The sequence below is a fragment of the Jaculus jaculus genome, chromosome 3, assembly GCF_020740685.1.
Source record: "Jaculus jaculus isolate mJacJac1 chromosome 3, mJacJac1.mat.Y.cur, whole genome shotgun sequence".
NCBI classification, from domain to species: Eukaryota; Metazoa; Chordata; class Mammalia; order Rodentia; family Dipodidae; genus Jaculus; species Jaculus jaculus.
In genome coordinates, this window is record NC_059104.1 from 76442352 (window position 1) to 76513191 (window position 70840).

At 46.9% G+C, this 70840-nt stretch overlaps 1 protein-coding gene across 2 annotated transcripts; it reads left to right on the forward strand.

The window, feature by feature from the left end:
• Positions 1-5786: 5786 nt before the first annotated feature.
• On the forward strand, positions 5787-52188 carry Igsf9b (immunoglobulin superfamily member 9B). Of its 2 annotated transcripts, none has more exons than XM_045146296.1 (20): positions 5787-5977; positions 15797-15994; positions 18456-18602; positions 23746-23897; positions 24152-24269; positions 25277-25418; positions 25656-25801; positions 28412-28554; positions 28851-28991; positions 29077-29193; positions 29425-29575; positions 30380-30503; positions 32749-32924; positions 34259-34485; positions 35263-35347; positions 37379-37540; positions 38305-38350; positions 38887-40539; positions 48224-48345; positions 51405-52188. In XM_045146296.1, exons 1-20 carry the CDS (start codon positions 5914-5916, stop codon positions 51611-51613), a joined length of 4323 nt encoding a protein of 1440 aa, XP_045002231.1. In that variant the 5' UTR covers positions 5787-5913; the 3' UTR covers positions 51614-52188. The 2 variants fall into 2 exon arrangements, with proteins under 2 accessions (XP_045002231.1, XP_004665556.1); XM_004665499.2 differs by having other exon boundaries at positions 30380-30491.
• Positions 52189-70840: the final 18652 nt, after the last annotated feature.

Here is a 70840-nt window from a genome sequence, read left to right on the forward strand (position 1 = left end):
CCCTGAGACCTGCTAACAGAGTCCGGCGATAGATCAGGAGTCTCTCCCTACCTTGTGCCGTATTGTAGTCCCAGGTGGGGCGGGTAGTCAGGAAACTGCCATTTATTATGGCAGGGTCGGTGGTGGGATCTCCTGTAGGCCCTGGAACGAGTTTGCAGGCACTTTCAATGATCCTGCCTCGCTCCTCAGTGGTGAACAAAACCTGTAGGAGCTGCTGACAATCATCCCAGGTGGGCTGGTGGGTGAAGAGCACAGTTTCTAACAGATTAGTCAGTCCCTTAGGATTCTCAGAGAAGGGAGCATTCTGAGAACGCCAATTGTACAGGTCACTGGTGGCAAAAGGCCAATAGTGAAAGGGCTGATTCCCATCCGCATCAATGGGTCCAGCAGGGCAGAGCAGTAGAGCCACTGTCTGGTCAGGGACTTGTGGGGTAGCTGCCCTCCGGCTCCGTGTAGCCTGAGCTGGTCCCTGTGGATTTGGAGGCAGGCTGGCTGGGGCTGGGGCCTCTAATGGAGGTTGGGGAGGATTAGGGTTGGGAGGAGGTACATAGGGGGGAGGGAAGATGTCAATTTCCTTGTTTCCTCCTGTGAGGATGGGGGCCATCACCTCTGCAGTGGGTTTGGTATCTCTTTTAGGGGAGGCGGCCAACACCTGTGAAGAAAGGGGTAGGGGAGGAAGGAAGGGCTTTATCCAAGGAAGAGGTTCTTCTATCAAATTTCTCCAGGTCGCAATATAAGGAATTTGGTCAGGGTGTCCACTCCTAGGACAAAAAACAATTTTTTCAACTTCTAATATGGTATTCAGGTGAAAAGTTCCCTCTGGTGGCCATCCTACATTAAAGGTGGGCCACTCAGAGGTACAGAACATGATCCATTTGCCTTTCTTAACAGCTATTCCGTTCTCTCGGGCAACACTTTTGACATCCTTCCAGTGTGCCAGACAGAGTCCTAGAGGAGAAGAAGGTGTCTGTGCCATGTTATAAACATCCAGGGAAAAGCGTCCGTAGGATCAGGGTGAACGTAACACACAGACATACAAGTACAACACAAACACAGAGGGCCCAATAGAGAGTTATGCGCACTTCAGAGCTAAATTCAAATCTGTGATGGCCAAATGAGTCTGTGTCCTTAAGAGACAGCTCAACAATACCAAACACGATACAAATGGGAGCTGGTCTCCCCAAATCCGTGATGGCCAAACGAGTCTGTGTCCTTAAGGGACCGCTCAATAATACCAAACACGGTACGAATGGGAGCTGGTCTCCTCAGTAGGTTGGCTCTGTCCTCCAGGACAGGGTCCCTACTCAAATGAGGGGGCAAGACGTCTCAAGCCTCCTCCAGGTCTGCCCTTACGGTGCGTCCACCAGGGACATAAGACCTGTCCAAAATTACAGGATTACAAATGCCATGAATGTGGCTTGCCAGCAAACTGAAAGTAAAAGGGAAGAAAAAGAAAAGGAAAAGGAGCGCTCAGTTACTAACCCGGCTGGTCAGAGAAGAAACCTTCGGGGTCTTGGGTTCGTTGGGGGGTCTCTAGGGATCCCAGGCGAGCCCCCAAGATGTTGTGCCATGACCCCTGACCAGGAGCCAAGACCCTCGGTCACCCAGGAGTCACCTAGAGGACCGCCACAGAAGCCGAGACACTAGAATGTAAAAGCAACAGGTTTCTTTTAATGTCAAGCTTAAGCAGGGACTCAATCCACACAGACCGACACAGTGGGAGTGGGAGAGAGCCTCGACCTTCTAAAAGTAGGGGTTTATAAAGGAAAAGAGTGGGAAGGGGGCAAAAGGGTTACATCACATAGCATCTCTTAAAATGATTGGTTCCAAGAAGGCGCGTGCGGGAACATTTCTAGTTGCTCATCTCTGGTCAGCAGACTGCTTGCAGATCCTATCTTTTGCAAGGGGCCGGAGGCCCCCAGAGCTAAGTATTTCTGGAATGTCCTGTTGAGCAAGCGAGCATGAGTTTCAGAAGCAAAGGTTGGCACTTTAATCAGTTAGTTCCTTATCTGAGCCGAGCCCGGGATCCTCCTTTGTTCACAATGGTTTGTCCTACAATGGCAGTGTCATTGTTTAATTAGTTACGTGTTATTTCTTTCTGGTCTCTCATTTGCATGAGTGAGTAGGCATGCATGAGGTTATCCAAAAGTCTGTTTCTTTAGATGCATAATAATGTGGAGTATCTTTAAAATCAAAAGAGCCATTTTTGGCTTTTGATTTGGCATTAACAGACAAGTTAGGGTACCCAGTGATCATGGTTACACAAAACTTTCACTAAGTCAGTAGCTGTAGCAGACAGCTTCAGGTTTGCTGAGATGAACTTCCTGACCAGGCACAGTTGTGGAAGAAGGGATTTGTTGAAACTTACAGATCCAGGGGAAGTTACACAATGGCAAAGAAGGTAGCCTGCTTTCACAGAATTAATTTATCTTTTTCTCCTATTATGAGGTTCTTCTGTGGGTATTGCTAGGCACTGCGAGGTCTTGAATATCAAGGCCAAATTCTGTCCAGAAAGTTGTACTTAATGAGTGGTACCCTTCCTTTAGCTTTTACATTCTTTCTGCCACCTCTTCCACAATGGACCCTGAGCCTTGGTGGTTGTGCCCAACCATAATCTTAATTCAGGGACAAAATAAATCATAACCTTGAAAAGTAGGTTCCTTCTCCAGTCAACTCTTTCCAAAAGAGTTTGCATATGATAGTTTTTCCTCAGGCATCCTTTCCATTGTTGTTGTTTTTTTTTTTTTTGGTTTTTTTTTTTGTTTGTTTGTTTTGTTTTTGTTTTTCGAGGTAGGGTCTCACTCTGGCTCAGGCTGACCTGGAATTAACTATGTAGTCTCAGGATGGCCTCGAATTTACAGCAATCCTCCTAACTCTGCCTCCTGAGTGCTGGGATTAAAGGTGTGCACCACCATGCCCAGCCCTTTCCATTGTTTTAATGTAAAGCAGTTGAGGTATCTTCTTTAAGATTGCTAATGTGTTTGACAATAGCAGGTTCAGTAACCTAAGATCCATGTCAGTGCCTGTAATTTTACTTGGTTGAGGTTTTTCAGCTTAAAAATCTTAAATCTCTCAGTCCAATTATCTTTAGCCAAGCACATCAGTCCATTACAAATTTAACCTTAATCAAACTCTCTGGGCCTGGGCATAAGAATGCAGCCAACCTTTATGCCAGTAAACCAGTTCCAACCAAGTCCTCTATAGTCTTTCCTTCCCCTTAGAAAACTCATAAGCCAAGCCTCGAAGTTCAATACTGTCTGCACTTAGCATTCTCAAACTCTCATAAGAATAGTTCATAAAACTTGTCATACCACTCCAGAAAACATCTTCAGTTGCAAGCATAAAGTCCATGCCCATTCCTCCCAAACAAAAGTTCCAAAAGATCAACATTCACATGATCAGATTCATTTCACACCACTCTCAGTACCAACTTCTGTAGCAGACAGCTTCAGGTTCACTGAGATGAACTTCCAGACCAGGCACAGTTATGGAGGAAGGGATTTATTGAAACTTACAGATCCAGGGGAAGTTACATAATGGCAGAAGAAGCTGGCCTGCTTTCATTGCACCAAAACAGAGAGAGAAGCTCAAGCCTAAAAGCTACACTTCAGGAACTCACACTAGGCACACTTTGCATATCTTTAGACTGAAATATCAAACCCACCAACACACCTTAAGATTCGCCTAGTGACACTGCCTCCAGCCAGATGGCTTCAGATGTAAACTACAAAGTAATAAAACATTGAATATATTGGGGGCATCTATTCAAACTCAGACAAGTTAGGGTGCCCAATGATGATGGTCATGCAAAACTTTTCACTGAGTCAGTAGCAACGAATGAAATTCACAGACCATAGAGGATAAAATTTAGAAGTATTTTACCATAGAGCTTAGGAGAAGGAAAGAGGACAGAGCTCCTATAAAATATGAGGGTATCCCCAGAACTGGGAAAACACTCACTAAGGAAATTAAAGTAGAAATCTTCCATGTTGTGAGGGATCCTGAGCTACTAAATACATCTGCTGACTCTGATCTCAGGGTCTTTCATGGGAATTTACTGCATGAATGCTGGCTGGTCAGTTCAGTTTCTATGCCAGGTGTCCAGGCCCTTAGGAGGACTCCTTTATGGAAAAGTTGATGATGAAGAACAAGATTCTCCCTTACAGGCTCAAGGATATTTCTCCTACTGTTAGTCGACTTTCAACCACTGTTAGTTTACTTTTGGGGGGTCCTAATAGCCATAAACTGCCTCAATATTCAGATGCTAAAAGTTTACCAGAATGTTCTTGCTTCTCTACTGGGGTTTTAGCTTTCTACGCCTTTGCTGGTATGAACTAGAGAGTTCTGCTCCTAGGGAAGGCTGCCCCTATATCATTCAGTGCCACTTCCTATGCCAGGTGCATATGAGTTTTTGCTTGTATACTTATGCTTACATGGGTGTTCCAAGCCTTAAGTCTTTTTCTTATTCTTTAAGAAGCTTCCTGTCCTAGAACCAGGGCTCTGTAGCTAATGAGCAGTTGGAAAGGATGAAATATTAGAGCTCTCTTGTGCAGCTCAGTCATTTCCTTTGTTAGCCAACAGCCTGTTAGAGAGCTGTGATTCTCACCACTGTCCTCACTCCTTGAAAGAGCAAATATCCTCACTACAGCCTCAGCATGCTGGTGTGAGGTGATTGTAGTTGTTTCCATGACACTTATTTATTCTTCCTGAAAATACAACTGTTGGGGGAAGTGATGAGGAAAGTCTAGGTTAAGGAGACTGGAGACCTTTCAGTTTCCTTATGTCTTTCCCCTTTCCAGATGTCTGCACCCCACGCCCATTTGCTACCAAATCCATCTTGGCTCCCATGCTGCTGAGATGGCGTTAGGTTCTGAGTAAGTTTGGGAGGGATAAATGATGTATAGAAAGAAGCAGCATTTATTTTAAAGAGAAGTGGGGTAAACTTATTGCTCAGAGTTGGGATTTTAATGATGAGCAAGATGACCGCTAGTGGGGGAGGCAGTACGTGTGCACATTGTTCCAGAGGGGTCACGTCGCAGCTGAGCCAATGAGTCATTCTAAATCTTAGCGACTTTTAGAGGTCATTTTAGTCATCCTCCTGTCTTTGGGCTGGATGGTGCCTAAGTTAATATCACGTTTGGTGGAGGTGGTGTATTGCTCTGAGAGAAGAGTGCAAAGGCGTGGGTGTGGTGTAGGCAGCACATGACCTCTTTGAAAAGATCTTCAGCAAAGGACGTTCTCTAGTTTCCCCAGGATGGCCGGGTTTCCCCATCCCTGAATCAGCATGGTCCTCCGGGAACTGCTTTTTTTCTGGGTAGAAACCGGATGTTGGGTACCCAGGGTGGGCGGGGCTCCATCCCTTCAGATCTGTCAGGAGTAATTGAGACTTCTAGGGTCCTGTAAACCAGCCCAGCAACCTATTTCTTTCACCACAAAGTTGCCATGCAGTCTGAGCAAAGAACAGGACAGAGCAAAGACGCTACAACGCCTTCTCCTAGGCAATGCGCATGATTCTGCGGCTCTGTGCTCTCCACACTTCAACGCACCTTGAAATGGGCTCGCCTCCTTCGAGTCAAGACAGGCAGATAGTTCAGCCAATCAATCCTTAGACCTGTGGACACTGTCCAATAGTCAGGTGGTGGGGGCGGGCACAGAAGCCCAGCCTTGCTAGGTTGCACCGTGGACCTGGCTGCGCTCTGCCTCCGCTGGTAGTGCAGGTGCCACTGCGCCGGGCGGGGAGGCTGCGCGCTGAGCCGAAGGAGCCGGGGAGGGATGGAGAGCTGGCCGCCTGGGCTACAGGAGCACCGGCGTGAGGCGTAGGCGGCGCGAGGCGGGCGCTGGGGTACTGGGAGTGTGCGGGCAAAGGAGCACTTTGCGATAGGATGAGGCTCTTGGCTGGCGCGCGGTAGTACTATGATTTGGTATGTGGCCACTTTGATAGCAAGTGTGATCAGCACCCGAGGTCTTGCGGCTCAAGGTGAGTTGAAGTGCAGCATCCCTCCTTTCGCCCCTCTTGGCGGTCTCACTTCTTCCCAGCGGACTCTGGCTCCTTGGTCCTCCGGGTGAGGCTTGGGCTCGCGCCAGGCGCGCCGCGGGGCGCTGGCGTGAGGGCCGAGGGGCTGCTGGCCCGAGAACCCAGGCGAGAAGGAAACCGAACCCTTGGGCTGCGGGGAAAGTCGTGGTTGACTTGGCCCATCTTGGGCTCTGAGCTTCACGCCGAGTTCCATGCTTCCTTACCAGAGCTTTGGGGTGCCGGTGATTACTCTGGCTGATGGGGACTTTGCGGGTCTTCCCGACCAGCCGCAGCCCATTCCAAGCCCCGCGTAGCGCCTCTTCGCGGAGGAGCGCTTTGACAAGAGGCGGGACCCGAAAGCTGAGACAAGGCAGCCCCCTCTAAGGGACAGAGTTCTCCGGCCCGCCCCTATACTGCCGGTACATCTGTCCGGCAGAGGTCGGATCCCATTTGCCGGTGAAAGCAGAACTCATGAAGTGGCTTGAAGCCGTTCTGTGCCGGCCTTGACATCCAAACACGCCCGTCCTAGAGGCACATCTGGGCCGTGGCCAGGCAAAAGTTGTTGGGGAGGCGCCGCGCTGCGCTCCCCACTGCGAGGCCGGGCCGTTGGGGCCCAAGGCCCAGGATGGAGGAGTCTTCTGGGCTGGGATTTCCCTCTGCTTTCCCCGGACTGAGCATGGAAAGGGGCGAAAGGGAAGCCAGAGCGCTGGGTGATGCGGGTATGCGCGCGAGGGCTTTCGTTTCGGAGATTACAGAGCACTGGGTGGCACCGGCTCTCCGCCCTTGTATGGAAGTCTGAGCGGAGCCTGTAGGCTGTCAGGACCCAGAGCTCACGGTGTCTGCGTGTGGAAGCGATCTGGCTGCGGGCAAGTTCGCAGAGCAGGGAGGAGATGGCGGCCGGAGAGATTGGTGGAAGTCAGCTGGGAGGCGAGGGCTGGAGCACCAGGGCTCACTGGGGAAGGGCTCTGTGGGAGATGTTTGGTCCACTTCTGGGCACTCTGCCTGGGGTCGTGTGTGTGTGTGTGTGTGTGTGTGTGTTGCGTTTGCTGGGGTGGTTTGAGAAAGTTTCTGGGATAGAATATGTCTCCTCTGCTACTTAGAAGGGGGCGTCAGAGACTAGAGCGGTGGGTGAAGGGAAGGACCGCTTTGTGTCAAGTGCTGTGATGGTCTGAATGGTTTTAAAGCTCTCCATTCGCCAGGTGGGAAAACTGAGACGCGGTGACTGCAGAAGCTTATGGAAAGAGGGTGGATCTGGCTGTGTTGCCCCCTTCTCTTTCCTTGCAGTGACCTCCTCCTCCTCCCCTCTAGGTTTTGGTATGTTCCTGCTATGGGACTGTCCCTGAAAGCACAAAAGACTGTGCTTTTCAGACCCTGAAGGAAGCCCCTGAAATAGCCTAAGTCAGGGTGGTGGAATAGACAGAGTTTTTTATTAATTAATTTATTTTTAAGGTTTAACCACAGAATAAAAGAAAAGGGATTTATATTGCAACGACTTAATGGCAAGACAGAAAGAGGGACTTCTCAACACTGAAGGTTGTTTTGACATTTACCGTAGGATTCAGAGCACTCCTTCTCTCAGACCTGTGCCTGTTTGAGAGCAAAGGTGACTTAATTGGTCATGGGGGGATGGTCTTTTTAGTTTAAAGTGGCTCAAGAACCTGGGTTTAGAGTTAAATTTACTAGATTCAAATCCTGGCTCTCCCACTTGCTGACCCTGTGACCTTGGGCAGATTGTTCAACACTTCTAAGTGCCCCTTGTCTCAATCAAAATGGGTTAGCAGTATGAATTTGTGAGGATTTTATGGGGTAAATAGTAGTGGGAATAAAGAAACGAGTGGCTGCCTGTGAAAGTATTTGCTCATCTTGTTAGTATTACTTCATTCTCTATGGAATTCCTGGCTCATAATCAGTTTCTTTTCCTGGGTCACTCACAGTACTGGGAGTTAGGATAGTGTGTTGGGGGATATTCAGGAAGCAAGGTCTGCCAGGAAGTGAAACCCCATCATGGGTGACCTTGTCTGGTTAGAACCTCTTGTCCCCTGCATCTCAGTGATGTATGGGTGGGGCATGCAGACCTGCTTAGAAGTCCTTTTACAGGATCTGCAAGCTAAGTGTTACCAATTGCCGAGGGCTAGTGAAAGGATGCAGAATCTGGTCTGTGGCGGGGGAGGACAGTATCATGCTTGCCTCAGAGACCATGGTTGTGGTGCTGGTGAAGAGTTTTATGGGAGGACGGCTGTTCTCTGAGTGGCGGAGGTGACTTCTTGGGACATCCCTCAGTCATGGGGACATTTGAAATGACCATTCTAAGATTAGCTGAAGCAACAGTCACGGTGGGTGAAAGACATAAGGTCCTTCAAGTCCATATACTCTGTTAACCCAAAGTGTGGGATACTGATGGGTACAGATTCTTTTGATTCTGATCTTATGTGTCTTGGAAGTGACTGAGGTCTGTGGACAGGTTGAGGGGATGAAAAGACAGGGGCTTATTCTAAACATGTGTCCAACAACCTGGGAGAGTTCCCACCCATGTGAACCAGCTATCACTGACTTTGCACCTTTTTTAAGGAAAGGAAGTATGGTCTTTATCCCTAAGGCTGCCCCTGCTGTCTGCCAGAGTCTGTAGGTGGACTCTCCCTGGCTCCAGTGTCCCTAAACAAACTGGGGTCCAACTCAGATTCTTCTGTTTGTTGGACCAGGGTCCTCCGTTATCTACCTGACTTGGACCCACCCTTCCTTTTGTCAGTGGAGATGGGAGGGACTAGGTGCAGGAAGTAGTCATCAAGTTCTCTCTCTCTCTCTCTCTCTCTCTCTCTCTCTCTCTCTCTCTCTCTGTGTGTGTGTGTGTGTGTGTGTGTGTGTGTCCCTGCATGTACATTTTGGAGGCAGGGTTGTGTCTGGCTGTAAGCTCTCTGGGAGTAGCTGGGAGAGGCATGTATGGGAAGGGGCCTGATGAGCGACAATGGGAAGAGTGAGCTGGCAGATGTGGGCCTGTGACCTGATGTGCTAGTTAGTCTCCAGAGTTTTCAGGTCCTGGGTCCTGGAACTTCATGTTTATGGCTCTGAGACAGAAGGCTACCTGATGATCAGAGGCTTCTTGTTTGGGAGATGCTGAAAACCAGCATCCCTCTTCCTTTTCTTTCTCTCCTGTGCATAGGTTGTCTCTCTTTCCTCTTCCCCAAGGCATCCTCCAGTACTTGCACGTGGACACCTGTACTTCTCCTTTTGCTTTCTCTAAGCCCTCCTGGGTGCACATTTGACTCTCTACAGTCTTCCAGTTTGCTGCACTGAAAATGTGGGGGGGTGGGACAGGAGCCCTAGTGAAAACTGCACTATGAGCATGAGATTTCACCAGTTCTTCGCAGCATGAAGCTTCCCTCATCCTTTGGCCTTTTAGCTAAGGGTCCCCAGTGAGCAACCCCCTTCTGTCTACTTCCAAGGGTGAGTTAAGCAGTTTTTGTAGAGTGTATCTGGATGAGCTGTGATAGGCGTGAATTTTTAACTGTTTGTAAGAGTGCATATGCATGTGTGTGCATATGTGTACAAGTGCTCACCTGCCTACCTACACACCTACATCCTTATATGTGTGCACACATGTACATGACTGTGAGACATGTGTGTTAAACCTTAGACATGTGTGCATATGTGTGGGCAAGTGCCTGTGTATCCATGTACGCATACATAGTTGCAGAAGGACAAGGGCAATTAGGTGCAGGCCTGTGGTAAGAGGCAGGGAGACTGCTCACAGACTCTTTGCTTCTCTGTTCCCTTGTTCTGCATCTGCATTCAGATAGCCTGGATCTTCTCAAATTTGGAGGCTCTTGCCCAGGGGCTGGACTGAAGTTTTTGAGGTCCTAGAGAGAAAGCCTGAGTAACAGAGCAGAAACTCAGATTACAGAAAAGCTGACACTGCCTGTCTTGATGGCTGTGGCATCACTAACTGCAGCACATTCTATAGTAAAGAAGGTTCTCAGTGCATGGGGAGATGGGAGAGAATGCTGGCATTGGAGAGGAGGCTTATAATCAGCCCTTTGGCCCAGGGGCACTGCCCACTGGTGTGGACCTGGTTTGCTAGAGGCAACTGACCTATTTTTCTTTGGAATCTTTCTGCTTTTCTGTTAGATGTTGTGTGAATAAGCAGGAGAGTGGTGATTAGGGATGAGGCCTTCTTGAGAGCTTTGTAGAAAGGTTCCATGGGGTCCAGGGCTGTGAAGGAGGTCCCAGCCTACCTGCCTGAACATTTACAGAGGGAAAGGGACAGTACAGTCCTGGTTTCTGCTCCCCACCCTCAGCTGTCCCCTTACCTCCCTCCTGGTCACATAACTCCACTAAGATGGAGCTGTGGCACAAAACTTGCACATGGGCACGAATTGTATGAGTGAGTCATTGCCCTCATTCTGGTTCAGAGCTGGGGATGCTGCTGAGCCACCTGGACTATTCTCCCACTCAGTTATGATATCTCTCTGTCTCCTTACTTTGTGGCAGGCCTACCCTTCATGCCCTTATTGGCCAGCCTTGCTGCATGTCTTTTCTCCTGCCCTGAGGGTGCACAGGTCCTGTCACAATGGGTCTTCACCCAAATGGTGGGGCCAGGCTGTAGGTATTGGGGTGTGGCTTCACTTTTCTGCTCTTCTGCTGAGGATCCATTAAAGGAACAGAAGTGAGATTGAATTACAGACTTCCTTCCTGTCTGAGTCTCCAGGGGAAAGGGCTCTTGGAAATATAATCTAGCCCAGGAAATTAAAGTTGCTAATAACATTACCACTTCATGGTTGCTGAGAGGTGCCCAGTCCAAATGGTTAGAAGGAGCCCTAACCCTCTAGTGGTTTGCTGTTCTTAAGGTTGGGACAGTCTGGCCGGGAACCCTTTGGCTTCACCTAAACTCTAATTCACCTCTCTCAGCCAGGTAAGAAGGAATGCAGAAGGTCCCTGAGGACATGAGTGGAGTGGATAGCCACAGTGGGGTGGGACATCTCTAGTATGTGGGACTCCATCCTAGGTAGAGGAAGGGACGGATGCCCAGGATGGCCTCAAGTCCACTCATTCTGTGTAGACAACAGGACTCTTCCATGGCCTAGGCATGGGTCTCCTCTTCGAATTAGACTCTCTGAGGGGCACTGGGCAGCAGGAGCCAGCCCTCTGATGTCCTCAGGTTCTCCTCTGGGGTGTTCCTCCCACATGGTGAGAGCCTGAGTCTGCCTGCTTCCTGGAATCTCCTGGAGCCTCCTGGCCTGTTGAGGAGGAGGAATTGGGGGACTATTGGGGGCTGGGCCTTTTTTTGGACTCAGCAGGGATTATTTTTAGGTTGGCAGATGGAGGTGGTGGTGGCTGCCGCTGGTATTATTAGACAACAGGCCTGTGGTTTGAGAGTCTGATGCCCAGAGGAGGAAGAAGAGGAGCAGGCTAGCATGAAGAGGCATGGAGGAGGCAGCCTCCCCCACCCTTAACTACCACCAGAGCCAGGACCCTGGGCTTCAGGTACAGTGACCTTCACCAGACCTGGTTAGCAGTGCTCCAGCAGCTCCAGTTACATTCAGGAGGCTCACACTGTCTTTTTCCTCTTTTCTTGGCTTAGAGGAAGGAGAGAGAGGGGTGGGAGTGGCTGAGTTCTGACCCAGTGCATAAAGAAGGGGAGGGAAGTAAAGGAAATGTGTTCGTTGCACAGTCCTTGGAAGAGGGGTGAGAAACCTGACTCACCTGCACTCATTACCTAGGTAACTTTGAGGGAGCCACACAGCCTCCCTATTTATGAGCTCTAGAGACATCAGTACTGTGTCGGGTGCCATTATAGACACCTAGCATCAAACTCATAGTACAGATCCTGGTAGAGCTGGGTAGTGTGTTGCATTTGCCTCCCAGCCAGAGCTTGCTTCCTCTGGCTCCTGTCTTTTCCTAGTATTTATAGCATTTCCAGTCCTCAGGACCCTTCCTTTCCAACCCTTTCCTTATGGACAAGCTCCAGGGTTTGTGCACTGGGGATGTGCCAGGCCTTGGATACTTCATGGTTCTGTGCCCACAGGGGTCTGCTGGCAGCTCAGGATTCAGCCACCCATTGGGTACCACCTGGCCCAGAGTGTGGAAGATTTGTATGCTATGGGTTTCCCAAAAGGTCAGCCAACCCACAGGGGCCCACTCCATCCAACCTGCTGTCTTGCTTTCTCTTCCCTGACAGGGTGGCATAGAACTGGAATAGGCTGGACACACTGGAGTTACAGATTTGCTAGGCTTATGATGCCATGTCCTGCCTTCTCAAATAGGGATGTGTATGGCCTGGGGCATCTCATAGTCTCTTTCCTACTGTGCCCACCATCTGCTAAAGCCATTCTGAGGGAGGGGGTGTGAAGTCCCCCCTTATGTGTTCCCAAACATTCCTCTACTCTTCTACTCCTGCTTCCTTCATTTTTCTGCTCTCCAACTTTTCCTCTTAGGCCCACTGGGGACAAGTCTGCCTGCCCCAGGGACACTCAGGTCTATTCTCTAGTTCTGTGGCTCGTTGAGGCCCAGTCTCTCTGTGTCATGTTGTCTTTAATCCAAGTATCTCCACAGTGGATTGGTCATGTGTCCATCTTGCATGAGGCCTGCTTGTGTCTCCCTCTTTCCTTGCCTCTGAATCTCTTTAACTCCTGGATTTGGCTTGCCCACATATTTGGTTTTCCTGTTGCTCCTCTATCAAGCCCCTCTTCCCACTGTATTCCAGCCTGATGACTTTTTTCCACAGTGAACTTTTCTGGAGAAAATGTTTATTAGACTTATTTTGGCTCAGAATGGAGAAGTGCTTGTGGGCCCTAGAGTGAGGTGTGTGTGTGTGTGTGTGTGCGTGTGTGCGCGCGCACGTGTGTATGAATAGATTAGGAAGAACAGATGACTGTGTTGAATTGAGAAACCCAGAGAACTTGGTCCGTGTGAGAAGGCAAAGACCTGCTTGCCTTCACTTGACTTCCTTGTGGAAAAATCTCTCTCATTTGCATGTCACCTTTGGGATACATCCACTTTGCATTGCTTCTTTATACTTAAGAGTCTTGAAGATGGGATGCTGGTGGGAGGGGTCTGCTTGTTAATGGAGGGGGGGTCTTCGTGCTGGGGCTCAAGGAGATGCCTGGAGCTGGAGGTGGGAACCTGGAGCCTTGCCAGCTTTGGGAAGAAGGTGTGAAAGAAGCTGCTTATTGCCATGCTGTGAGAATGAGGCAGTGCTAGGTGCAAATAAGCAGTGGGCCCTGACCTACCTCTTGGCACTGCCCTGCAGAGCCCTGGACCTAGCACCCAATTGTCCAGAGCAGAACAAAACTGAAAAGGTGCCTGACATTACCCAGGGCTTTCTGCTTAGGCTCCAGTACCTTTAGTAACCTTTCCCTAAGTAAACTGGCCCTGGAAAACTCCCTCCTTTCCCCTACAGCCTCCTGTAGTTTGTCTCCTTATTTTTTCACAGGGCTGTGCTACAGATATGGCTGTTGTTTGTGTGTGCACACACATATGCACACACATTTCTCCTTTAGGTTTATATGGAGCCTGCTCTCCCCTCATTCTTCTTGGTACAGTGCTGGCCTTTGTGTGCTTGGAGTCAGGAGGCAGGATTCTTGTCCAGGTGTTCCTGAGGTCTGGGGGAAGGCACTCTGCAGCTGGGCCTTCCCTTCTGGGCTACAAACAGCCTGAAGCCAGGCAGGGGAGGGGGCGGGGGGAGGGGAGGGAAGGCTGGGAAACCTGCAGGGGCCTCTAGCAGGTGAGTGCAACATTCTGCTTTGCTCCAAAAATACTCTGTGATCTTAGCTCTTTCTCTAGAAAGCAGTGATGTCACCAGGAGCCAATAGGCTTCTAGAAGGGCTTGCCTCCCTCTCCTCCTCCTCCTGCAAGTTGCAGAGGATGGGGAGGGAGCGGGGGAGGGGGGAGGCACACAGACAACATAGACACACACAGAGATTCACAGACAAGAAACACACATCCACACACACAGTTCCTCCTCACAGAAGAAGAGGCACAGGCCTTCTCCTGGCATAGGCTAACAGAAATTCATGGGCCCCCTCATATTTCTCTCTCTCTCTCTCTTTCTCTCTCTCTCTCTCTCTCACACACACACATACACATGCTGATAGATTCAGAAAAAGGGAGAGGTATGCAGATAGACAGACTCACACACATAAGGTGGGAGCAAGAGAAAGAGAAAGGCATTGACAGAGACACTGGAAAGGACCAGGAGGTGGGGAGGAGGAGAAGAGAGGAGTGGGGGAGACCATATAGCCGGAAAGAGATCCTCACAGAGAAGTCAGAGACCTGGGGTGGAGCAGGACACACACACACACACACACACACACACACACACACACACACACGAGTGGCAGATCAAGAGAAAGAGACAGAAAGAAAGGCAAGAATACCTAGAGAAAGAAAGAGGGAGAGGGAAGCAGGCACAGGGAAGAAACAGACAAGAAAAGTATGTGCGTGCACCCACATACACATACACATGCACACACAACCACACAGAAGTGAAGGACAGATAGAAGCAGGAGTCCATAGGGTCAAGATGCAGAAAGAGCAGGCAGAAGCAGACAAAGATCCGCTGCTCTCCTTCAGGCATCCTCTGGGGCTGGGAGGGCCCTAGCAGGCTCTGGTTTGGTCTTCAGTTGGTGGCTGCTGTCCTTGGTACTGCCATGACGAGCTGAGGCTGGAGTGTGAGGATGGGAAAGAATGTGGTTAGCTCAGGAGCAGTGGACAGTCCAAGGGAGGCAGGGGCAAGGCTGTCCTCCTTATTGGAAGACATGGAGAAGGTGACCTTGGTATCTCCCTTTCCCAGCGTGGAGGGCTCTGGTGTGGGAGGAGTGTTAGCTGGAGGTGGGTTGCAGGCCCTGTTTGTTGTGATGTGTTGGCAGTGTCCCTGGTGTTAACCTCTTTCCCAGTGTCCTCCATCTTACACCTTGTGTAAAGTGGGGCTTCTCTTCCTGCATGCTTCCTTTGCCCCCTTTGCCAGTCACTATTTCTGTACTCTTTCCAGCTTTCTGATTTTGATGTCCTCTGCTAAAAGTAGGGGCTGCCCTTGGGCCCTCCTCCTCCATCACCAGCAGCGTATTCCCCTAGTGATGTCTGGGGCTGCTGTGATAGATTTAAGGCTTGGAAATTGAGGACTGCAGCACCTCCCCTCCCCTCTGCAGCAGGGCTGGCGCAGCAGAGTGGGGGAGGGGCTGAAGATACTGCTGTGGCCCTTGGGGCTTTCCTTCTGGCGTTGCCAAGCAGCCTCCTTAGCTTGTTAGGGATTCCCTGTTACTGTATGTAGCCCTCTTGTTTAGTGCTGGAATACCGGGCTGAGCTGGCGGTGGGGCGGGGGAGGAAGCTGGCTCTGCCTTTGCCCACCAGGCTCGAAGTAGGAAGCAGTTTGCTTCAGGAAGAATGTTGCATGTTGCAGGCTGCTATAGCTGGGAAAGGCCTCAAAGGCTGAGGCCCTCCACCTTCATGTCTATGGCTCCTCATACTTGGGGGCTTGATGTTTGAGCAGTACAGGCTGGGAATGGTTATGCCTGCTGCTCTGTGAGTATGGGAAGGGAAGGTCTTACTTGTAGGGCTGTAGAAAACTTTACCTCTCTCTCTTCTTCTTACCTCTTCTCCCCTTCACATATGTAGGCTTGAGGGTTCCCAGGGCAGAGGGAGGTGTGGACAACAGATGGAGAGGGGTCTAGGGTGCACTAGGAAGGAGGATTTGGACCTAGGAGTTGGTAGTGATCTTGGGCATTAGCATAGGATACTGGGGCAGAGTCTTTTTGCCACCTCTTCATGTCCCACCTTGGCTATCCCCGATAGGTGCCCACGGCCTGCGAGAGGAGCCTGAGTTTGTGACTGCTCGAGCTGGCGAGGGTGTTGTCCTACGATGCGACGTGATCCACCCAGTGACTGGACAGCCCCCACCCTATGTTGTAGAGTGGTTCAAGTTTGGGGTCCCCATCCCTATCTTCATCAAGTTTGGCTACTACCCCCCACATGTGGACCCTGAGTATGCAGGTAAGGTCTGTGAGATAATGGTCATACCCTCTTTGCCTCCATCGCCCTCTAGATGTTGGCTGTGCTGTTCCTTCCATCCTCAGTGGTATTCATGAGGTTCTGGTTCTTTGGACTCTTATCTCTGTCACTTCGGGTCTTTTCCTTGACAGGTTTGTTAACTCTCTTTTTCAGTCTCTGTTTCTCTGTGCTTTTGCCCTCTAGTGGGTTTTCATTAAAGGTGGGGAAGAGGAAGAGTAACTAAGGTGAGGCCCTTCTAAACTAGCCTGGGATGTGGTCAGGGGCTAAGAGTGCAGAGCAAGCTAGAGAAACAAAGTGTACTGGGAGGGGCAAAAGACTGTAGGCCAAGGAGTCAGACAGCTATTCCCTTCCCAAGTGTGGTATAGCCGAGGCTATAGGTTTGCTCTCTGTTTGTCCCCACCAACCCCCTCCTGGCTCTGAAGTTGGGGTGTCCTGTCCTGACCTTGGCATGTATATCTACCCTCTGTTATTGGTACCCCTGACAGGTACCTGGTTTCTGCCTCTTGTGCTCTGCTCCTACTTTTTCTGGCCCCATTTATGTTTTACTTTGAACTTATTCTGCCAGTGTAGCCTTCCTGTGACTCACTGCTGCCTCCCACCTATGTGCCAGCAAGGAGGGCACAGGGTGTGTGCATGTGTGTGAGTATCCATGAGTGTGAGTGTGAGTGTGAGTGTGAAGAGAGCAAAAGGAAGTGAGGCAGCAGAACCTGCTTTGCTTTTCTGTGTCTTCTGAGAACAGATTACATCTCTTTCAGGATGCTTCCATTCCTGTATGATTTTCCTTCCTTTCTCTTTCCCTTTCATCTTTATATACATATATGTATGTATAGGTACATATTTGTAATGTATGTACGTGTACATATATGCATGTGTATATGGTGCTAGGGATGGAACTCAAAGCATTCTACATGCTACTCAAGTGCTGTACCATATATATATATATATATATATATATATATATATATATATATACATAGTCACTAAGTTGTCCATTCTGACCTCTTAACTTATTTACAATCCTCCTGCCTTGGCCTCCAGAGTAGCTTGGATTTCAAGACTGTGCCACCATACAAGGCTCATTCCTATCTTTCTCCTGAGCTTGTGTTTCTCACCCTCTTTTTGGACAAGGCTGGTTTTGATGGTCTGTTTTTTAAGCAGGTTATCTGTGCTGAGACGAGGAGAGCAGGGGAGGTGGTGGTCCGGCCTTGGGGGAATGTGAGTTGGAGTGAAAGGATGTCCCTGAGTTTTTCTGCCTGCTACTGTGCAGGAAGGGGCTCCTTCTTGCTGAAAGTAACACATAGCCTTCTGATGGAGCTAAGGAAAAGCATGAGGTCTTTGCAGTCAGTCTTTGCCTACAGTCTCCAGCTCCTTCCAGGCTGATCTTTGGAAGGACATATAGTGTAGCATGTGCTAGCAGAGGCACAGGGAAGGACTCTAGCATTCTGGTCCCTAGCCTGCCTGTCTTTCCTCCTCTCCTCTTAGCACAGCCAGACAGGGAGAAACTGGGTGAGGCAGTCCTGAGCACCCAGTTGGGACAGAGTTGCTCTGGGTACCCCCAGTCTATTCTCCTTCTTCCTTCCTATACTCTCCTTCTCTCATTTCTTCTTAGCTCCGTGCTCATCATGCCTTTATTTGGTCCAGAAAGAGATCTACCAAACAGTGGATGTATTCTCAGTGCCACACCCTGTAAACTACCCCTGTAGGCTGGGGCAGGACCATCTGGAGAAGGATAATAGCTCCCTGGCCTTTGCCTTTGTCACCTTTTTTAAAAACATTTTTAATTAATTAATTAATTTATTTATTTGAGAGCAACAGACAGAGAGAGAAAGAGGCAGATATAGAGAGAGAATGGGCACGGGCTTCCAGCCACTGCAAACAAACTCCAGACGCGTGCGCCCCCTTGTGCATCTGGCTAACGTGGGTCCTGGGGAATTGAGCCTCAAACTGGGGTCCTTAAGCTTCACAGGCAAGCACTTAACTGCTAAGCCATCTCTCTAGCCCTAAAACATTTAAAAAAAATTATTTATTTATTTATTTGAGAGAGCAAGGGAGGGAAAGGGGCAGACAGAGAGAGAGGGAGGGAGGGAGGGAGAGAGAGAGCGAGCGAGCGAGTGAGAGAGCGAGCGCACCAGGGTCTCCAGCTACTGCAAACAAACTCCAGATGCATGGGCCACCTTGTGTTTCTAGCTTCCATTGGTCCTGGGGAATCAAACCAAGGTCCTTTGGCTTTGCAGGCAAATGCCATCACTGCTAAGCCATCTCTCCAGCCCTGCCTTTGTCACCTTTGTCCACAGTGGGTTTTGACTATCATTTGGGCCCTCTATGGGAAGTAGTCTGAAGGTGGATGGGTCCTCTGCCTTTGGATGTGGGCATGGTGAACTGGTAGACTTGCCCAATGATGTTGTTCTGGTAGCCTCTCAGGCTTTGTCCACTCTTGCCCTAGGTCGGGCTAGTCTTCATGATAAAGCGTCCTTGCGGCTGGAGCAGGTGCGCTCTGAGGACCAGGGCTGGTACGAGTGCAAAGTACTCATGTTGGATCAACAGTACGACACCTTCCACAATGGCAGCTGGGTCCACCTCACCATCAACGGTGCGTATGGGCCCCTTCTTGGGACCTGGCCAGGAAGATGGCCTCTGGGGCCTGCTCTGGGGGAAGCCTCTATCCTAAGTGCCTATTCCTATCCTTAGTTCTGGCTGCAGAGAGGAGCCCTGTCTCACTCCATGAGATCTTTCCTGGTGCCTCCTATGTGTCCCTTAATTGTCTTTTGGGGCGTCTGGATCAACGGAGTGTACGGAAACAGCTGGTGTCTGTCTTTCTGTAGGGTGGCACCTAAGTTCTTTGACGGAGCATGGATATGCCTCCCTGGGAACCAGGGGGTTTAAATCATTCACTGGTGGCTTACTTTCTAGCCCAGGAAAGGCTGTGCCCCTTAGATGGAATTCCTGGACTGTTAGCATTAGTCTTTTCAGGTTGCTATTTTTGTTTCTTATTAAATATATTTATTTGAGTAATAAGTACTGAGAGTCTGTTATGTGTCCAGCTCTGAATCAGGTGATTGGTAAATAGCATTGAGAAACCCAAGACCCGGTCCTTGCTTGTATAGGGTTTACCAGCTAATAAAATGTTAAAAACCTGGGAAGAAGAACTATTTTAATGGCTGTCAGTTATTTATAGCACAGGTTAAATGGATTGTGCTGTGTACAGATGCTTTTCAAGTGTCCGGCAAGGGCAAAAAAGACTGGATAAGCTTGCTGAGCACCTAATATTGCCTAGGCTGAGAGTCTGGGTGTGGGTTAGAGATGGTAGCAGGGGCTGGGTATTCAGGTCTTCACAGAGGGAGAGTGTGTCTCCACTTCATGTCTCTGGGAGTCCTTACCTGGGAGGAGATATGGAGGAGCCAGGAGCTTGGCTATGGAGAAGTGGGAGGAGTGAGTCTTTTTTTATTTTTGATATTTTGTTTTTCTTGATTCTTTTGGTCAGATGCTCATTCTTTATTCATTGATGACAAACATGAACTGAAGCCCCACTGTGTGTAGATGCCATTATGGAGTTAGAAATTTTAGCAGCATGAATGTTTAGATGTGCCATGTCCAGCATAAGTCCTTACAGTTTTGGTATCTGGGACTATAGTTACTGTGGTCAGAAAAGAGACAGTGATATTGTTTCTGGCCTGGAAGCCTCTCAGTATGGTTCTGTCCAGAAGGATGTCTCTAACCTTCCTGCCAGGTCAGGTTGGGCTAGATTCATACTCCCTCTGGGTTTGAAGCCTGTTGAGGGTATTAGAAAAATAGCAGTTTAGTTTTTTATTTAATTATATTAATTTCTCTTTTCGTTTTGCTTTCTTTTCTTGTGTTTTCTTTTTTCAGAGCATGGGATCATATCCAGGGCTTTATTTTATTTATTTTTTGCAGGCTAGACAAGTGCTCCACCAGAAAGTTACATCCCCATTCCCAGAAAACAGTATATAGCAAGAGGTGGACTATATCTCAGAACATATTAAAGCTGATGGCTTGAGATCAGAGGAGCCTCAGGCACTAGGGTATTGGCTCGAACCAGATTGTATTTTTAATCTGATATGTTTTGTCCCCATCACCTGCCAGCCTTTGAATGAATGTTTCATGCCTTTTGTGTGTTCTGACTAGTAGTCCAAACAGGTCATAACTGTGCTGCTCTGGGCTTTCCTTATTGTGCCCCAAGCCAGGACAGTCCATGTTATATTCTTTCTCTCCTGTGCCCTTTTCTCCCTGTCTGAAGCCACCTTGAGGTAGCCTGTCTTTCACATCATTCTTAGTGGTAGTGTCCGTTCCAGAAACCCCAGACACCAGCCATTTAGCCCATGATCATATAATACGAAAGTAGAATTGTTTGGAATGTTATTATGTTCTGCTGAATGTTGTAGTTTGTGTGAATGTGAGTTGATTACTTGGAAATTTCTAATTACTCAGGTTCTAATAAATGTGGACCAGGACCCTTAACAGATTTGGTTTATTACCTGAAACCTCCTATATTACATTGTCTCAGCCTGAGCCAGTTAAGCCACATCTTTGAGTTTCAGTTTCCTCTGCTACAAGCAGAGTCTATCTGTAGAGTGTTGTGAGATTGAGTGCTGCTGCATGAGCACTAATTAGCTGAGTCAGGCAGTTAGGGTGAGATGCTGGCCATCCCCTTCAAGATGGAGAAGGACCAGGCTGATGAAAGTGTGCTTGGAAGAGCTGTTTGTCTAGAAAGTGCTGAAGATTTTGGTCCTTTAAAAGGTTTTATGCATCTACAAAAAGTATTTATTCAAGACATATATTCTAATTTCCATCTTATAGCAGGCTCTGGGGATTGGGCAGGGACCTAGTCCTGATATTTAAGGCTTTCAAGTTAGGTCCAGAAATGATCACCTTCTGGCTTTTGGAGCATGGAGAAAGATCACCTTCTCTGAAGACGTGGTCTCTGGCCAGGGAAAACGCTTTGGCAGGAGCAGGGGCGTAGTGGAAAGGGTCCTCCAGGAGAAGGACTAGCATGATTGAACACCCAGGGGAAGAAAGCAGCTTGTTCAGGGAGTCCAGGCAGCTTATGGACATGTAAGTGCTGGACAGAGCACTGAGGCTTGCTTGAGAAGTAGGGTTGAGCATAGAATACAGTTTACCATTGTCAAGGAGCCTACCTGCAAAATGAGTCAAACAGAACGGATACCTCCCATGTGAAAGAGAGATAGCTTGTGCCAAGCCTCCATTTCCCTTCTTACTGAGATTCTAAGTTTCTTTCAGAGTTAATAGTTCTATGACAGATGGAAAGAACAGACCCAACATCTCATGGGTTCCACAGCAGAATGCTTAGAATCAAGAATTTTCTGGTGGGGATTACCATTGCAAATTGAAAGGCCAGTAAAAAATCAGAATTACAAATTGTGTCATTCTCCTCTTGTGTTTCTTTTGAAAACCAGTTGGTTGGAAACAAACCCAATTACTTCCTTATCACATGTAAAATACCACCAAAGACCAAGCCAACTCTTGCTTTAGGTCTGGTGGATGGCGTGGAGGAGAGGCCAGCCCATTTCTAACCTGCACTATTAATTACAGGGTGCTTGAAAAAGGAATTAATCCTGGAAATGAAGCTGGCAAGCTAACATCTAATTCAGTAAATAATTGAGAGTCAAATCATTATTTTCCTGAAAACTTGAAATTGTTCAAAGTACTCTCCTGATTAGCACCTAAATAATAAAGTAATTATGTAATTAGTAATTAATTTGTCACTTCAGGACGTAATTTAATTTATTATCTTTTAAGCTCGACACTGGAGGTTATAGAAGCCGTAGTTACATTCACTGAGTTTCAGGGGCTGGCTGGATAAGGGTGACTCTGAGATGAGCACACATTCCTAGGGCCTGCAGGCCAGGATCCTAACACCCTTTTACAAGGACTTGGAAGGGCTTGTTAGTATTATATTTAGTAATGGAATACTGGTGAGAACTGATTTCGTTGAGGACATGTGTTTCTGTGTAAGAAGGTGTGCTCATTTTACTCTGTAGTTCCTCTCCAAATGTCCCTGCATGCTCACGCTAATCTTGGGGCTTTAGAGATGAGAGGACAAAGTAACTATGAATGGTCTTTCTTCTAAGATTTGTGTACTTAGGTTAGTGTAGATGTGTAGGTGTGTACATCACAGGCCTTCATTCTTTCATTCAGCAAATGTGTGTTGAGTACTGTACTCTATCTAGGAACTAGACTAAAAGCTGAGCATTCCCTGGGACTGAAGAAAAAGTGACTGCTCTCAAAGAGCCACAATTTCCATTAATGGGGACAGATTGAAAGCATGTGTGTGTGTATGCATATATATGTGCATGTATATATATATATATATATATATATATGTATGTATACGCACACACACACACACACACACACAGTTATATACATACATATGACTTCAGTTAGTGGTCAGTGCTTTAAGGAAAACACAACATGGCAAGGAGGTAGTGAGTACTGGAAATGATGCCTTTCACTGGCTAAGCAGGAAGACAGAGATGGCATCTCACAGACTCACATGAAATGAAGGATTGGGATCTAGATCATGAGTTCCAGGCAGAGAACAATGTAAATAGAAAGGCCTTGGGTTGGAAGTTTTTGCCATGAGGTGGGGGAGACAAAGAAGGCCCATGTAATTATAGGTAGTAGGGGGAAATATAGGGGAGAGGAGGTTGGTGGGGGACAGGGTCCTATTCTACAGCCCTCTGCCTAGTTCTTGGGATATGGCTGTGTGGAGGGGAAGAAACCTCCCAGGGATGTAACAAGGGCAGTGATGACATAATAGTCATGTTTGCTGAAGCCTTTATCTATATTTTATGAGATCATTTTCACAAATCTTATTTCATTTATCCTCAGATACATCAATTCCAGGGGACAGAGGATAGAGATAATGTCCAGAGAGGCTGAAGAACCTGTCCAAAGTTCTGCAGCACTGGCAGGCTAGCATTTGGAGTTGGTCTTGAGAGGAACCCATAATTACCTTTGTAGCCTAGTGCTTTGGGTGTTGGTATTGACATTCAGAAGGGCCATTTTGGAAAAGTACGGGACTCATAGTCGACAGTGATAAAGTTGACTGGATGGCTTCCTAAGAGGAGCTCAGGCAGAGGGGAAGGATATTACTTGTACCTTTAGTGCAGTGGAAGGGAAGGATAATTTTGTACCATCAGAGGAGAATGAAGAGAGGAGCCCAGAGAGTACATTGCTTAGCTTTACCCACAGGAGCCAAAGAGGGAGGTGGATGGAAGGAGGAGGGAAAAGTAAGACTGGTCTGGGACCTGTGTCAGGTCTATGTGGGGCTCAGACAACAAATGTCTTATAAATGAAGGGCCCTTGTGGAGCTAGGGGAGCAGCTGGGAGCCCTGGACATCATGATAGTCCTGTCTTGAAGGCAGGTAGGAGATGGGGGACAGTGGGAATGTAAGAGAAGAGTTTTGTATGTGTCATGTCCCTAGCACTGAGCATGGTAGTGTCCCTATAGCAGAGGTTCTCTAAAGACTTTACTGGGGGTGTGGGGGGGAGCCAAGTACAAAGAGGTGCATGTAGAATTTGGAGCCAGCTAGAATGAGATTAGGCTCCTGGACTTCCCACTGTGTGATAGTCATAGGCAGGACTTTATACACTCCACCTTTGTCTTTTGTCATTGAATCCTGCAGAGTTGTAATGAAAGTTCTACACAGGTGGGTGGATTCTACCCCTCATCTTCCTGGTCTCCTTTGCAGCCCCTCCCACCTTTACAGAAACACCCCCTCAGTACATTGAGGCCAAGGAGGGTGGCAGAATTACCATGACCTGCACAGCCTTTGGGAACCCCAAGCCTATCGTCACCTGGCTCAAGGAGGGGACCCTCCTCGGTGCTAGTGGGAAGTACCAGGTGAGTGTGGCTTTCACTTGGGTGTTGGCAGTCATTCTTTCTCATCCTCTGACCCTGTCCACTGACAAATGAAGGTCATGCACAGACTCAGGGTGAAGGCAGGCAAGTTGATGGCTTGGTTTGACTGTGGGAGTCCTGCTGCCTATTAGAGGGAGACGGGCAAGACAATACCTGCCCTCGGTACATGAGCCTCTGAGTTGCCATTCTGGAGGTCCACAGGTAGATACTGAGTTGCTTCTGTCCTCGGTTTCCAGGTGAGTGATGGAAGCCTAACAGTGACATCAGTCAGTCGGGAGGACAGAGGAGCCTATACCTGTCGAGCATATAGCATTCAAGGGGAGGCTGTGCACACAACTCACCTGCTTGTCCAAGGTAGGGTGACTTCTTCAGCCTCTTTACACCCTGGGGCTCTGAAGGCGCCCTGCTGAACCATGAAGAGCATTTCCCCAGGGCATAGCCTTGAAGAAGCTGGGTGGGACTCCCATGACCTGTGTACATTACCAGTTACCAGGGTTTCCCACCCTGACTAGCTGGGTAAAGGACATCACAGTACAGCAGAGGGGGAGGCATTGTGCTGAGTCATTACTGATTCCTTCTGTCCAGAGAACAATCTTGTCATGCTGCTGTCTCCCCAGGAGAGGAGACTCTCCTTGGGTCATTTATCCTTTAGTGACAGAGTAAAGACAAGAAATAATTCAAACACCAAACACATAAGTAACATTAAGGATATTTAGTAGATCTGGGATTAGCACTGTAAGGTACTAGCTGCTGTGGCCTGACTCAATAGTACCCCTAAAGGGCCTGGTTACTCACTGCCCATGATAGGTAGGGTCCCTCTGCCTGCTGGGGTGACAGTGGGAGTCAAGGGCAGCTGTGGTGGCACTCATTTATCCTACCTCTGATGGTGGAACAATAGCTGGGGCAGCTAGTGGGAAACTGTACGTCTCTCAGAAGAGGGCCAGGCCCAGCTCTGAAGAGAGCTAGCCTTTCTAGTTCTAGGGCCTGCTAGTTTTTTTCGCTTTGCTCCCCAGTGTCCTCTCTCCCAAGTGGCATTCTGAACTCCTGCCTGAGGAGCAGTACAAGGCTGCCTCCTCCAGAGACAAGATAAGGCCTTGCTCCCTCCTGTGTGTCTCCTGCCAGGGATCTACTGGAGAGAGAGGGAGCAGGAAAAGTATGTGTATATGGGAGACTATAGGTGGCTGTGGTAGGGGCCATGGCTGGTCATGAGAGCAGATGCACCTGTGGTGTGGAAGGGTGTGATGACTGTCAGACCCTGTTGTCTCAACACCCTGTCCTGAGCACCTCAGAGCTTCCTGGGATTCCCAGTGCAGTTGCCCTCCCCATCAGGAGAGGCAATATTAATTCCCTGTTCTCCCCAGGGCCTCCTTTCATTGTTTCCCCTCCTGAGAACATCACCGTCAACATCTCCCAGGATGCTCTGCTCACCTGCCGGGCCGAGGCATATCCTGGCAACCTCACCTACACCTGGTACTGGCAGGACGAGAACGTCTACTTCCAAAAGTGAGCAGGACCCTGCTCCAGCCCTCTCACACAGGTCCCCCAGGTCTCTAGTGGCAAAAGCCACTGTACAGAAGGACCTTGAGAGAGGGGCCCTTGGAATGCTAGGGAGCACAGGGTCACCTCACTGCCTCCAGGGGAGGAGATGGGACTCTTTACTACCTTGCTTGTGTGTCTGTTGGACGCTGTCCTCCCATCTGCCAACACCTCTCCACTCCTTGTCTGATTGCTGCTTCACAGTGACCTGAAGCTGAGGGTGCGGATCCTGATTGATGGGACACTAATTATCTTCCGAGTGAAGCCAGAGGATGCTGGGAAGTATACCTGCGTCCCCAGCAACAGCCTGGGGCGCTCCCCTTCCGCTTCAGCATATCTGACTGTGCAATGTGAGTAGAGATGAGGAAGAGGGCTACTGGGCATTCCGGAAGTTTCAAGCAAACTAGGGTCTAGAGGAGGCTAGAGGACAACAAAGACCCAGCATGTTTCTGGGGGAAACATTACAGAGTCATGTCTGAGGGAATAATAAGGACTGCTCCCGAGGAGGCTGTGACAAGGCTGGCCACTTGGGTGAACTGACATGACAGTGACATATCCCCTGAGTATCACTGTTTGGATGTCAACCTTATTCAGGCTTAGGTCAGGTTCAAGGATAAACAGACCTTAGCTTTGAACACTTGCCCTTCAGAATGGTCATCCCTGTGTCAAGCACTGGCCCATAACTGTACATTGAATGTGTAGCTCCTAGGCACATTTCTCCAGCTGTCTGAGGGAGCAGAGTTAGTTACACTTGTCCACAGGTGGACAGTGTGCTGTGAGATTAAAAGGATGTTCTTTCTGGTGACTTTGTCTGGCTCCCTCTACTCTGGGTCTGTTAGATCCAAGTGAATTGGCTGCTACATTGCTAGACCTGTGTAGGGCTTCTGTGTGTGCACAGAATTCTTCTTGCTAGTCTTTAGTACTTGAATTGCCCTAGGTTGCCTTCTCACCTACTGGCAAGCTGGGCATTGTCAGAGAGTGGGAGAGGAGAATGGGGAAAAGGATTAATGTCTTCCTTTTGATTTGTAGATGGCCCTGTCATTCAGGCAACAAAGGTTGAAGGTTGCTGCTGTAGATGACAGACGTCCATCATTAGAGGGCTGGTGTGGGAGAATTGTACATGAGTGAGGACATGGAATGGCAGGGGTGAGCAGTGTAGCAGGGCGGAGACACCTGGCTAAGGTCAGCCTCTAAGCTAAGGACAAGCAGAAAAACACTTGATGGTCCTGAAAGCTCCTTTGATGGTTCCAGAGAGCTGGGTATCTGGATGGGTCTGCTGTTACGCAGGCGAAGTCAAGAGGTAGAGGCCAGTAGCTCCTGCTTTGTCCTACCTCACCCCTCATGTTGTACTTGCATAGTTTTCTTATCTCTGTGGGATGACTTTGATGGTGGAAGCAGAAACCTCAGCTCTGCATTGCTGACAACTCACAAGGGCTCCTGGTGTGATGTGCTGTAGGAGTTGGGAAGTCCAGGACACTGGATGTGTTCTGCTAGACCTGCAGTAGGAAAAAGCAGGTGACCAGATGTGTCTGCTGTGCCCAAGAGAAAAATGGGTGAAGGAATTGGTGACTTCTGCACTTGGCAGTGTTGTCTGTTCTTCTGGGATGGATGCAGGATGTACCTCCTGGACTAGAAGGTGGCAGTGGTACAGGAATGAGGGTGCCACAGGGAGTGGCCTTTAGACAGATGAGGTAGGCTCCATTCTGGACCTATGGGCCCCACTCTCACTCTTATAGAGGTGGTTTGGCTTTCCCCAGTTCTCCCCAGCACCATGCCCTCACCAACTTCCACTTGCCCCTTTTTACCTACTTCCCGCCTTCACAGAGAATCCAGGGGGTTGAGATTTATGGGTGGGTGAGAGACAAGGATTTCTGCTAAAGAGCAGTGTTCAGAGTATTTCCCATTCATAAACCCTTTGAAAACCTTGGAAGAAAATAGACTCTATCATAGAAAAGTAGGAAGATATGTCTAAATATGTAACTCGGCCTGGTATTTATGTAAGGCTGTTCTTCTCTGAAGAGCTCAGAATGCTTAAAAGGTACCTTCCCAGTTCTGTCTTTTTGTTCCTTAGCCCTAGGCAGGGGACTGGGGAGAATTAAGTGACTCTTACATGCAGCATAGGGCTGCAGGGCCTCCTGCTGCTATAGGAGAACCTTGTGACTGTCCTCCAGCTAGGATTGATACTGCCTACAAACTAGAGTCTGATGGGAACACTAAGGACAAAAAGGAGGCCACACAACTGGCAGAAGGAATACCTACTGTTCTGCTTGGAACAACTTCATGCCTAGAATTGAGGTTGCTCTTTTGCCTTAGCCTCTAAGGAGACTGAACTGCTGCTTTCTTTAAGAGAAACTTCAGGGTAAGGAGTAGGTGGGGAAAGGTGTGGTCATTATTGGATTAGAGGCTCAGAATTGAGAGGCCCAGGTAAAGTCTGTGTTGAGAGCCATTTTCAAAAATGGCAGAATGTTGCCGGGTGTGGTGGCGCACACCTTTAATCCCAGCACTCAGAATGCAGGGGTAGAAGGATCACTGTGAGTTAGAGGGCACCCTGGGACTACATAGTGAATTCCAGTTCAGCCTGAGCTAGAGTGAGCCCCTACCTCACAAAACCAAAATAAATAAATTTAAAAAAGGCAGAATGTGTCTTTGAATGCTTCTGAGCATTCTTAGCTACCCTAAAAATTCTCAAAAAACACAGTAGGAGGGGTAAACAAAATATGTCTGCAGCTTGTTCCAGCCATGTGTGGTTCCTAGGCTCTTACTGCTAGAGAGCTGTGTTTGTTGGTTTTATTAACCAAGGTAGCCCTAGCTCCTGGTCCTGTGTTGAATGAACACTGAGTATCTGTGGATGCTGGATGCTCAGGCTGTCCTTTGTAGGTGAATGTCTGGGGAGTGTACTGACTTGCCTCCTGCTTGGGTTGCTTACCTGGCTTCTTTCATGTTCTTTTCTCTCACCACAGACCCAGCCCGTGTCCTCAACATGCCCCCTGTAATTTATGTGCCAGTGGGAATCCATGGCTACATCCGCTGCCCTGTGGATGCAGAGCCCCCAGCCACTGTGGTGAAGTGGAATAAGGATGGCCGCCCTCTGCAGGTCGAAAAGGTGCAAGCACAACATTTGTTGCGGTTCAGAATGAGGACCATCCTCCTGAGGCTAGGATGCCATCACTGGACTCTTTCTCTACCAGCACCCCTAGCAACCCATTCCCTTCAGAAAAGATTCTAGGAAGATGGAGAGCTATTTCTGGTTCCATTTGTGCTCTGAGTCCATGGAGGAATTCCTGCCCAAGCTATAGCTCCTGTTTTGTCCTGTGCTTGTCTGGACCATCTCAGCTCCTGCCTAGGGTGGAGTTTCTGTGGCCTGACAATGGCTTCCTCTCCCATGTTTATGTCTGGCAGAACTTGGGTTGGACGTTGATGGAGGATGGTTCCATTCGCATTGAGGAGGCCACAGAAGAAGCTCTTGGCACTTACACCTGTGTGCCTTACAACACCTTGGGGACCATGGGCCAGTCTGCCCCCGCGCGGCTTGTCCTGAAGGTGAGGCTGCAGAGTGATGCATAGTCTCAGTGATGGTTAGCTTCTTATGGTCAGAACTTCACATGTGTGCCTGTGTTGTCCCCAGGACCCCCCATATTTCACGGTGCTACCAGGCTGGGAGTACAGACAGGAAGCTGGTCGGGAGCTGCTCATTCCCTGTGCAGCTGCAGGGGACCCCTTCCCCGTCATCACCTGGAGGAAGGTACCTGGGCTCTAGAGCTCCTGGTCTGTGGTGGAGGTGGGGAGAACTGAGTGGCCAGTTCTACCACATGTTGTGTGGGGAGGCAACTTCCTGGAACAGTAGATGGTGGCAGAGGGTTTGACCAAGAGCCCAGGGATCACTTCATTTTCCTTGGATTCCTGAGCTATGGCTACTCATCCTCTAACCTGCATCCCTGCTCCTGCCTTCTTCTCTGCCTCTTGTTTGGCCAAGGTAGGGAAGCCCAGCAGAAGCAAGCACAATGCCCTGCCCAGTGGAAGCCTCCAGTTTCGTGCCCTGAGTAAGGAAGACCACGGGGAGTGGGAATGTGTTGCCACCAATGTGGTCACAAGCATCACTGCCAGCACCCACCTCACTGTCATCGGTATGTGGCTGGGCAGGCCAGCTGGGGTGGTGATCTTCATTTTATGGCTGTCTGTCCTAGCTCAGTTCAGTCCTGAGCCCAGAATCCACCACCTGTGGCTCTTGGTGGGAGATTGGAACAAGAGGGAATCAGGCATGTGGTGCCTTGGATAGATACTGAGCTGAAGCGTGAAGGTCAGGCTGGTATCAGGAGCCCAAGACAGAGAGTGATTGATGCTCCTTGCTGTGATTCTTCAGGTGATGTCAGCCTCTCTTCTTGTACCCTGTCCCTCAGGGCCTGACAGCCACAGTTGTACCCAAAGCCCAATCCTAAGCATTTACTGCTGGTTTTAGACTTTGAGCTAAGTGGTGTGCATCTTGTTACAATCTGGCAAGGTTGCTGCTCACCATGTACATACAGTGTCATAGCCCTCATAACCAGTGGAACCCAGACTTATACCTGAGCTAACTGTTGTCTGTTATACTAAACATGCTTAGAGACCAGTAGGGGGAAGTGCTTTTCATTTTTGCCAGGACCTCAGGGGAATGTTTCTGAGCACGTAAGAAGAATGGATTTGCTCAGGATGACGAGGGTTCTGCCCTCTGCTCTTGCAAGTGACACAAAGCTACACAGTAGGAGGGCTTTTCTCTCTGACTCAGTCATGGACAAGAGGACTGGAAGCTCAGATCCTTACCTATTCCCTGGAACTGCCTTACACATTTTACTGCTATATGCTTTGGCCTCTGCTGGATTCCCTACAGCAGGGTGACAAAAACTTAGCAAACAGGCTTAGCTCCTTTTAATCTCAGCTTTCTTGGTCTCTAGGCACCAGTCCCCATGCCCCAGGCAGTGTCCGGGTCCAGGTCTCCATGACAACTGCCAACGTGTCCTGGGAGCCAGGCTATGATGGAGGCTATGATCAGACATTCTCAGTTTGGTACGGACCTCTGTGAGTCAGCCCCGCATGCTTTGCTCTCTGCTTCTCCCTCCCTCGCCCAACATGGGCTTTCCCGTCTGTCCATCGTGTCCCGTTCCTATTCCCTTCCCGTCTGGGGGTCAATGGAAGGCCCACGGCAGCCAGAGGTCTGCAGCTACTAGCCCTATAGACAGCAAAGTAGGTCAGACAGTGACCGTGTTCTTGTGGGTATTAGAGTTCTCTTTAAGGGACTCAGGGCATCCATGTGTTCCCACTCTGACAGTCTGGAAGGTCTTGGATTGTTCCTCTGCAGCTCTCTCTCTAGCTTATCTCTCTTATGTCTTATGTGACTTGCTTCAGTGCTTTTCTAGGCTCTTAATCTTTGAGAGTGTTATTTAAACAGCTCTCTGAAACACAGGGTACAGTTTTTATTCTGTCTCTTGCTCATAGGTTCTAGTCACCAGTAAGGAGAACTAGTTTGGTGCCTGGCCTTGCTTCAATGTCTGCATTTTTTTCTCTAGGACCTTGTGTCTGTTGTTTCCATGTCTCTGTTATTAACTAGATCAGTGAGGTGAGATCTTTGCCTAAACCTTAGGGAAAGGAGAGATCTCACGAATGTGTGGACCAGGGAGAGAACCCAAGGAATAGAAGACTAATGGAGCTCCCTTTCATCACCGTGGAGCTTCTTCCCCACTTCTCTCCTAAGCTCTCCTGTGGCATGGTTGACATTCCCAAGACAGGAAAATGACCCCTTTATTTCCTCTTTCTCCAGCCAGGTTCAGCTTGAGTCTGGGGAAGAGGAATAAGCAGCCAGCACTGGGGACCTCAGGGAGTGCTTTCAACAGCTTTAGGGGATGAGGAGCCTGCCATTTTTCCAGTGGGCTCCAGGCTGCATATTCTCGATGTTTTGAGTTCTCCATGGGTGAACTGCAGCTGAGTGATGGACACTGCAGTCAGAACACACTTTGTCTGTGTTCCTGTGAATGGGGGAGAGGGTCCTAGCACCACTACCCAGGGTTGCTGTAAGATGTGTGAGAGAGGGTGTCTGGCATAGCAGTACCATCTTTGGGCACAGACAGGTGGTCCCTTACTGCTTCTGATGCCATGTCACAGGGCTGCTCATCTGCATTGCTTTAGTTTATTCTACTCACTTGCTTTGGTGTTTTTTTGGGGGGCAGAGGTGAGTGTCCAGGTTGAAGAGGACTCTCCTTCCTTTCTGTTTTCAAGTCTCTATGAACTGATTTAGGCATTTGGTTCCAGCTTTTTTTTTTTTTCTGTTCTTTTTTTTGTGGGGGGTGGCTATACTATCCTTTGTCTCAGCTCACATTCCTGGGAATACATCCTAGCCATAACATATCTTTATACATGTAGGGGAACCTACAGCTCAGGGATGCCAAAGAACAGGCCAAATAGTCTAGGATAATATCTCCCCCATGTGGTTTGAAGGCAGAACTTCAGCTGTAGCAGGTGGTCTCAATGTCCATTGGAAATTGAGGGTGGAGCTTTAGAATGGGAAACCCTGTCAGTCCTCTCTCCATTAGTATGATTTTCTCCTTGATTATGCTTTCTAGTCCTCAAGGCCTTAGAAGTCATGGCCCTCCTGTGAGAAAACCACTGGTAATTTTTGTTACACACATTGGGCATTCTCAGTTATATGGTTACTATGAACACTATTTTTTTAAAAAAATATTTATTTATTTATGAGAGAGAAAGAGACAGATAGAGAGGAAGAGAGAATGCGCACACCAGGGCCCCTAGCCACTGCAAATGAACTCCTGGGGACTCGAATCCGGATCCTTAGGCTTCACAGGCAAATGCCATAACCACTACACAATTTCCTGAGTCCCCTATGAGCCCTATTTTTGTCTCCTTGGGTGGGCAGCCAAGCTTCTGGGCTCCTTTCTAGTCATGCTGTTGCGCAGCTGCTCATCCTCACTTCCAGTGTCCTCATTTTCCCAAGGTATCACCCACTCATAGGATGGTAACCAGAGTTTGATTCTCCCACAAGGCATTTGGGAATTTTACCAGTGTCTTCAGTATGATTTACATCTGAGGGTACTTTTCTGTCAGAAAGATACCAGTGGTGGAGAGTGACCTTGTTCCATGAGGGTTGGAACAGCCAGGGCCTTTCAGGCCACACACCTTGGCCATTCCTCTTTTTGCCCTTGAACTTGAAAGTCCTTCTCACCTTTCTTTGAGAAACTTGCATGTACACTGTTCTCTCCAGGGTGACCCACCCCACCCCTTTTCCCCCATCTTCTCACTTTCTTTTGGCCAGGATGAAGCGGGCACAGTTTGGACCCCATGACTGGCTGTCCTTGTCAGTGCCACCAGGACCTAGCTGGTTGCTGGTGGACACCCTGGAACCTGAGACTGCATACCAGTTCAGTGTCCTGGCCCAGAACAAGCTGGGGACCAGCGCCTTCAGTGAGGTGGTCACTGTGAACACTTTAGGTGAGCCCATGGGGCTGGTGTGTCTTGGGGCTATTTCTTAGCAGAGCTGGGCTAAGCAAAGGTAATGGTAGTGCTGGTCTTTATTCAGGACTTAACATGTGCTCAGCACCTTACTAAGTGTTCTCTATAATATTTCCATTTGATTTTCCAGTAAGGATATGCCATATCCTATAGGGTTTGCCTGGGTCCATATCATGGTACTTTTGCCTGGATTCTTGCTCCATACTCAGATGGAAGGAAGAGGTTTGAATTTAGTTTGAGTTTGGTGATATGTGAATGTTTGGTGAGTTTACAGGGGGACAGGGAGTTCCGTACTGCTTGGCTGAAGTTGTGTGTCACCCTCCAGGGCCTGAGTGAGGGCGTTGGCAAGCAGGCTCTTTCCAGGTAGAATGGTAGTCATGGCCCCAGGCTCTTTCTGTCCTGTGGGCAGTAGGTGTAGGATACACAGTTCTAGCTCTGAGCTGTCTCTGCTAGACCTCATTTTATATTCTAGGGCCAAAAGGGAAATTGCCAATGTGAACCATGTACTATAAGAAGTTTTCCTAGTTCCTGGAATAAGCACAAAGACTATATCTACCACTGAACAGTACGGATACCATCTGAGGACCCCGAGAAGCACAACATTGAGCATTAGAATCATTATGCAAATAGCGGCATATTTACGCACAAGTAGATGGTTTGGCAAAAGAGGAAATGAAGCAACCAAGAGCAACCATGAGATCTATGGAGCTGATGCTGGTGGAACAGGGAGACAGTTTCCCCAGAACCTTTGTCTATAGTTGGAGTACAATTTGGCCATGAAATGCAAGGCATTTTACCTACTTAAACCATAAGATGGTCAGGTACTACCATTACTGAGCATTCTGTACTGAATATAGCTATACTTTATATGACTGGCAGTATGGTAGGTTTGTTTGTGCCACCACCACAGATGTGTGAGAAACATGTTGTTCTGCTGTAACAGCACTACTCTGTCACTAGTTGAGGGGAATTTTTCAGCTCTGCTCCATAATTTCATTGTACATTTGTACATGGGGTTCCTTGCAGACGTGTATTGTGTGGCACATGATCATGCTGCTACCTCTTTGTCATAATGCCTGTTGTTTCTTCCCCTTTGAGGAGGTGCCTGGTTTTCTGGAGATTTTCCTACTCTGAAGAGAGTCATGAATCTCTGGGTTACCATCTATAAATTCCTTTCTGTGGACAAGGAGGGTGACTCTAGATGACATCCTTTCATGCCCTGAAATGACACATTCTTTCCTTGGGCTTGGCTCTGGTTCCCACACAGTGTGGAGGACATCACGACTTCTATTTTACCTCCTTTCCTGTCACAGCATTCCCTATTACAACTCCAGAACCTCTGGTGCTGGTTACCCCACCAAGGTGCCTCACAGCCAACCGGACCCAGCAGGGTGTGCTCCTGTCATGGCTCCCACCTGCCAACCACAGCTTCCCTATTGACCGCTACATTATGGAGTTCCGAGTTGGTGAGCGCTGGGAGATGCTAGATGATGCCATTCCAGGCACTGATGGAGATTTCTTTGCCAAGGATCTGTCACAGGTGAGGGCTTTCATTTTTTTCTGTTTTCTTCCAAGTTTCTAGAATTGATGTGACTCTTTATAGAACCATTGAGCTTTTAGTGACCACCTCATGGGCACAAATTCAAGCCCTGCACTATCCCTTTCTGTCTGCAGACCTGGGCACTACTAGCTCTGCTCCTAAGGGTTGGCCTTGGTCCCCAGACCAAAGCCAGCTTGGATGATTTTCCTTCAGCACAGACTCCAGCTAGAGAAAGGCAGGATGAGGCCAATAGGGATCATTAGACCCCAGACTTCAGCTTACTGGTTGTCAGCCAGAGTGGAGTGAGGAGGCACCAAAAGATTGACTCTTAGGTTGTCAAAGAGAAGAACTCTTACCATTCAGATCCTCTGGAAGAAATTACATTACCTTCTTTCTGCCTTGAGGAGTTATGAATAGCTATCCATCTTGAGAGAGGAAGCAACATGCTTCATGGACACACTTTCATGTATTCTTCCACCTGCCTTCTCTAGACCTGTGTTTGTGGCCATCTTGAGTTGATTCCTGGTGCCCTGTGAGAGGCCTTTGTGTCTGTCTTTCTATTTTTTCAGTAGCCTCACATTCGTAGTTTGAAATACACAGTGGTGGGAATATTTACACTACAGTCATTGCCCAATGTGAGCAATCACTTACTATTGAACACTTACTTGTTCCCCTGTGCACTGGGCACCCTGTTACATGGAAGTTATGTGTAGTAATAGTAGTGGTGTGGTGGTTCTAAGTCTTTTAGCTGACTGGGTGTTGTCCCTGGGGCTGTAGGACACTTGGTACGAATTCCGGGTTCTGGCTGTCATGCAGGATCTGATCAGCGAGCCCAGCAACATCGCCGGCGTCTCCAGCACAGGTACTTTGGGGTCCAAGATTGTCTGACTATGAGGATATGAGCTCCAGAGCCTCATAAGGGTCCTTTGTCTGGGATGATAGGCTAAGAAGTTTCAAGTACATGTGTCCTAGTGAAGCCTGTCTGTTCCTTGTTTCTATGACCCATGTTGTTTTATCCCACTGCAGAGCAAGGTTTCTGACAGTCTGTAGGACAGCACAGAAAGGAACCCAGTGGCTCTTCCTCATGACAGTCATCAAAAAGTGATGTTTGCTGGATATTTTCTGTTTTCTCTAGTGATATACTCTGGAATGGGGGTGAGGCCAGGAGTCAGGAAAGAGACAGCAGATCAACAAGTGTTTGTTGAATGCCTGTTATAGTATTCCTCCTAATTATGTGGGTTTTATTTGGAAAATTGTTGTTTGGTGTTGTTTTCCTTCCTTCCTTCTCCCAGATTTTTTTCAGGCTAAATAAAGCCAGCTCCCTCCCATTTTCTCCATTTATCTCTCTTTGTTTTGGCATTGTTCCCATTTCTGCATGTCTTCTCGCCACACCAGAGTTCCTGAAACCGAGCAGAAGCTCTCCCCAGAGAATTGGTATTCTTAATGTGGAAGAGGCTCTTGCCTAGTAAGCAAGCCATACCTCCACTTCTTTCAGCATAGCATGCACAGAGACCTCTGGAACAAGGAAGCAAGGATCCAGGCCAAGAAGCTTACTCAGGAGCTGCAAAAACACTGGTGTAGGCAGCAGGAGGAGGGGAGAACTGAATCCAAGGGCACAAGAGATAGGGAGAGGTTGAGTGTGATTTCTGTGTCCCATGACAGATGCCCTGGGGGGTCTGTGTAAAGCCAAGTGCCTCCCATAGGCAGCAGAGCCTCAGCTGCCTCAGTCTTGGCTTCTTCCCTGGGAAGATACTCAGAGAGATGGAGGGATACAGAAGATCTTGCAGTCACAGCCAAAGAAGATGGCTCAAGCCTTTTATGTGTTCACTTCTGTGAACTGTTCTTATTCAGTAGCATTGTGCCTGGCTCTCAAAAGGAGAGGAAACATTCCTCGTCAATAGTTCCACAGAGGTGAATGAGGAAGCAGTGATGTCAGCTTCCCTGTAGTTAAGCCCCCCTTTCCAAAGGCTGTGGCAGTCATTTTTCACTAAGTTTATCCACATAATTTAGATATTTTTTGTCCATTATTATTATTGATATGGCAGTGAACTCTGGCCAAACATATCACAATAGATTGACTTTCTGTGATGATCTTTAAGAGTGGAACTTGGTGTATCTTAACAGCCTTATTAACAGCCTTATGAACACAGTGCAGCAGACTGGGGTCTTGTCCTAGTGTTGTCTCTAATTAGCCTGTGAGTATAGCACAAGGTGAAGCTGTCAGAGTGGAGAACAGATACTAACTTGTTATCCTTGCAGTTCCAGCCCTCCATAGCCTAGAGTAACATGACACACTAATCCTTGCTGTAGGAAAGTGGCCAGTCTCTCCTATAAGTAAGAAGATGGTTGGGACTGTTTCTGCTTCAGTGTTTTGTTTTTCTTGTGCCTCATTCTTTAGAGATGGCATGGGGAAAAGTGGAAGATCCCATCTGAAGGTCAGAATAGTGGGGTATGGATAGCAGTTTGAGCCAGTCACTCAAATTTATCCACTCTGGTATCTTCATCTAGAGAAGGGCAGTCCACATGTAGCTCACAGAGTTACTGTGGGAAGAAGTGCTTTGCTGACTTTGTAGGGATAGACAGCTCTAGACGATTACTAGTAGTTATCTCCATGAGGGAAGATGTAGCTGTCTTTCTTGTTTGCCATCTATGAGGTTTCATGGCTTTGGTAAGCTGTCCTTTTTTCATTCTCTTTACACTGCCATGCCAACCTTTTTACACATCTTTAATGACTCCATATTAAAGATGGGCACGGATGCCAAGCTCCAGCCTTGTTTGCTATGAAAGGAAATCTTCAGAGACTCAGTGTCAGAGCAGGTGGAGGATGCTGGGACAGGTGTGGGAGGCACTAATCAGCTGTGGGACCCGTAAGTGCTCCTGGCCCTCTTTGCAGATATCTTCCCACAGCCGGACCTAACAGATGACGGGCTGGCCCGGCCTGTGTTGGCTGGGATTGTGGCCACCATCTGCTTCCTGGCAGCGGCCATCCTCTTTAGCACTCTGGCTGCCTGCTTTGTCAACAAACAGCGCAAGCGCAAGCTCAAGCGGAAGAAAGGTGAGTGTTTGTCCCCTCACCCAGTCTGGCCCAGATAGATGCTCCCTAGTAGAGCAGGCCATTTGTAGCATTTCCTCTCTGGAGAGAGAGACTGGGTTCTTGCAGCCAGAGCTGCCTGTAGGACTTTGTTTTGTTCTGGTTTTTGAGAGATGCTGTTGCCCAGGCTGGCTTCAAACTCAAGGTTCTCCTGCCTCAGCTTCTCAAGTGCTGGAATTATAGGTAAAAAAGCCACCATCCCTGATGGGACTTGATTTGAAAGGGGGTGAAGGAAAGCAGGGTGCTAGGGAGAGTTAGATGGACCCAGGGATGCAGTGACATCAGGGCCTGGTGGCACAGCAGGCCCCTGGGATGGACACAGAAAAGCCAGTGCAAACAAAGCCCTTCCCTCTGTAGCTTTGCATCCTGCTATTCCCAGGGTTTGTGGTACTGGTTTTTGAAAAACTTTTTTTAATTGACGACTTCCATAATTATAGACAATAAACCATAATTCCCTCCTCTTCTCTACTTTCCCCTTCACAAGTCCACTCTCCATGATGTCCCTTACCCCTCTCAATTAGTCTTTTATTTTATTTTGATATCATCATCTTTTCCTCCTATTATGTGGGTCTTGTGAAGGTAGTGCTAGGCACTGCGAAGTCGTGGGTATTAAGGCCAATTTCTATCTGAAAGATTGCATTGTAAGCAGTCCTCCCTTCCTTTGGCTCTTACATTCTTTCTGCTGATTTTTTGAGGGCTCAAATTTCTTCTTTCCTTTTTCCTTCCAGACCCTCCGCTCTCCATCACTCACTGCAGGAAGAGTCTTGAGTCTCCGTAAGTGACTGTCGATGTGGGAGTTCTGTGGGTAGAAGAGGGTCCCAGTTTCTTGTGTCTAAGTTGTTTCTTATTTACATATTAATTTTAAGTTATTTGCAGGACAAAGGGAGAGTAGGGGAAAATGGCCTAGAGAATCCAAACTTACTTGTTTCTCTTTAACCTTGCAATGCTGTTTCTGTTATTTTATTTTATTCTTTTTTTGTATTTTTCTTTTCTAAAGTCAGTATTAAAATGACCTTCTATTTCTTGAATAACCAGGGAAGGGAATTGGGTTTGTGCTTAGGCATAATTTGTCAATTTAAGGGTCAGATCACAAGAAAAATAGCAATGTGAATCTTTATTCCAAAAATGGACAATACATGTCTAGACAGTTGAGAGTCAGCCAGAGTTTCTCACCAGCACATGCAGACTGTCTGTGCTTGTTTCCTTTATACTCCTCTTCCTAGGGCTCAGCAAGTTTTATTAAGGCAATGAAGAGAAGCTGCAGGCTCTGCCCAGCACCCCTACTCATTTTCTACTCTCCCTATCTCCAGCTTGTCCTCTGGCAAAGTGAGCCCTGAGAGCATCCGCACATTACGTGCCCCATCTGAGTCTTCTGACGATCAGGGCCAGCCTGTAGCCAAGACAGTGCTGAGCCCCACCCGAGAAAAAGAGCTGTCCTTGTATAAGAAGACCAAGAGGGCCATCAGCGGCAGAAAGTACAGTGTGGCCAAGGCCGAAGCTGAGGCTGAGGCTACCACACCCATCGAGCTTATCAGCAGAGGCCCTGATGGCCGTTTTGTCATGGGCCCCTCTGAGATAGAGCCCTCAGTGAAGGGCCGGCGCATCGAGGGCTTCCCTTTTGCTGAGGAGACGGACATGTACCCTGAGTTCCGACAGTCCGACGAAGAGAATGAAGACCCACTGGTACCCACATCTGTGGCTGCCCTGAAGTCCCAGCTGACCCCATTATCTTCTAGCCAGGATTCCTACCTGCCACCACCAGCATACAGCCCTCGGTTCCAGCCCCGTGGGCTTGAGGGTCCCAGTGGACTGGGAAGTCGGCTGCAGGCCACAGGCCAAGCACGACCCCCTGCCCCGCGGCCCTTCCACCATGGCCAGTATTATGGGTACCTTAGCAGCAGCAGCCCTGGGGAGGTAGAGCCACCACCCTTCTACATGCCAGAGGTGGGCAGCCCACTGAGCTCTGTCATGTCTTCCCCACCCCTGCACACTGAAGGGCCTTTTGGCCACCCCACCATCCCTGAGGAAAATGGAGAGAATGCTTCTAACAGCACACTGCCCTTGACTCAGACACCTACAGGAGGGCGCTCTCCTGAGCCCTGGGGCCGGCCAGAATTCCCCTTTGGAGGGCTGGAGACCCCAGCCATGATGTTCCCCCACCAGCTGCACCCTTGCGATGTGGCTGAGAGTCTGCAGCCCAAGGCCTGCCTGTCCCGAGGACTGCCCCCCACCTCCCTCCAGATGCCTGCAGCCTATCCGGGCATGCTGTCTCTGGAGGCACCAAAGGGCTGGGCAGGCAAATCACCCAGCAGGGGCCCTATCCCGGCACCCCCAGCTGCCAAGTGGCAGGACAGACCTATGCAACCTCTGGTTAGCCAAGGGCAGCTAAGACATACCAGCCAAGGTATGGGCATACCCGTGTTGCCTTACCCTGAGCCGGCTGAGCCCGGGGGACACGGTGGCCCTAGCACATTCAGCCTGGACACCCGGTGGTATGAGCCCCAGCCCCGGCCCCGGCCCAGCCCCCGGCAGGTCCGACGTGCCGAGCCCAGTTTACATCAAGTGGTGCTACAGCCTTCTAGGCTCTCACCTCTGACCCAAAGTCCCCTCAGCTCCCGCACTGGCTCTCCTGAGCTCGCTGCACGTGCCCGACCTCGCCCAGGCCTCCTGCAGCAGGCAGAGATGTCAGAGATCACCCTGCAGCCACCAGCTGCAGTCAGCTTCTCTCGCAAGTCCACACCATCCACAGGCTCCCCTTCACAGAGCAGCCGCAGTGGGAGCCCCAGCTACCGGCCCACCATGGGTTTCACCACTCTGGCCACAGGCTACCCCTCCCCTCCTCCAGGCCCTGCTCCCTCGGTGCCTGGGGACAACTTGGATGTGTTTGGACAGACGCCTTCCCCTCGGAGGATGGGGGAGGAGCTGCTCCGGCCAGAGCCCCCAACAACATTACCTACTTCAGGGTGAGTGTCAGCAGTCGTCTCTGGCCTGCCTCCTCTGGTCAGTCTTTCCCCCCATGCCTCGCCCTGCCCTCTACCCCTTCATCATCTCAATGACAGGGCTTATAAGGACATTCTTCAATATCCCTGGTAGAGGTGTTTTGGCCCTGCATTGGCAGGGTGTGCTCACTGGAGTGGGTGAGCTTACCTGCCAGTACCCTACCAGGTGCTTCAGGAGTCATCTCAGCAATCCAGAGCTCTCAGAAGATTCATGGCATACCAGGAGTGTGGGGAAGGTGGGGAGAGGGACATGGAATAGTAGACAGTAACTTCTGTGAATGGTGCTCTTGGGAGACAAGGCCCTCCACATTGCTGTGATCTTGGTGTTGGGTGGTTGTTCACTGAGCAGGGTGACTGGATCAGGGCACCTGTGCCCAAACTCCTGCCCCTTAACAGAACTAGTGAGCGCCGAACTCCAGGCTCCATCCTAGCCTCTTCAGGAAGGTGCCCCTGAGGGCTGGAAGACCCTGCTTAAGGCCTGTGTGCCAGGAGCCGTACCCCACCCCGCCTGTGTGCCTCACAGGAAGCTACAGAGAGACAGACAGACAAGCTCACGCGATCTGCCCGCCTGAGAGAGCACATTCAGTACTGTAGCAGCTGGTATTCCAGGTACCAGTCGGCCTGGACACCTGTCTGTACCTCCTCTTCTCTGTCCTGTCCTTTTCCTTTCCTCCTGCCCTTCCTTCCTTTTCAAGTCAGACTCTCTGTCTACCTCTTTTCCTTCATCGCCTTGAGGTTGACCTGACTTGCTCAGAAGAGCCCGCAACAACTATGTAGTGCCCTCCCTTCCTTTCCTTCCCCTCTTCCCCTGCTCCCTCTCTCTCTTGTTCTGTATTTTGGTCTCTCTTCTTGATGTAGTGGGCTGTGGAGGGGAGCAGAGTTCCAGAGGAGCCTGGTCTGGTTGGAGGGTTGGAGGTGGTTGGGTAGGAGGGAGCCCATTCCCCCCAATCCCTCCCACTACTCTGATATTTGAACATGCAAGCACACTCACTACCTTGGTGCCATGGCTGGCACTGTGGTGGGGTGGATGGCATTGGAACAGAGGAGAGGCTAGCTAGGGCTCCCGCCTCTGTCTGCAGGAGGTGCTGTCGTTGCTCCCCGTCTGTGCCTTGTGCAGCCTGCTCACCTGCTTTGTTCCATCGTGCATCTGGTTCTCTGTCTCTCTCCTCTCCTCCCTCACCCATTCTCTGGCCTCGCCTGTGGGTCTCTGCTCGCTGTGCCCCCTCATCCCCTCTGGGTGTGCGTGGGTGGTTCACCGGGCCGGTGTTGGTAACTGCTTTGTTTCTGATTATCTCAGCTATCTGGGCAGTGTTGTCGAGACAAGCCTCTCCTCAGCTCAATAGGTAAGGGAGCTCCTCGGCTGGGCTGGGAGGGGGTGGGCAGGTGGACGGGGCTTCAGCAGGGCCATTGCTTCTGTAACAGGGGATCCAAACCATATCCCCTCACTGCCCCCAGGGTCAGCTGCTGCTCCTGGGTTCCCTACATCGCACTGCTCCGCTACTCCAGCTACCCTCTGGTCACACCCAGGCACCCCCTAGCTGTAGCTTTGAACTTCCAAGCCCATGTCCACCTCTCCCAGAGCTCCCTGCAGTTGTTCTCACCCATATCTGGACCATCCTGCTGCTCGTACTCCATAGTCCCTCACAGCAGCTTGGGAACCTGCATGTCCCCCAGTGGCTCAGAACTTCCACAGGCTGCTTTGCATTTCCACTCTTGGGTACCTGTTTGGGCCACACTGGTAACCAGGACACTTACCCTCCCAACACTGTTTTCTCTGCAGCTTCAGGCATAGTGTACCCCTCCTCTCTACCAGCCCCACTGAAGAGTTAAATCCCTGGGGTTCCTAGTTTCTCACCCTGTCATGAAATCTTAATATCTTATCACAGGGAGCACAAGGGTTCCCTCTCCACATCTGGGACTTCTCAGGGTTAGGTGGCCTATAGCCTTAGAGGGAAGCTAAGTGTTACTGTTCCCACATGCTCTTTGCATTCGGCATCCTGTTCATGGTTACTACAGGACTGAAGTGTGATCTTGCACTTGAGATCACATTGCTTTCTGGGACCCACATTGACTATGCTGGTCTCCTGAGGCCATGCTGTAAGAATAGGGTCTTCTCCTCCATGCAGAGAAGAAAGGCTCCCCAGGCAGGAAGGGAGTTGAGTTGACAAGAGCTGAAAATCTCCATGGACTAGCAATGTACCCTCCCCTACTTTGACTAGCATCCTTTCAAGAGGAGGCCAAATGGACATGGCTATTCTCGGAGCCATCAGTGTCTTAAAGATGCATGTGGGGCTCTTTTATGGTAATCTGAGAACATGCCTATTTTGTCACAGACTCTTGCGAGCTCACAAGCTGCACTGGGCACTGAGATGGAAGAGAGTGAGCTTATGTGGGCCTTTTCACCTCCTGGTTGAGTAGGAGCTGTGTGCTTTTCTCACCTCAAAGTGCCATGGGAGGCTGCTCTTCCTAACTTGGGACTGTAAATCGTATTTGGTTATTAAGAGTGGCCTCCCATAAAGAGGATCACTGGGACATTTCTCTGTGACCTGTAGCTATAAAACTATCAGTGGCCAAGAGGCCCTGGAATTGTTTGTTGGGCTGACTGGGTGGCTGGCTACAGGAACATGAAGGCCTGCATGTAGCACTTATGAGATCACCTGTTCCCAACATCTCCTATGGCCTCCTGGGTGGATGCTGTGAAGGAGGGAGTGTGACCAGCCTCCCTGCCCCATCTCAGTCTGCTCTGCTGTCTCCTAGAGTGACCCTTCTGTTCCCCTGGAGGCTTGGTAGCTCTTACCCAGCTCCTGAAAAGTTCCTGGACTCTAGTTTCATTTGCCATTTCCACCTCCCATCTAAATCCTCTGACCTCTTCTTTCCCCACTGTCTCTACCATGCCAGATCCAAGGAGAGCCCATTACTTTACTAATGCTATGACAAACCCAGAAAAAAGGAGCAGGAATGAAGGACTGTTTTTCTTCTCCCAAACCTGGCCAACATCCCCAGTTTCAGAGAATGAAGTCCTCCACGTTATCTGAGTTAGGCCTTTGTGGTGGTGCTGAGCAACAGGAGACTCTGCTGTCTCTCTTGCTTGCTGAGAGCCTCCCTGGGGCACAGGAGCTGCTGGGCCATGGGGAGACGGTGGCTCCTCCGTAGATGCTGTCCTCATGCTGCGCCTTGCATGTGTCCCTTTGGTCTTGCTTGGAGGGTTTATGATGCTTCTTGTCTTTGTTTGTCCTTGCTGTTTCTTTCCCCTTAAGTTTCTCTCCTATTCCTTCTGATCATACCTGTTATTCCTCTGACCTGTCTTTCTCCTCTTCTCACCTTGTATCTCAGTGTGGGGATTTGTAGTGTGTGGACTTGCCCTTCTGTGGACTGCTGGGAAACCAGCCATTTGTTCTGCTTCCCTTTAATGTTGGTAGCATCCCTATTGTCAATCTCTAGCTAGACCCACTTCCCCTACCATCTGTCATGACCTCCATGGTACAGTGAGCTTGAACACAAGGATATGCCTTTACTAGATGTACAGTAGGAAAGAGGCCTTGTTTGGATGTAAGTCTCTCATGAGTTCTGAGAGAGAATATTGGATCTGAGCCCTGACCCACTGGAGAGGGAACCCCTTTTGACTATGCTGGCTTAGTGCTAGCCTGTGGACAACTGGCTGTCCATTAGTTTCATGGAGGTGAGTGACTTCTTCCTTTCTTTGGCTAGAGCATGCATGTGAGTGGATTTCCTTGTCCTCCTGCCCACAGCATCTCACTAGGAAAGTGAAACTTGTTCTCATGCAGTTTGGAAAAGGAGAGAAGTGCTCTTTAATCTGCTACTTCTGCCTGTGGGCCAGGAGATAATGGATAACTGTGGCTTAATGGCTGGTTCATAGGGCACTGAGGCAAGGAAATGGCCAGCTGGATTTGACTTTCCTGTTCCAAGGTTTGTCTGTATTGTAAACCTGCTGCCTTTTTCCCCAGTTACCCTAGAGAATCAGAGTGCTAAGCAACTAAAACCCATTGGGCTAAATGGGTGGGGATTGGCTTTTTGTATGGAATTTTAAAAATATTTTTTATTTTTGTTTGGGGGAGAAGACAGATAAGAGGGTGGGGAGGGAGGGAATAATGACTCAGCGATTTTGGGTAGTTCTGAGTGGCAAGTAACACCACTGGGTTACAGAATTGGGTGTTGTGGGAAACAGGAGATGAGAAAACCCATACACATGGGGTTGGAGTCCTTTATCTTTCAGAGGTACTTTTGGGTAATCTGGATGAAGGGTAACTCAAGTTTGCAGTATTTCTGTGTCTAGAGACAAGTCAAGACTGACCAGAGGGAGAACTGGACCTCACCTTGGGAGCTTAAGGTTGGATTTTGTTGTAACTGACTTTCCCACATGTCAAGCTCAGGTTTAGTGGTAGCTTTATTCCAGAGTTAGGAAAACTTCCTTATGCTTCCTCTTACCCCAGCCTTGAACACCACAAGCTTCAGAGCTGGAAAACTGACAGCTGGACTTGATGCTAATACAGAATGTGGTCATCCTTCCTAGTAATGGAAGGCAGTTTGACTCTAGAGGGCTCTCTGTGCTGTTGGTAAAGTCTATGGGAACATATTTCCTATCCCTTTTTTGTATAACTTGCCTAAAACAGACCCATTATGCCTGTCCCTATCTTCCCAACTGTTCTGTTAGACTTGATTTTGTTTTTGCATATGGCATTAGGTGACTGTGCTGGTGCCTCCAGGATCTATCTTCTGACATGTTGTAGTGCCTGATCATGAAACCAGGAGCTGAACCACATGAGCAGTGGGTGTCTTGGATGGGCAAAGCTTTTCTGCTTCTCAAGGGAAGACTGGCTTTTCTTCTTTAGTGCATCACTGCTGTTTGGGAGTATGTGCTGAAAATAAGTGTCAGCAGTTGGTCCCATGGCAGATCTGCTGTACCCTGGCCCTGTCTTAAACAGAGCTGCAGTGGTCAGCAGGTATTGCATTGCAGACAGAATGGTGTGGCAGGGGAGCTGTGTCCTCTTATAGCTTCTATACTTTCTTTTTTAAACTAGGGAAAAAAAGATCTTAGGCTAATACTAAAGAGTATTGGCTCTGTCCTGTGACACCTGGATTGTTAGCTAAGCTGTAATATGGACCAACACAGTAATTTCATAGGTCTGCTGCAAACATTAAATAGTGCCTGGTATGGTAAGTGGTAAGCAAATGGTACATGATGAAAATGAGAGCAATGACAATATACTGATTGTGCTTAAAGGTATCCCTCTGCTCAGAAAATTCCACCTACTTGGAAGAATTTCTTGGAATTTCCAGGGGTGCCTTATACCGTGTTTGAATAGTATATAACAGACACCACTGGCGAGAAGGATCTCTTTGTGATTGAACTGGGTTAGCCCTTGCCTGGGAATTCATGGATGTCCATATAGTACACAAAGAGTGATTTATCTTTTCCCACTAGGCTGAGTATACAGAGTAGAACACCTTGTCCTGTCATCCTTCAGCCTGGCACTTAGGAGCGGGGGAGAAACCTCCTTCCCCTTCTGCTTCTGCATGTTGGCTGAAGGATAACAGAGAGCGGTGACTGTGGTCAGCCAGGATTGTGCTAGAAGGCACCGTTCTTGCTGGTTGTGTGCCTCCGGGACCATGTGTCTCTCACCTTGTATGATTTTCTCAAGGCTGGCTAGGACAGTGGAGGATGTGTGTCTTTGATTTTCTTTTCAGGCAGCATGAAGAACATTGTTCAAAAGTTGATAAGAGATGAGTCAGACTCCTTCCAAATTCCCTTCTAGCTACTGCTGTGGAGGAGGAGCTCTGTCAGTAGACTTGGGTTTGGAGAAGAGGAAGGGGAAGGCAGTGGCATATTGAGTCTTGGAGGTACTGGCTTCTCTAAGCTGGATCACTTTTCCATGGGGCATAGGTGTGCTGCTTAGCACTATTCTTGAGGCTGTGGAGAGATAAGAAGTTGTCTCTGGGGCTGGAGAGATGGCTTAGCGGTTAAGCGCTTGCCTGTGAAGCCTAAGGACACCGATTTGAGGCTCAGTTTCCCAGGACCCATGTTAGCCAGATGCACAAGGGGGCGCATGCGTCTGGAATTTGTTTGCAGTGGCTGGAGACCCTGGCGTGCCCATTCTGTCTCTCTAACTGCCTCTTTCTCTCTCTGTCACTCTCAAATAAATAAATAAAAATACACAAAATATAAAAAAAAAAAAGTTGTCTTTGACTTAGACTTGAGGGAGTTCTTGATATTCTGTGCACTTGACTCTGGACCCATAGCATCCATCAGAGGAGAAGGAGGTCATTTTAATGCTAGTTACTACCTGAGACCCCAAGACCAGAGGCTTATCTACCATGTGTCTATGAGACCTCCCATACTAGAGAGATGATTCTAGTCTTTTCATCCCCATCTCTCTGTTCTTTTTAAACTTCAGATGGCATGGCTACCTTTGCAGACTTAACAGACTGCTTTTGTCCCTCACAGAGCTGTCAATTTTTTGTTCATGATTTGCCAACACTTTACAGTGATGGAGATGGTGGAGGAAGATGTAGCAGTTGGAGGGAAAGAATTAGTCACCTTTGTCCCACCATAGCCCTAGGACATCTCTACTTCCCTGATACTGTGCTAAGATTAGTACTGGTAGAAAGAAATTATGCCATGCCTCTCTTTTCCTTTTTGTTCTTCAGGCTCCAGGTTGTCTTATTTTGAGAAAAAAAAGTGATAGTGAGAACATGTCTTCTCCATTTTCTTCTTTCATGAGGTACAACATGTCACATACTGTACTCTTCAGAGATTTCTTTGATCCTCTTTGTGATTTGGGCTGCACAGGCTCTGGTTAAATGGATAACATGATCTATGTCACAATTGGGTTGGAAAAAGAGGGGATAAACACACACCCACACCTATCCCTTGCCGACAATTTCAACACCCAGGTTGAGTGTAAAAGAATTCATTGGATACTAGTGCCATGTAGCATGGACTTTGTGAGGCCCTGAAATACCTTTTTAATATCTACTTTCACCTTCTTTTGGTTTCCTGTGAGACTGATGAAATCTGAGCCTCGTCAGCAGAGGACCATGTGGACACATCTGCTAAAGATAGATGATGTTGTATCACCACAATTGACAGTAATAGTTATGAGGTTCTACTGAATCTTGCATGTGGAGGGAATAGCCTAGTGATGTTGGGTTTTGTGGAGCCACCTTCTCACTGCTCATTGGGCTGCTCACTTCTCCCTCCCTTCTGTAGATACTGAAGGCAATATATTGGGGTTCAGTGCTCGCCTCCTGCTGTAATCTTCTCTTCACCTTTCACTTAAAGGTCTTTATGGTAGTAATTTCTAGGAAGTATTTTTTTCTGGCATTTGCTCACCGCAGCCTAAAAATGTAATGGGCTTACCATTAAAGTCTCTCTCTCCTTTCCTAGGGTCTTCCAAGTGCTCCACAGGTTGGCTTCCACCTGAGGTAGGCCCCTGGTGCTCAAGCTTTCTACTGGCTTTTCTCCCCTTCCAGGAGCTCTAGATGGCAGGCATCCAGGAACGATTGTGGACACCCCAGACTCCATTTCCAGGCTCCATCTCTCTATGAGCAGCCCTTTGGCTTTCTTGCAGCCCACTTTGAAGGCTCCTTTCTGGGAGCTGACCTGTGCCTCTCTAATTGTCCCTTGCAGAATACTTCCACCTGCATCCGGGAATGCTGCTGTGCCTGAGAGGCTGGAGGCTCTGCGATACCAACGGATGAAGAAGCCCAAAAAGTCATCCAAGGGCTCTTCGAAGTCAAAGAAACGATCCGGTAAATGGTGGGCAGTGCACTGTCTCTGCCGTGCTCTGCTTTATGATGAAGATTATGGGTGCAAGATCTCAACCTTAGGTGCTCTCTACAGGGAAATCCACCAGATTCTCTTGTTCTTGATTTTATTTAAAATATTCATTTTCAATAATACTCAAATGACTTTTATGTAAAACTTGAGGAAGGTAAAGTGAAAATCTAATTTCCTTCCCCTCCTAGTTCCTCTCCTCTTGCTTCAAGAATGTGACTCTGCTGGTGTGTGTGCCTGCATGCACACAGCTTTGTGTAATCTATCCTGTTAAACATACATAAACAGTACCCTATTCTTGCCCATTCTGTAGCATACCTAGCAATCATCCCTGTGTCCTTGTACATCTCTTTTATCATTTCAAGCCTTCTAGTGGAACACTGGAATGATAGGGCTTAGGGTACATATGGCGTGGACCAGCCTCTGTATTGACTAACTGTATCTCAGGGATATGGAGTTAAATTTCCTCATCTCATAAAGAGCACTTCCACTGAAGTATGTCTGATGTATATCCAGCAGTTATAGATAGCTTCTGAAATATGCAAAAATAATTCACTCTCTCTTAGAAAAATTATTTTTATTTATCAATTACTCTTTTTCAGTGATAGTTATAGGAATATTGTGACAGCTTGTCAAGGAAGGATGTTCAACATTCTCTTTGCAGGTCTTTGATGATTTGTATACAGTAGCTTTCTTTATAGACTGGGTGATGCAATAATGTTTCACAGAGGCAAAGCCCCTGAATCTTTGGGAGACAGAGATGGCTCATCATTCACTTAGTCTTTGGGTGGGCCTAATTTCTTATCTGTTTGTAAATGAGAATACTGAAACAGGAAAAAAAATCATTTAGCTCAGGATAGCCTGAAACTAGCTATGTAACTCGGGCTAACTTTCACTCTTGATCCTTTTACCTCTATGATTTGGCTGTTAGGATTACAAGTGTGTGTCACCATGCTCAGCAAAACTGAGTTTTATAAGGCTTGGGTGAGAAATTGGATTTCATAGCTGAGTTTTTAATCTATTTAAACCAATTTTAAATTAAAACCCTTCTACATATGGTGTGTGTGTGTGTGTGTGTGTGTGTGTGTGTCACTTAATTGGGACATGTTCTAAGTATGCCATTAGCACAAGCTTTTCGAGCAGCACCTTTAGCTGCTTAGCCATCTCCCCAGCCCAAAACTAAATTTTAATAAATAAAATGTGGTTATTGCAAAATAGATTGTAGTAGGCGCCCACACTCTCTCTTGTTCTGGTGATGGCAGCCCTGGTGCCTGCTAAGCTCTTAGAGGTATGCATTTAGCTCAGGTGTCTCCTATGAGGCCCAGCTTGATATTTCCAGTTGAATATTGAACTTGTTCTTCAGTTGTTTGAAAACTTTAATTATTTATTTGTGAACAGACAGAGGAGGGGAGAGAGAGAAATGAGAATGGGCACACTAAGGCTTCTTCCTAATGCAAGTGAATACCAGATGCATGTGCCACGTTGTGCATCTGGCTTTATATAAATACTGGATGAATACTGGAGATTTGAGCCTGGGCTGCTAGGCTTTGCAAGCAAGTGCTGTAAACACCAAGCTATCTCACCAGTCCATCCTGTGAATTTTTTATAAATCTTGAAATTATGTCCTCAGTCAAGTTCTTGATTTTTCTCTTCAAATCTGCTTCCCCATGGTTTAGTACATTGTACTTTATAGGCTTGTTTTCTGAGGCAGCTTTGCTCTAGACACTTCTTTTACCCTCATGGATCCCTTCTTGGTACAGACTTGATAATGTATGGAATGTGATCAATGTTGGGTATCTCTACTGTAAAAAGGAAGCTTGTGCCTGTCTCCTCCTTTCTGCTTGGATTGGTTCAGTACCTTGAAGTTGGGTTCATGTCCCTCTTGTCCCTTGTAGCTCCTCCCATTGTGTTCCCCCACACAGCAGTCTGAGCAAGTTATAGTGATTGTACAGCACCCTCTTTCACTTGTGTGTATATACACATACACGCATACCCTTCCAGAAGCTTCTCTCTGCAACAAGAATAGATTTCAAACTTCTTTGATATCCCAGCCAGCTTTCTCTCTTTAGAACATGCCATAATACATATAGGAGATAGGGTCTCATTATATAGCCCAGATTGGCCTTGAACTTGTGATATTTCTGCCTCGGCCGCCAAAATGATGAGATTACAGGCTTGGGCCTCCTATCCTTAGCTTGGGGACTGTGATGGGAGTCATTTTCCTTCACCTTTGGAGAAGGATTTTAAATTAAAACTTTAATCAGGTACTATCCCTTTGGGGAGCAGAAGCAAGACCCTAGCCATTTACTGTTGGGTGGTCCCTTGTCATCTTTCTTGTTGTACTTGCAACATTTGGAAGTTCTGTTTCTGTGCTTTTGAAGTCTTGACAGTTTCTCTTCCTTCCTATCTCCATACACTGTCTAATCCAGACTGTATCCCTAGCACATCTATGAGGCAGAAGAAAGGTGCAAGCCTGACTCACATATAACCAAAGTCTGTCACTGAGGTGTCATAGCATGTGACATTGCTTGGGATAGGTGAGAATGATACACTGAAGTTTTGCTTCCCAGCATCTGTTTGATGCTGATAACCCACAGGTTGTACAAAACAAGTGTCTGTAGATTGATTGTTGAGATCCATGAACTCACAGAAGACATCCATCCTATTTCCTTAACTCCCATCAGAGCAAGGGGCAATGCCTGGCCACCTTCTCTTCACCTAGTAATCGGTCCACAAAGTCTTGTTCATATGTTCCTCTTTGCCAAATCCCCTAGCAGGCTTCTGGTAAACATGGCAGAACCCCATTTCTGCTCTGGATAGGAGAAGCTACAGAGAACAGTCTTGAATTTAGTTGTTTGTTCCAGTGGGGACAAATCAGGTTCCTTTGCAGAAGTTTGACCCCAAATCCCATCCACTCTTTGAAACTCTTTGTTTCAGCAGAAATTTAGAATATAGGCCTGGCATATGCATTGACTGAGTATGTGAGGTTACATTCTTCCTCTTCACCTCCTTTGTGTATCTCTCTTCTTTGTAGATGGTTCTGCCTCCCAGGCTCAGCAGCTTCCCAACTCTCAGGTTCTGTGGCCCGATGAAGCTGTCTGCCTCCGAAAGAAGAAGAGACATTCTCGTCCTGACCCCTTTGCCCGACTCTCAGACTTGTGCCACCGTCAGCTTCCAGAAGACCAGACAGCAATCCTCAACAGTGTGGATCATGATGACCCAGGCCACGCTACCCTACTATGACTCGGCATCACTCTTAAGTGTCCCCTAGATAGAGTCCTGGGCTAAGGGGCAGAGAGGGACATTGTATGGGGCCTTGTCCTCCTCTTCGTACTATGGAATGGTTCAGACCCTTATCTGTGTGCTTTCCCTCCTGCCAGTGTGAGCATCTCCCCCTGATCTGACCAGCTAGCCTTGTATACTGGACAGAAGACTGGAGGCAGACCTCTGCTTTTGGGTCAGAGTTGAGTGAGTGGGGGACAGGAGGACATCTGTCACCACTCTGCCACTTTCTCTTTACTAGATTATTTTTCTCTCCTCTTCAAATGTCTTAGGAAGTGAAGAAGAGGAGAGCAATGGCTTTTACTACTGTCTGCATCTGTTTTATTTTCAAAGTCCTGGGAAAGGACTCCACATATATATAGATATAGATACAAATGCACTTGTATGTAGTTGGTGGGTTTCTCTATGTGTATATATATGTACATTGAAGCAAAGTGCTGTTTTCCCTGTGGTCAGTGAAGGACAGAGAAAGGTAGTGGACAGCTGGGGTTGGTGAGCAGGCTGGCTATGATAGCTGGTGGGATGTCCTCATGTCTTTTTCGGGGGATAATTTTTGTGGAAACAGGATTCTTGCCTCTCAGCTAAATTCACCATTGTTCTCTGTAGCTTCTCTCATCCAGACCAGAAGTGGGGATCTGCCATGATTACCGGCAGCCCTCTTGGGGGTTCAGCAAGGAGTTACCCCTGAACTAAACTCAAGCCTTTACTGCCTGGTTGCTAGATGAAGAGAAGATGGCTAGCTTGGCAGCTTTCTTCCTTTCATGGTTTGGATCATGGCACAGAAGTAGGTGCTGCTTGGCAGTGGGGCTGACAGGCAGGTCTGGTACCTAGACCCTAGTTTGTGTGATCACGCATCAGAACTTTTTGGTTCAGCCAGGGCCAGGAGCCTTGTGGCTCTCTGTGCTGAACTCTGAGCTACCCCAGTTCTACTTATCTCCATCTCAGCTTACCACTCTGGTACTCTGGAGTGCTGTTCCCCTGTGGCTCATTGGTGCTTCCTTTCCTTTTGTGGGAGCTAATTCTCCACATTGATTAATTACCATTTGTGGGAGCTGCCTGAGGCTCCCTGGCATACTTGCCATGCTTTGTCTGCTGATTTTGATTTGCCCTGGGGTTCTCCACCCCCAGGATCCAAGCTCCAGTGGGCTGAAATGAATTGAAGTGAGGGTGCCTCAGATTGCTGAGTTCTGGTATACCCTTGTCACAGTCCTACTTCAGCAGGATGAAGCACAGGAATGAAGGGGGAAGGGCAGTGGGTAGGTGCCTGGGCCCTGCTGCTTCCTTCATCCAAATCTTGTCCTGGTTCAAACTGTTAACCAGAAGGTTTTCTGATGCCATTTTCCCACTCATGCCTCTGTTTCATCCTGTAAGTTGATTGTGCTGCCCAAGTGCAGCACAGAAGCCCAGGGTGGGGGAGGATGAGCCTGTCTTCACCTTCCTTCTGGCGTAGAGTAACCAGAGCTGCTGGCTTGCTGAAAGCATGTCTCCTTGGTGCTGCTGTCTGTGAGTGTGGTGGGGTCTTCTTTCCCTAGACAGCTGCTGGACATTCACCATTGCAAAGCAGGAAAGACTTCTGCCACTTTTTCTGCCCAGGGAACTATGTGACATGTGGCCTCCGAGGGCTGGGAAGCTGGTGTTCTCTTGGAGCTTCCATCTTGGGGGATGGACTGCATCCTTGTAGCCAAACCCTGTTGCTTCCTTCTATCTCCTAATGATCTGGGGACTGTCTCTGTGCTTGAGACTCCACCACGCAAGCTGCACCATCATAGCTCCTTTCTGGACATGGAAGAAAGGGGTTCAGAGGACAGAGTTTCTGCTGCCCTAGGATTAGGTCATGTGCCTTGGACACTCTGTGGGTGCACTTCTATAGTTCATTAGAGTACACTAGACCACTGGGTAAAGTGGAAAAGTAGAGCTGGCAATATGCCAGGATGGGCTCCTCGCTCAAGCATCTCTCCTGGGGAGTTGAATGCAAGCCTTTTGGAAATATTGGGGTGGGGTTTGGAAGCTCACAGTGAGCCAGTCTGTGGTCTTTGGTGTCCTCTTTCAGCATGTGCTTCCTGCAGTGGCCCTGAGATGAAAGGTGAAAGTGGAGTGTCAGGGCTGGTGACTTTGGAATGAATATTTGGCCAACTATTCTGAGCACTTTCCTGGAAGTTCTGGCCCTGATGCTGTCAGGACCTTAAGGTTTTTTTTTTTTTTTTTTTTTTTTTTTTTTAAAGGAAAAGTTGAAGTATAAGGCTTTGCTTCTTTCAGATATCATATAGGGCCAAAAGCCAAACTATGTGGGCTGAGATGTCTCAGCCCATGGCTGGACTTGCAGGATGGACTTGCAGGCTGTGCTAACAGAGATGCTGACTCCCTCCCTCCTTCTCTTCTTCCCTCTGGCAGTGACCTTTACCAGTCTAACTGACTAAATTGTGGGAACTGTGCTTTTTGTTGGCTACCAGGTAGCAACTGTGCTATTGTGTCCCCAGTGTTGGGATGGGGTGCAAGGTCTGCCTGTTCCAAAGTGGCCTCTGACTCACTCTCAAGAGCACATCCTTCTTCTGACTATTCTTTGAAGCCAGCAGCCTGCTTATGTCACTGGGAACTATTTCACCCTTCCCTTGATGACTGCATAGGAATTGGGCAGGATACAATCTCCTTGGTCCAAAGGATGGTCATGGCGTCACAAATATGCTAATAAGTGCTAGGCATGGGCTTATGTGTGACAGTCCAGTCGGGACTGTGTACATGATGGAGTGGACCAATGTCCTTTACACTCTGCCATGGAACATGGCAGTCATTACTACTGAGCTTCCTAGGGCCTTTATCCTTCTTATTGGTGGAGATCACATGTCTTCCAAACACTATCCCCTTGGGTCTTAGAGCCTTGCAGTAATAATAACCAAGATCAAAACCTATTCCTGTGCTTAGAATTTCATCTGCCTTTTTCTTCTGCATCTTGTTTGAAATGGTGGTACTGTCAGTGTTAGGCAAGCACCAACCAAAAAGAGGGTAAAGTGGTTCTCTAAGGGACTGGAAAGACTGAAGTTATTTAGAGAAAGAAGAGTGACATGAAATGAATCTGTTTCTTGATTTGTTGACTGACCTCCAGAGGGTTTTGTGGCTTTGAGTGGAGTTCTGTGTTGGCTAGCCATGAGGCCAACATCTGGATGTTGGACCCCAACTACTGGCTGTTGTATCTACCTCCCAGTTTTCTTGGAGGGGCTGATGTGAGAGGAGAGGACAGGTCTTCTGGGAGTGTACTTTGTTAACAGGAAGTATGCTGCATCACAAATGGTAGGTAGGATTTGAGCTGTCCTTTGAAAAAGGGACTGGGTCATGCTTTTGGGAGAGGTTCCAATGGGGTGGATTTTTGCTTAGCAATCTACAATATTTGAAGTTGCATAGCTTTTATTTGTTTCTCTGCCCTTTTCATGCAGATGAAACTTAGTAAAATTAAAATGTGGCATTCCTTTTTATTTCTTGATGAGATTGACAGACACTAGTTTCAAGAGAGAGACAGCCATTATAGAACATTGGGCATCTTTTGCACCACATAGGTTTTGATTCTGAAGCTGATGTGTGTGTCTAGAGCTGTTTTTCCCAATTTTGTTAGCAAAATCCTTTTTGGGGAGGGAGGGTTAGAGTGGGATGGGAGAATTGCACATAAATATATTTTATTAATATGTAGAGAACCCAAGAAATAGAAAAGCTAACAGTTAACCTTAGGCTTGCTTTGCTTGCATGTAAGGAGTTTTGAGAGGCACTACAGAGACTTGGGTGCAATAGCAAACAGTCAGAGGGCAGAGAAGGGGATGTGTGGGGAGACTCCCGATACTGTCTCTGGAAACATGAGCATTTACATTAGTGCTCCTTGGCTTGGCCTTATCTTTTATGTCTTCTCCAAAATGAAGCCAGAGGAGGCTCCAGTGAGATAGAGGCTTAGAATCCAACTGGCTACCTTTGTTGCCTTGGAGAGAGGGATCAGGAGATGGTGTAGTGGCCAGTCTACATTGAATAGAGTAGCTTATGGAGCCAGAGTGCTTAAGTAAGGTTGTTAGTGCAGTGCCTGGAGAGGAAGCCTGATCTTGGCCAGGTGTGTGAGGCTGGGTCGGTGTTACATCAACTGTGGAGGGAGCAGGGCCAAACAGGCCCATCAAGTATCCATTTCTATTTAGGGCATGTGATAACTTAGTTACTCCTAACAGTACAGTAGGATCAACAGCACACTAAGAGATCATTTCAAGGAAATGAGTGACTGCCTGGTGGGTAGTAGGTTGGGAAGCAGGAGCAGTGAGGGACAGATGTGGCTGATATAGAAAGGATGTGGAAATAGAATATCTTATGGGTGGGGCCTGTCAAGCAGGCCCAGGTGATCTTTGAAGAGATATTGCATCTCAGCAGGACTTAACTTGCTTCTCCTGGAACTGGTCTTGAGCCCTGAGTAGCATAAACAGACATCTTTACCATTCTCTTCAGCTTTATCTGTGGGAATTCTCAGGACAAAAGTTGGCAGTCTGGCTTTCAAATGCCATCTATTTGCTAGGTCCTTGTTATCCATATGTTCTCTTGTGCAAGAGTAGCAGGTTGCTTGCTTCCTCATCCATATCTGAAAATGTCTAAGAGACTAGCGATGGTGGTGGGGGAGGGAAGCCTGGCTTCTTCACTTGCCACTCTTCTCAAGGTATAGAGGATTCTTTCATTCTGGAAGCTACATGGTGGACTTCATGTGTAAAGGTTTTACCTTCAATTTCTCTTCCTTTAATAGGTTAAAGTTATTAGACTGGCTTGAGATAGGTGGGCAAAAGAATTTCACCCTATGATCAGGGATCAATCATTCTGTCTTTCTTTTTTTTTTTTTTTAAATTTTTTATTTATTTATTTGAGAGCGACAGACACAGAGAGAAAGACAGATAGAGGGAGAGAGAGGGAATGGGCGTGCCAGGGCTTCCAGCCTCTGCAAACGAACTCCAGACGCGTGCACCCCCTTGTGCATCTGGCTAACGTGGGACCTGGGGAACCGAGCCTCGAACCGGGGTCCGTAGGCTTCACAGGCAAGCGCTTAACTGCTAAGCCATCTCTCCAGCCCCATTCTGTCTTTCTTAATGGGTCCAACTGAGCTTCCTTTTTAATTAAGGGGCAGAATTTAGCATCTCTTCAGAAGTCACTAAACCAAGAATCAAAGCTCAGATTGGACTCTAGCAATGCTTACCAACTTGCTGATTAGATGTAGGTGACCTTTAACCACCATCCCTTCTAATATTGAAACTGCATGGGTTTAGAATCTTCCTCTGGGGCCCTGTCTAGACTTCATATGCATCTTTCAGCAACAAATACACTATCCTCACCAGATGTCTGATGTTGGGTTGCCAAAAGGGTGAAGTTTTTTGGGGGGAGGATTTGTTTGTTTCATAACTCCATTTTAAGTCAGTGGAAAAATACCCAATCAATAGAGCCTGGTAGCAGCCCTTAGAGATTCTGAAGGGTGCTGATAAAGTCATTAGCTTTGACCACTGGCTGAGGAATTCAACCAAAGCAGTATAAACTTACAGCTAGTGGCACTGGTCCTTGACTGTGTACCTTTCCAAGCCCACTAGATGGTGACATAAATGGCTGTCCAGGCCCATTTTCTTCTGCATCATAAAGAAATGTACCCCATGAATACCCCCTCACACTGGCACTGGATTTCCTAGCTTTATTAAGAAGTAGGGAAAGCTCTTCCTTCTACCTCCCTTTCCTTTGTTTCCCCACTTATATGTGGCTCCAGGGATCTCTGACTTGTGCATGGTTTACGGTAGGAAGGTGGTTGGGTGGGGAAGAGAATTGGGGAGGGCACAGGGGTTGGGGCTGGGGAGAGGGATTTACATTTTCACCACTAGAAATACTGAAAGCATGTTTTTGGGTGACATAGGGGTTTTCACTCAAGCAGATGGTCAGGGCAACTTCCTGGTGCTTCTCAGATGGGGAATATGGACTCAGGTACATTTTGATTCCTTCAAGCATAGTACTCTATGAAAGCTTGTATCTGATGGAGGAGAATAAGTCTCTTCCTAGTCATTTGCAAACCTTGGAGGATAAACTGTTACTCTGTCACCCACTTTGTGTTTGTATTGCCTACTGAGAACAATGAGTGGTCTTTCTTGGGTTGACATTGTTTTTGAGTCTGTCAAAGAATGGGATGACCTTGCCTGTTCCAGCAGGTGCCAAATTATCTACCTGGTCTTGAACCCCCAGCTAGATATTTATTCCAGTGTTCTAAAGTAAGTATTGATGGGTGGGTGTGTCTATGCAATATGTTGTGTGTGTTTGTGATGTATGTAGTGTGTGTGTGTGTGTGTGTGTGTGTGTGTGTGTGTGTGTTGTATGCATGTGATGTGTATGTTTGATATAAGTGTGGGTGTGAGAGAGAGCTGTAGAGATACACTACTTTACCTGAGTAGTGTCAGGCCTAGGAGATCCTTTCTTGTGGTTGCCTCTTTCTTTGCTGGACACTTCTGTTTGGATAGGAGGGTCACACTAGTAATATACCATCTTGAGTGTATTTTTATGGAGAATGTATATAAAATTATATAAATATATATAACTTGTAATATTTTAAGGAGAGAGGTGAAATGATGGGGTACAAGGATCAGATGCAATAGTGATGACTTACAGTGGGGGCTTCAGGTAAGTGGTCCACATGAAAAGTGGGGAGTGGGTGGGGAAGAGATGCAAGCTGGGCAGGATGAGTGGGGACTCCTGCCCTCTGCACACCTATAAATATAAAGAAAATCTATATAAAGTCTATCTATCTACCATATCTATATATCTATATGAAATCATAGTTTGCTTTATTTTTGTACCTGTGCTTAGAGATGCTTTGAGCAGTATCATGTTTCCTGGGTGGCTTGGGGTACTAGCTCATGCCTTGATACCACCTCCTCCATCCTTCCTGAGATACACTCTCTGTTTAAAGCTGCTTGAATCTTTCAGATGGAAATGTGTATGTATGAAAACATTGAAATAATAACCCCTTTGCAGAAAGGACAAATGAGCTGGCAGTTGTGGGGAGCTTCTGAATCTTATAGCCACAACGCACCTGGATCTGTATGTCTCCTGCCAGAATGGAACTCTGATGTGAACTGTTTGGCAGATGTGCTGCATGTAGGGAGGAGGATGGAGAGCTGGACGCTCTATGAATCCATCCCCTTGTGGCTGTGGGTTGGTATCCAGTTTCTTGGACAAAATACAGCTTGGTAGCTTCAAAAGGAGGAGGTCTGGGTGCCCTGGTTTGTAGCACCTGGGTTCAAGTAACTCCTGGAGGGTATGCTGGTATGATTTTTTTTTTTTTGGGGGGTTTTTTGAAGTAGGGTCTCACTCTGGCTCAGGCTGACCTGGAATTCACTATGTAGTCTCAGGGTGGCCTCGAACTCACGGCGATCCTCCTACCTCTGCCTCCCTAGTGCTGGGATTAAAGGCATGCACCACCACATCCGGCTGCTGGTGTGATTTTTGAGGCTGATGGCATGGGCTCAGTCTTGGAGAAGAGACATTCTGATTATTATCACTGCAGATTCTTGGAACCAGTGTGAATGTGATGTCTAGTGTAAATATATCATCTGTGGGTTTTTTTTCCATTTATTTTAAATTGGAAGATCAAGAGTTGTTGACAATGAAGTAGTCCAATCATGGGACAACAAGTAGGATTAAAAATGAGGGACTTATTTTGGACAAGACTTACAGGAAGGGTCCTCCTGGTACCCAGCCTGGGACTTAACAAAACTAGATGATATAGTGAAAGAATAGGACCTAGAGTGGGTCATATTTTGGGGAGTAGAAGTTGATCTGTGTTTGTGCAGGAAACTTTGTGTGCCCTAAAGAATACCTCTGAGAATTCCTCCATGCATTATGTTCTCTTCTGGTGTCTCCTGGGTGCTAGTTCTTTCTTCTCACGTGCCAAGTGATCACGGTGATGCATTCATTTGAGCTGGTGCTGGTGCTGGTCCTGGTCTAGTGGTGCAGGAATCAGGAGAGACTCATAGCTGTAGTTTCTTCCTCCTTATTCAAGAAAAGGCACAACTACCCCCCACTGCCCCAACTAAGACTGAAACCTGTGAGTTAGAGGAATTAAGATGCCTTAACTGTGAAAAAGGTTCTTGTATTTGAGAGTTATGAGCACAAGTAGAGCTCAACTTGAACTCCTGGTCCCCAGGGGAACCTTTCTAGGTTCCATCCTGTAGTGCCATCTGTCAAGGCTATGACCTTGAGTCCCTTTTATGATCTGCTCAAAATACTTTCCTTTTTCTAAGAACACTGGGAAAATAGGCTTTGTCCCATTATTGGGTCCAGCTGGCAATGTGTCCATTGGAGGTAGCTAGTCTTTTCTGTAGCCTCCTTAGGAGGCCAAGGGAAGATATAGCCAGGGTTCTTGTAAGGTTCTTCTGGGAGGATGAGCAAAAGGAAGAGCAGAAATTTCTGTGTTCCAGCTTATATATCCTCTCAGACTACCAAAGTGGAGTTTATATTACTATTCTTTGGGTTCTTTTAGCCTACTTCGTTTTTATGTGAATGTGTAGATTCTGCCCTACTTCTGGTCGTAACACCAACAGAGTCAACTGCTTCAGAACACAGGCACCTCAGGGCTCATTCTCTATGAGGCCTAGGTTTGTACCAATACTCCATTCTTTTTCCACATTGAACCAAAAACTTGGTCCTTAGACATCTCAGCAGCACCAGGGTACATGATATGGCTGTCCCATTTCATGATACTCAAGGGTTCATTTTTCAGAGGAAGGGGGAAAATAGGGACTTCGAAGTTTTAGGACTCAAGGACGATGTGTTTCTTAGCTATGCCCTTTCAAGGACCCAGACATCAGCAAGATGGTGCGAGGGTGGGCATTGGAGAAGGGAGTGATGACCCTGGATCACTCATCTTTCACAAAAGAGCCAGCTTTTCACAAGAACATATGGAGCAAAGGGGGTTGGAATCTGATTATATATGGAAGAGTCTATTTTGTCTTTGAATTCCTCAGTTAATAAGACAGGTTGATGGGAGGGATTCTCCTTGTCACTTTTGCCAGAAACCTGTGCTCCTCCATATGCTTGTGACTTATTGCAGCCACTAGGTCGTGTTAGGGCTATGAATTGTGCAGGATGAATTTTGGTGGGAGGTGGGGGAAGCTAAAGAGTTGTTTTAGTTTTTACCTCTGTCTTCTATGTGGAAAAAGACCGTGGTGGATTAGAAAGATCTGTGGGGATGGCTCTCCCATGGAGCTTATAACTTCCTTTCCCCACTGTCATCAACCAGGAGTTTGGGGAAGAGGTGCTTATTCACTGTTCTTTGCCTTTTGGCTGGGCCCTCCCATCCTTTGGTTGTACCTTCTCATAAGGAACCATTTTAGGCAATATTAAAGCATGAGGTGGGTGGCAGCCATTTCCTCTGGGGGAGGGATTGGTTATGATGATGGAGTATAGGGCTTTGCCTTCTTGTTGAGGAAATGGCTGATGTAGAGTCCAGGGACTGGGAGGGATTGCTCTGTGAAATGACATTGATTCTGGACCTTTAAAATGAGATGTCAGAAGGGGAGCTCTGTCCACTGAGTCATCAGTACCAGAGTCTTACATTTCCATCCAGGGTTAATTTCCTAACTGCTATTTGTGGGGCCAGATTGATGGCACAGCTGGCTATATGTCCCAAGTTGCCTTTACTTACACTGCCCCTGGTTGAATGGCATTCTTTTTCAGTCAGCAACTCTGGGTCCCTTTTATCACCCCTTTTGTCTCTCTTCTACCAGGAGGGACTATGTCCATTGCTTACCTGGAGGTCATTTTTATATGGATTTCTTTCTTTCATGACTATGGTCTGAAGAAACAGAATTGAGGGGTTGAAGAAGTGGAGGGTGGGTTTCTAATGCTCCATCCCCACCCAGGGTTCTTCACAGTGCACCTCTAGATGTCTGATAGCCTCTTATTAGTTCTGTCCTTAATGTGCCTGGATATAACTATCAGTTTCATCATGAGATATCTTGCTCTCATTTCAAACTCTTTTTCTTCCTTCAACGTTGTTTGGGGTTCTGACCCTCTGTGCAAAGTCTTCTTTGAAGATTGTTCAAACCTCATATCCCTCCTTGAATGTCAAGTATTACATCACTGCGCTAGGGTGCTTTCTGGTGCTGTTCTGAAGAGGCAAGTTGGATGGGATCCAGTCGCCTTTGTCTCACTGGTTCCCTCAATCTTGCTGTATTTTGTCTCTAGTAGTTTTTTTTTTTTTTTTCCACTAGGGGTTTGTGGTAGGAGATTTAGGAGTGACTATTGTGTTTCTCTCTTTCTCCTTCTCTCTCTCTCTGTCTCTGTCTGTATGTATTAACTGGATAAAGTCAGTTATAGGCAGCTAGCTGACTTGGTTCCAAATTAAAGACAAACCAACACACCATACAACTGCATACAGAACACCTTTGTGAATTTGGATGGCAACTAGAAGCTTACTTTTTGAACTTCAGGTATGTAACTGAAAAGTAAATAAAAACACTATTTTTTCAGTAAGCTTTTTTTTCTTCTTCTAAAAGATAACTTGGAAATCAAACTATATGAACATTAAATTGGTGCTGTACCAAAGCCTTATATAACATATTCTATGCTCTGTATGTCCTGCTCTGGGGAGTTCCCTGCTCCATCACTCTTCTCAAAAGCCTGGGAATGCCAGCGTGTGCTAAGCCTGAGGTTGGATGTTGGGGACCCATGGACCAAGAAAATCCCTGGGAGCAGAGAATGATGGTCATGGGGTACTATTCTGCTGCCCGAGCAGATGCTGAAGGGAAATCAGGTGTTGGTGTGAATGTCATGTGTATGTGCGTGTGTGTGGGTGCATGATCTCACTGGTGCATAGTGCCAAAGTGAACGCACTGATGGGCTTGAAAGGGAGACCCAGGTTGACCTGGGAGTGGGCGGCTGTGGGAGTGAGGGGTGTGCTCCTTCTAGTTTCCTATCTTCCCATCTCGTCAGGAGTGGAGGCATGTCAGAAACAGCTACACTCAACCAGGTGCTTTTTCCTTAAAATCTCCAAACTCTCAGCATTTTTGAAAGGGTTGTCCATGGGGCCGGCACCTCAGCTACCATATTATAGCTGCCAAAGCTGAGAGGATTCTTTTTTTCTCTCCAGCTCCCACTTGGTTTCCCTGGGACAAGGGTTCCTTCTGAGGTCCCTGCACTTCCCATTCCTGGGCCTGGGCCTGCTACAGTTACAACCCTTACAGAGGAGCTCCTTCAAAGCCCACTGAGGAGATTCCACTGTTGACAGCCCCTATGCCACACTTACTCCATTGCTCTAAGCAATAATGCCTGCCCTGGCTACCAAGGACAGTGATGGCGTTGGCTTCAGACTTGCCAGTGAAAAGTTGAGTGACATCCCAGACTCATTTGAGAGTGAAGCTGCATTCTGCTTTGGCTCAGGCTGCCACACCAGGTCCCACCCACCGGTAATTTCAGGCTTGCTGAATACTAACCAACTCATCACCAGTAATGCTGCATGTTCCTATCCTGAAAAAATAAAAGCAAACAGTACATGAGTAAAGACATGAAAAGAGAGAAAAAAAAGAACATTCAGTGACTAGATGTGTAGCCAGTGAAGGTCCCCTGGGAACATTGCAAGTTAAACTGATGAAGCTTAGTATTTAATTGCACCTCATGTAACACTATTCTTGCTCAGAAATGTTTTGTATTTTGATATAAATAAAGATTTGATTTAAAATGATTTGTTTTCTTATCCTTTTTTGTACCTAGAAGTATTTGCTAATGTTATTTAATTTCCTTGCTAGCCCTAGGTCTCCCATTTTAAACTCATGACTCAACATAGTTATGAAGGAATTTGAAGCTTGGGAATGAACAAGTTGGTCCTCATTTTCTGGTCAAATAAGTATTAAGGGGATATTCTGTGACTCACTCTCCAGTGCACTAGCGTCCACCAGGGAACAAAACAGACAAACTCCCCTCTTTCCTGGTGGTAAGAGCTTCTGTTATAGTGATGGGTCCACATCCAGCAATTGCTGCAGGAAGAATTTATGTGGTATCCTAGGGTAAAAATAAGTGAGAAAGTAGGCTAAGGAGTAACTGAAGTATGAAGAGGGATTGGTCAGTTGCAGTCTGAAAGAGTGCTTAAGTGGGCTTCAGAGAGGCCAGCATTTGAGAAGGGTTAACATGGAGCTTATGTAGTGTCAAAGGCCCATAAGCTTCTTTGTTTTGCCTGAAATCTTTGTTAACTTTTTTTTTCTTTTGGTTTTGTTTTTTGAGGTAGGGTTTCACTCTAGTCCAGGCTGACCTGGAATTCATCATGTATTCTCAGGATGGCCTCCAACTCATGGCAATCCTCCTACCTCTGCCTCCTGAGTGCCGGGGTTAAAAGCATGCACCACCATGCCAGACCTTTGTTTACCTTTTAATAATGTAATGACATCACGTTCTAGTTTGAGCCCACCTTTGTCTGTAGGATCACCAACCACAGTGGGCTGGCTCTCAGCAGTCTTGATTGCAGAGTCAAGGCTAAAGAGACTTTCCTTCCATGTGAGGGGTTAGCAGGCTCTATGTGTTATCACTTATCTCCAGGGTTGAGTTGGTGGACTTGGCTGCATATATTGGCATACATTTCTTTCTTGACCACATGACATTTCTCAGTCCTTGACATCCTTTCTTTATGTGTTGGCAATGTTCCCTGCTTACCTGCCTGTCAACGCCTATGTAGGTGGTATATGTATGGTTTGATTTTTTTTCTCTTTTGAGGTAGAGTCATTGTAGCCTAGGCTGGCCTTGAACTACTCATAATTCTGCCTTTTAAATATTTTGGGAGAATTTAGTGGAAGGAAATACCAAAATATGTTATTTTTTTATGTGTGCCTATTCTGAGTGAGCAAACTACCAATGAACTGTCAATTTTCTATCACCGTGACAAAATTTGCAAGATCAAATTAAAAGCAAGAAAGGTTTTTTTGTTGTTGTTTGGCCCATGTTTTTAGCTGTTTCAGTCCATGGTGGCTTGGCTATGTTGTACTGCTCTGTTTGGCCATGTTTGCTGCTCTGTTGACAGAAGCCTCCTTCCTTAAGTAGTTACATATGCTGCTTCCAAGGTGACCATCAGCTTGTGGCTCGAACATGGACACAGAAGTCCACTTCTTTGCCTTAGAGTAGGGTACCTCTATTGTGATCTCCAGGGTCAGGCCACCTGAACCTAGATCATTTTCTCCACTCGCATCCTGTCTAGCCTTCCTTTACTACCTTTGGTGTTTTTCATTGAAGAGAGTTCTCAGAATATAGCATACTCCATTTGCCCTGTCTCTGGATACATGTAGTGTTCCCATTATAAGACAGGTTGGAAAGAGGACTGTAAGGATGGGATTTGGGGGCTGGGGTCTCTCACTGGTTGGCTATCAAGAGGATGCTAGCACAGTTGTTCTAACAGTCCAGTTGCTGAAATTGTTACCTGTGTGGAACTGAGGCAGGGTATAGGTGAAAGGTATATCTTTGAGGGATACTAGAAAAAGAGCACCCCAGGAATAATAGAGCACCAGTAGCTGCAGAATGCCATTTATACTTTGAAGAAAGGAAATGTAGGATCCAGATAGCCAATAACCAGTATAATGCAAAGGGAGTAAGAATGTCTCCTTGGTATCTCTAAAGAAGTCTTGGTATGCAGCAAAAAGACAGAGTTGATGACCAGACTTGAGGCTTAACTGTAAGAATGAGGGATTTTGGAGATGGATGGATGAGACTCTTATGCCAAAAATAATGGCCTAATAGGAAAGAAGTGAGACCCTGAAATTCTAATTGGTAACATACAGATAAATGTATTAGAAGATGTTGAAATCCCAGGTTCCACTGCAACTGCTGAGCCTTGCTGGAAGCCAAAACTTCTTATTTAAAGAATAGGCAAGTGTCTTTACAAGAAACTGACTTCTGGGCTGGAGAGATGATTCAGTGGTTAAAGGCACTTGGTTGCAAAGCCTGATGTCCTGTGTTCAGTTCCCCAGTACCCTTGTAAAAGCCTGATGCACAAAAGTGGCACATACATCTGGAATTAGTTTGCAGTAGCAGGAGGTCCTGGCATGCCCACATTCACTCTCAGTCAGCTTCTTTCTTTCTTTGTCTCTCCCTCTCAAATAAATATTTTTCTAAAAAAGAAAGTGACTTCCTCAGTAGCTACCCCATCAGCAGTTGCCTGATTTCTGTCAATTATACAAACCTTAGCATGATTTGTGGCTGAAAGTTAAGTCTGTCAAGAAAGGAGAGAGATTTCTCCAAGGAAATATAGGGCCTGACTAGTAGGGACTGGTGGCTGGGCCACACCTGGGTCTTAAGGCCACTGGGTCAAGAGTATAGACCACAAACCTTTTTAGGGGAGACTCTGTTCATGATACAGGGTTTGGGAATCTTACAACTGTATTGGAAGGTGGTTTCAGTAACTGCTGGAAACTTCTTGGAAGCTTGACGAGGGCGACGGTGCACATGAAATAGATATGTCAGGACTCCACCACATGCTGACAAGGGCTCAAAGGGTGTTGAAAAGTGGGCATAATAGGATGAATCTGTTTTAAGAAAACCAGAAAAACATACCAGCTTACAAAAGTTTTCTGGTTGAGCTGGAGGACCCTCCATTCACAAGGCAAGTGTAACTTGGGGAGAGAGCCCCTTCCTGGATATGAAGCTTAGTAGTGGCCAACCTCCAGGAACTGAGCATGTTGTCACAGAGCTGGGTATAGATTGAAATTTTACAGGTAGTATCATTCATGGTGAAACAAGCAACGTTCCTTCTAAAGCCCAAAGCAGGAAAAATATACCAACTCTACCATGAAACATTGTACTGGGAATCTGAGAGGTACAATTAGCTTTTGTAAACCAATGAAAGAATTGAAATTTGAAAAGCAAAACAAAACTTTCATTGTCTTCAAATAATATGAATATCAACTTAGAAAATCTGTGGAGTATATGACAAAATATTTTACATAGTAAGAGAGCAAAGAAAGTTTGCTGGGCTAGAGGTGTAAGAAAAATGTTTTAAAAAGTAACTTTACCTGGATATGGTGGTGAGTGCTCAAAATCTCAGCACTTGGGAGGCTGGAAGATCCTGTTTGAGGCCATCTTGGGCTACATAGTGAAGCCTTGTCTTAACGAACCAAAGAACCAAACAGACGAGATAACTTTATTTTTTTTAAGAGGTAGAGTCTCGCTGTAGCCCAGACTGACCTGGAACTCACTCTTTAGTCCCAGGCTGGCCTTGAACTCACAGCAATTCTACCTCTGCCTCCTGAGTGCTGGGACTAAAGGTGTGTGCCACCATGTCTGGCTGAAATAACTTTATAATGTGATGACAACTACAAATTAAAGTAGGAAGGAAGAAATGAGCAAGCAGTGAGATTTAAGTGAGAGCTAACAGAAATGATAAATGTGAAGCTGAGACCAGGATAGATGAGCATGCCTGCCTCCCTGGCTTGTGCCTTTCTCCTAGGATGTGGTCTTCAAGGGGCCAAGCAGGCTTGTCTTGAATAAGCTTATTGTTTAATATCTCTCTCTCTCTCTCTCTCTCTCTCTCTCTCTCTCTCTCTCTCTCTGTCTCTCTCTCTCTCTCCAGTTGGTAAAACTCCAGATCATTCCTTAAAAGCATGTGCTCAGGCCAAAGACAGCATCAGCTCCCTTTTTATTTTTGGCTAATGGCAATTAGCAAACTCAGATATAAGTTCAGAAGTATGCTTGTTATAACACAGTCAGCCTTCTGGTTTTAGGGTCAGGAGGCTTAATGAACTCATGGGCTCCATTATCAACACTTGAAGTCTCAAACTTTCCTTTGTTCTGAAATATGTATTTTGTTTATCGTGCTTTGTTTTGTGCTTTTAAGATAGGATTTACAAAGCCTATAGTCTAGGCAAGCTTGCAACTCATGATCTTCCTGCCTTAGTCTCCCCAGTGCTGGTCCATCATGCCTAACATTTTTTCTCTAAATAGAAAAAAAAACCCTCACTCTGGTGATGTCTGCTTTTCAAAGGAGGATTCAGCTCACTGGTGTTGGATAATAATAACGGTTACACTGTATGGCACTTGGTCTTATTTTTATTTGACTTTACTTTGTAGATTCTTAATTTTCCTTTTCTATAGTTTTGCTGGCTTGTGCTGTTTACTTTCAGTTAATATTTAGTGCTTGTTTACTTTCTTATTAAATTTGGGAGCTCAACCATCATTTCTCATTCCACTAATAGTTATATTTCCTTTCTAAACACTCAATCAAGTCCATATGTACTTTGCCAGTATTAAATGATAACAACTGCCAACATCTTCCTCTGTCAACACACTATTAGCTGACTGTTAATTTCACTTTCCTATATTTTCTTTTTTCTAACCTGAATTATACCTTTGATCAGCTTTACCTGTCCTTTTAATGCTCAGATTTTGCTGAGTTTTATGTATTTACTTTAAGCTATTATTATAATTAAACATGTAGTAAGTATTTCTGACTTGAATTCTTAGATTATACATTCTTAGTACATATTTTCAATATACAGCTGCATGTGTATATAAAATGATACCTAGGAATATAAATAATACATATGAATTTCTACATGTTTATTACCAATTCATCATCAATCTCTGATTTTGATTTATTTTTTAACAATAAATTTCTTCTCAAGTTCCTTGTTTGGTTAAAAAAAATGTTTTTATTATTAACTGCTTAAATCAATGAGGAAACCCAAAAGGATTATCATGAATTATCAGTCAATAACTTTTAAGAACTCCTGAAAAATAAATTCTTTTCATTTTTTGTTGATGTAAGATCTCACTCTAGCTCTGCATGATCTGGAACACATTCTATAGCTCAGGCTGGATTCACAGCAATGCTCCTACATGGGCCTGAAAATAATAACTTTTGATATACATACATACTATAGAATAGTAAGTATTTCTTATATATACACAAAACAAGTCTTAGTTACTGGAAGGAATAATGCCTGGTTTTGTCAATGTAACAAAAAACGTTCTTTTTTAAATTTGTTTTTAATGAGCACACCAAATGCTGAAGAAGACAGGATGCAACAACCAGCTATGACTGATAACTTTGGTTAGGAGAATTTTTTTTTGAAAATAGCTATGCTTCAAAAGCTTCTAAATATATATATTTAGAACCCTTGGAAAAAGCAAAACCAAATATCCTAGTTAGAGAAAAATGCTTTCCTAACACAGATGTTTACTGTACTGTTTGTTACTTAGGTTTGTTAAATACCTAACAACATGAGAATGGTTACTTCTATCTAGTACAATTTGAGTTCTGAAAAGGACTATGAATAATTGCTTTAGCACATGGTAAAAATTATATGAGGCTTAGAAAAACAATGTAAAACTCAGCAAAAATCATACTTAATTAAAAAAATATTGAGAACTTTAATATATGAACATAATCACAAATTGTTCATATTTCATCAGGTTATATACTCTTATGTCACCTCTTCCCTACCCCTATTCCACTGAGGGCCCTTCTCAGTGGAGTTACGTATAATCACTGCGGAGTCATGAGTGCATTTATCAGTCCTTGTGGAGGGGACAAGGCTCCAGAGTACATTTACCTACCTTGTGGCTCTTAAACTCTTTCCACTCCCTCTTCCACAATGTTTCCCGAACCTTGGATGGCCCCTTATAAGTTTTCTTCAGAGTTGAGCTTTCAGCAGCCTCTACTTTTCTGTTTTGGTGAGCTTTGAGTCTTCACAGTGTCAACTGGTATCTCTCTAGAGGAGGTTCTCAGGCTACAGTGAGAATAGATCTCATATTTAATATGCCAGTTCCTCTGTATTGTTTCCTAAGCAGACAGGCTAGAAATGATTCTTCTCATGTTAGTTAGTCAGCTTTTTTTTCTTGTCATTATGATGGGTCTTGAGTCTCCCCAGCATTTACCACTATTTGCTGAAGGTAGATTGTCTATCCAAGAGTGACAGCAGCATGGATCAAAGATGATAAACAGACTTAAGGATAGAAATCATGATAATCTTAATAGATAAAAGATAAAATAGATAAAATCTTAATAGAAAAAGGCCCTTGGCAAAATACAGTATTACCTCATGATTAAAACACCGGGAAGACTAGAGATGGAGGAATCACATCTCAACATAATAAAAGACAATAGACCTAAAGCCCAAACCATACGAAAAGGGGAAAAACTTGAAGCAGTCTCACTAAGATCTGGAACAAGACAGGGATGTGTACTCTCCTCACTAATATTTAACTTAGTACTTGAATTCTTAGTTTGAACAACAAGAAGCTGATAGATATAAAGAGGATAAAAATTAGACATTAAGAAGTCAAAGTGATGATATGATTCTATACCTAAGAGACCCAAATGACTCTATCATAACACACCTAGAACTTAGAAATTCTTACGGCAAAGTGTTAGGATACACAATCAGCATTCAATCTGTGTATACACCAATGACAAGCACACTGAGAAAGAAATCAGGGAAGCAGTCCCATTTACAATAGCCACAAAACAACTACATATTGGGATATGCCTGTGTCACAGGGATGAAACCTGCTTGATCTAGGTTGATGATACTTTTGATGCATTCTTGGGATTTGCTTTGAAAAAATTCTATTGAGGACTTTTGTGCCTATTTCATCAGGAATATTGGTCTATAATCTTTTCTTGTGTTCAATCAAGTTCCTTTCTAAGTCAGACTGCCAGTTCACAAAGTGCTTAGCCATGCACTTCCAAAAATATCATTTTGAGTCCTGTAGGCACAAAATACTAGCAGGAGGTTTTTACCCTTCAAGTCACTCAGCTCCTTGCTCAGCCTTCCTCTGCTCCCAGGAGCACAGGGAGAACATGAATAGTACCATGGGCTATCATTGTCTTCCCTGAGGTTCAAGTCTCTGCACACCAAGGTTTCTCCCAGGTCCACATTTTTTTTTTTCTTTTTTGGTCTGGCCCTGGAGTTCTTCTAACACTTGTTGCTAAGTCTATGTCTTGAAGAGGAGGAGCAGATGAAGCCTCAGACTAAACCATACACTTAACTGTGTTTGCTTGTAAGAGTGTGGAGAGAGGAATGAATGGTGGACAATAATAGAATTTTGGAAAATGCCAGTGTTTAAGGGGCACATAGAGAAAGGGGGACCTACGAAGAATATATTACAAAGCAAGAAGTTCTGGCTTTGACAATACATATTCTAAAATTTGACTGATAAAGAGATCAGATCATCTCT

What these genes read in the sequence shown, in the direction of transcription:
- Igsf9b (XM_045146296.1), top strand. Translation starts at nt 5,914, where the DNA reads ATGATTTGGTATGTGGCCACTTTGATAGCAAGTGTGATCAGCACCCGA. An exon ending in GGTCACTGTGAACACTTTAG is followed by an intron (nt 32,925 to 34,258) that starts GTGAGCCCATGG and finishes TTCCTGTCACAG; the next exon opens with CATTCCCTATTACAACTCCA. An exon ending in CGCCGGCGTCTCCAGCACAG is followed by an intron (nt 35,348 to 37,378) that starts GTACTTTGGGGT and finishes CCCTCTTTGCAG; the next exon opens with ATATCTTCCCACAGCCGGAC.